Here is a 72,089-nt window from a genome sequence, read left to right on the forward strand (position 1 = left end):
ACATTAACAGCTATAGAGAAGTTTAAATTAGATGAGCGATATTTGCATGATTATACTAACGCAAAGAGGGAATTATCTTCTAACGTCTTCTATCGTCTATTAAGTGAGTATGTGGGAACAATGGATGCAAAGGTTTGTCTTTTGTGTACGCAAATACCTTACTCCGTGGAACAGGGAGTTACTTATCATAGTCTACCTCTGACTTAAGGTATAACTTGTAGTCTGTTACTAACACGCTTCTATATCCAGGAATACATTCAGTATTTTTACTCAAATTATGACTTAGTATTTTCTTTCATCCCGATAATTAGATATTTAAGTAAGATAGCTAAAGATCATGATATAGTATTAGTTAGAGGATTCTTTGAGCCTACACTAACATTTGGCACGGTTTATGTGCATCTTAACAATTTGACTTGCTTATTAACTCCCATGGAAAAGTGCTTTATAGGGCATACTGACGATAGGAGAAAAACATTGATAGAAAAGCTAGAAAAAGGATTAGAGAAAAGGACTTACAAAAATGATTATGCTTACATTATGTTTTACTGCTATTAAAACACAAGGAAAGTTAGCTTTAGACACATTACATGTTGGGAAACTTTGTATATACAGGCCAAAATCATGCACTGACACGTTATTTGTAGGAACGAGTGAATGTAGGCATGTGTTTTTGTTTCAGAGTAAATGGACGTTCATGTTGAATGGTGCCGACCCTCTGATTCCTGGAATCTATTATATTTGTGGACTTAATGCTTATTACCGTCTCCCTAAGGGATGATATGGGACATGTTACTTGGGAATAGTATTCCCTAAGATTTATCAAATAGATGATTTGAAGAAGATAACAAAAATGACTGAGTTGCACCGAATGAGCCAAAGAAGAGAAACAGCCTCTTCAATAGTAGGGGATATTTTTGGTGCAGTAATTCCTTCAGTAGGAGTTATGTTAAATGCAAATAAAATTCGAAAGTTGTCAACTATAGTAGATAATATGCTAACTAACTTTACAGGAGCCATATTATTACTAAACACTGGGTTAGCTGCGGATAGAGCTAGGACGCTTCAAAACAGGCTTGCTTTAGACATAATATTGGCGAAAGACGGAGGAGTCTACAAAATGATTAATGAAAGGCACTACTGCTCGAATATTCCTGCAAATGAGAAAGAGGTAAAATAATTGCTTACTAATTTGACTAATGCAAGTAAGGATTTGAAGGAGTTGAAAGAACCAGGAATTTGGGAAAAAGTAGTGAATGGATTTGGAACACTAGGTCATTGGTTTAGTCAAATTTGGGGTGGGATATTGTGGAAAATTATTTAAGGAATATTAATTGCAATCACTATTATATTAGGATTATGGGGGCATGCAAATTATGGCACAAAATTCAATTAAAAAGAGCTAAGAATAATCAGAGGAGGGAAGAAGCACCCAGAAGAAGAATTTATAGGGAGAATAAAAACAGAAGAGATCAAAATGTAACTGAAAGTAACTTATGTTTGACAAAGAAAGGTGTGATGAAATATTTAGTCATCAGAGGAGGGACTGTTGCAGATGATATGCTAATATGAGAATATGCTAATGAGTCACTTATATTGACTAATGAGAAAATTTGACATTTGATTAACAGTAATCGAAAATAACGTGTAATGTGCAAAATGTGCCCACGGGGAGTGGTCACCATCTGTGTTAACAGTACTAAATAATGTGAAAGTATAGTATTTTGTATTAATATGCTATAATGAAGGATATAAATATATGTTATGGTGTTTCATATTCTTGGCCTGGTCAGCGCTGGGCCTTGCCTGCTTAGATATGAAGACGCGATGAACTGCTGCAGACTGGAACGGGAGAGAAGGACTTTGAAATGTACAGAGTTCACCATTGAGCACTGTTAGAAAAATCTGCAAACTCACCAACGGACAGGAGACAATCAGAACAAATTGATACAATTATGTGTAGAGCAGGCTAAATGTACTTTCCCAGGACTTGAACAATGGAGCTACAGACGAAGAGCTGGGGGCAACAATTTCGTTACCTGAAGAGCCGGATGATGTCCTCATCGACAAAAGGGCCAATCATGTTAATGGAACTTGATACTCACAAAAACATAGACAAGTGGTAAACAAAAACTATAGGTTAGTGTCATAACCCCTGATGAGGTTGACCAATGGGCAAATTGTGGGACGGACTGAGAGACCCTAATAAAAAGCCATCACATGAGAGGAAAAATCAGAACGGAGAGGCGAAAGTTGATGACGTCAGGAGACGCTGTCCGAAGTGCTGAAATTTGGTCCTGCTCCTTGTGAGCCTGAGCCTAACTGATGACTGATGACCTGGAGATGAAGACTGACTTGCTGCTGATCTATCTTGGATAGGTAGCTATAACTCAACTGACTAATGTGTGCATTTTCTTCTAGGTACTAACTGTGCTGTTTTAAAAATGTTTTTCTCTTTTAGTTAGAGTTTTCCAAATTATTGGTTTTGACTAAATTGTTTTCGCATGAAGACCCACATGCTGATGTATTTGAGATAGGTAGGCTGACAAGGGTGACTAATGGTGACTTGGACTAAGACTGACTGACTCATATTGCTGAATCGCTATGCTTGATTAATGTGGGTTGCGTTTTAATAAAAATCCTGATAATTCATTGTTCATGTTACTAATAAAGTTTGGTAATCATAGTTTAGCTGAATAAAGGTTTTTTGATTAGAGTCGTAACTAATAGGGAATAAAACAAACTAACTTCCTGTTTTTTCTTTTAGATTGGTCTTCGGTATTATTGTGTTGATTTATAAATTAATTAGTGTGGATGTTTTCTTACTCACAATACTTGACTAGGATACCCTATGCGATCCAAAAGTTTCATCAACCTATACGCGTCCCCTTGTAAGTTTACTTACTAAGGACAAGGCGCACTAGCACCTTTGTTAGAGTTGCATCCTTTATCACAGGATCCTTCTATTTTGCACTGAACGAGAAACCTGTGGTGTTTGAAGTGCAGTTCAGTAGTTCTGTCCCACACTGTCCACCGTCCTATATTACCATTCTGCTAGATTTAGTACAAAATATCCTCCTTGGTCCTTACAGTTTAAGGAAGAGAAAGTTGCTTCAACAGGAACACAGGGGCTTTTTTCAAAGCAACCAAAAATTGGTGATGCTGAGTTAATGCACTTGATTCCTACCACCTTCACATATCTAAAAACAAGAGAGTCAAATTCTGGACTGTACATGTCTATTGCGTCAATAGAAGTGTTTCTATGCTTTTAATGTTGCAACATACAGGTTACACTAATCAGGACTGCTTTTTTTCTTGGTCATAAGGATGATGCGGAACTGCAAAATCCTTTTGTACGACCATCATAAGTACTCAGGCAATGGTTTAGCAGTTACTTCTGAGCTTGGTCTGCATCACTTGTTCTCTAGAATGACCTGGTCTGCAGCTGTTCTAGTCTTCTGCTGTGATGGGTTTAGATCCAGCCGGTATCCACTTCCTAGAATGCTGTGCCTGGTCATGGGCAGGCCAGCAGATCAGACCAATTTGTGGCCCGCGAATGATGACCCCCAAGGGTGGGACCAGCAAGCCATGGGAGGCCACACGCCCACAAAAATGAAACACGGGGATTGGTTGGAGGTATTTGAAGCCACCAATAAGGTAGCAATACAGTGGAAGCCTGCGAGGTCAAAAGTGGAATGCAGGACGGCACCCCCAACAAGAGTGACCTTGCAACATCAACCCACCCACCAAACCAATATAGCGGGTGTTGCAGCTGCAGGTCTGGGCTAGGCCTCGGGTGGAAGAAAAAAACAGTCAGCCATAAGCATGATAGCCTAAAAGAAGACCTGCTCAAAAAATGACTTTGGGATGCCTTACAGCAGGGACGTATAGCCAAAAAGAAGACCTGCTCAAACAATGTCCTTGGGATGCCTTATGGCATGGGTATGGGGAAGCAGGCGGGGCCAGCAAGGGTCAGCAGCAGGCGGGCACAGCATTTGCAGCCTAGGAAAGGCCGGGGGGCCGCCCACACAAATTGGTAGCAAGGTGAAAGCCTAGCTGCCAAACGCTGGGTACCAGACCAACGGGCTGTTGTCGAGGAGGCTGTGCATAAACACTGGCTTCAAGGAATATTGACAAACAAGCCCAAGGGTCAACCAGAAAGGCAGGGAAACAAATAGTTCAGAGATGCAACATACCACTAGTTGTGATGTTTTGTTAAGTACTATGTACTGTTTAATATAATAACATTGCGGCTGTTAATACTCCAGCAACATCTACCCTCTTTTTTGTTGAGGAAGAGAGAAAGGGAAGGACTGGAAAAAGACAGTGGAGTAAATAGGCTAAAGAACGGCCGGAAGGGGTTGGTGGCCTCCTGTATGTCTGGGAGGGATTTGTCCTCTACTCAGTTTAAATTATGTGCCGCCAAACTTCTCAGAAAATATGGACGGGTTCATGCATCGTTGTTGAGAGACTTAGTGCACAGATGATGGAGGAGTCAGTGGGTGAGGCTGTTGTATCCATTCACTCATTTGATCAATCCTAAGAGCACACACGCAAAAACACCAATTAATGGAGACGCACTTGGTTATAAGCCAGACCTGCTGTCCTCGTCGATACGTGTGTTTGTTAATGTGAGAAATAAACACATTAGTCCCTAGCGCTGGTCAGCTCTGACATATCTTGAGGTGTCTTCTGCTTGGTGATCAGACAATCTCCTCAAGGAAAACTTGTGAAAAGTTCTGGGAGCAAGTGCACTTTAACATAGAGTGGGACAGGAATCATTAACAATTTGATGTAAACCTAGGGCCATATTGATACTTTTTGACGCAAAACTGCGCTAGTTTTGCGGCAAAAAAATTAGCGCCGGCTAACGCCATTCTGAAGCGCCATGCGGGCGCCGTATTTATTGAATGGCGTTAGCCGGCGTTAGCCGACCGGCGCTGCCAGGTGTGCGTGAAATAAAACGACGTACACCAGGCAGCGCCGGCGTAGGGAAAAATGGCGTTTGGGCGTCCCAAAATGGGGCAAGTCAGGCTGAGGCAAAAAAATCGTCTTAACCCGATTTGCGCCATTTTTTTTGGGCGCCCAGACGCCATTAACATGACTCCTGTCTTAGCAAAGACAGGAGTCATGCCCCCTTGCCCAATGGCCATGCCCAGGTGACTTATGTCCCCTGGGCATGGTCATTGGGCATAGTGGTATGTAGGGGGGCACAAATCAGGCCCCCCTATGCCACAAAAAAAATGTACAAAAAAAACTTACCACAACTTACCTTTTCTTCCCTGGGATGGGTCCCTCCATCCTTGGGTGTCCTCCTGGGGTGGGCAAGGGTGGCAGGGGGTGTTCCTGGGGGCAGGGGAGGGCACCTCTGGGCTCATTCTGAGCCCACAGGTCCCTTAACGCCTGCCCTGACCCAGGCGTTAAAAAGAGGCGCAAATGCGGGGTTTTTTGCCCCGCCCACTCCCGGGCGTCATTTTTGCCCGGGAGTATAAATACCACGCACATGCCTGGGAGTCATTTTTTAAGACGGGAACGCCTACCTTGCATCTCATTAACGCAAGGAAGGTGTTCACGCCAAAAAATGACGCTAACTCCATGAACTTTGGCGCTAGACGCGTCTAACGCCAAAGTACAAATATGGAGTTAGTTTTGCGTCGAATTTGCATCGAAAAAAACGACGCAAATTAGGTGCAAACGGAGTATAAATATGCCCCCTAATGTCTCTGGAAATTACTCTTGTCACTTCAAAAGCTCTAAAATCAATCAATACAGTTCAACCTCTTAAGTAGATAAAAATCACCTCTAATCTTTCCTAGAAAAATAAATCAGCAGAGTTACTTCTTAGACGAATACAGCTGGTCCTAGGTCTCCTCATACGGTCAATAGGTAAAGCTTAGGTGAAATTTCTTCACTTGTGCTAGACAAAGTGTCGAGATAGCATTATCGCCAGACAGTCTACAAGATTACGGTATAATAACTATAGCACTTTCGACATCAATGTTGTTGTTTTTCATAGGGATGTGAATTACCAGTGCTACCCAATCGAAACCCGTGACTCAACCAATGTGTGTTTCTTTTACTAAGCTTAGAAGGATGAAACACTTGTTAATCGGAGTGACACCCATGTATTTCAGGCTTGCATGCAGATCGATGCAGCTAGTGCACTGGCCAACTAAGCTATAAATACTGCAAGCTCATTACCTGAATGTGGAAAGAAAATTAAGCAGCTCCTTACATTTATTTTTAAAAACGACATTGTGCCTTCAGTCAGCATCACTCGTCATGGTTTGCCTGCTTGGGAACACTGCATGTCTCGTCAGAAAAATGCAACGTTACTATATGACACTATTATGGGCTACATGAATCAACCTTTGGTTATGCGAATCGCAATTTGCGAGTCGCAAAACCGAATGTTGTATAGTGTCAGTGACACTATTTGCGACTCACAAGGGGGTCCCAAATGCCTACCTCTTGACTATTCATGAGGTAGGTCGCAATTTGCGACCCCCTTCAGAATGGCCACCCTCACAGGGATGGTGGCCTGCTGGAGACCGCAGACCATTATGTCTGTGACTGCTTTTAAATAAAGCAGTTTTTTTTTAAATGAAGCCCATTTTCCTTAAAGGAAAACGAAATGCATTTCAAAAACAAAAAATGAAAGTTTTTGTTTAATTTTTTCAGGGCAGGCACCACTACCTGCTCTGAAAAATTGATTTTACTGACATTCCCTTCGGGCCCCGTTCCCATTTGCAAATGGGTTAGCACCAGTGTGACACTGGTGCTAACTGCGATTGGTTTGCGACCACATTCACGGTCACAAAACAATCATACATGGGACTGCGAGATGCAAATAGGAAGGGGACACCCCTTCCTAATTGCGAGTTGCAATCCCTTTTTGCGATTTGGTAAATAGTTTACCGAATCTCAAAATTGGTTTGGTACATGGCAAAGTGCATTTTGCACGTCGCAAACGGCCCTATTCGCCGTTTGCGACGTTCAAAAGGCTACGTACATATTGCCCTATGTAACAGACAGGACAGTACTGCACCCAAACAATCCAGTGTGTCCTCGTTGCTGGTACTCACATTTGTTCGCTCTTCTGTAGGAGTATAAGCTGTAGCAGGACCTATTTCAAAGTCATGTTTAAACGCAGACGTTTTCGCATGTTCACACTTGAAGAGATATGCATGTGGTCATGTTCACACATGCAAAGGCGCATTCATTCATGTTCACTCATGCACACAGTTGTTCACTCATGCAGAGACACAAACAAGAAGACACACGAGCAGGCATGTTCTTGTGCTCACCCACACAAGCTGACACGCACACGTACACCAAAGATACGCCCACTCATGGACCCACACGGACGCGTCCATTGATGTTCACACGTATAAACACAGTAGCTAAGCGCAGTTGCTTAATCCATCGTAGAAGTTTGAAAGCCCGTGTCTGCTCTACTGAGCTACTTTCAGAACAACCCCCGTCTATGCTTCGCCTGGATTGCATGTTTCCTTGCTGGCCCATGTGCATTACCTGTTAAGAATCCAATACTCCAACAGCCTAGAGTCTGCCTAGAGTCTGCCTTTTAAAATGCCTTGATGTTTGCCCGATGCTCAATCACCCACTTATCTCTAGCATCAATTGACTCTGGTGCCCTTTGTTTCAGCAGGCCTGATCTGAGAAGGGAGGGACCCATCTTGTCCACCCTTCTTAAGAACCCAAAAGCTATCCTCCCTCGTGAGATCAGCAGCACTCATTGCTGTGCCCAAACCAGTCTGTCTGCTGTAATTCACGTCCCAGGCATTGCTCCACCCACCAGACCACTTCCTAACCAATATGCAGCTCTACCCGGCAGTGATTTTGCCAAAGGGTTATGTAACATTCAGAGTAAAGATTAAGGCCCTCATTCCGACTCTGGCGGTTTCAAACCGCCAGGGTGGAGGGCAGAGGAAGCACCGCCAACAGGCTGGCGGTGCTTCCCGGGCCATTCTGACCGTGGCGGTAAAGCCGCGGTCAGAAAAGGGGAACCGGCGTTTTCCCGCCGGTTTTCCCCTGGCCCAGGGAATCCTCCATGGCGGCGCTGCTTGCAGCGCTGCCATGGGGATTCCGACCCCCTTCCCGCCAGCCTGTTCCTGGTGGGTTACACCACCAGGAAGAGGCTGGCGGGAACGGGTGTCGTGGGGCCCCTGGGGGCCCCTGCACTGCCCATGCCACTGGCATGGGCAGTGCAGGGGCCCCCTAACAGGGCCCCATGAAGATTTTCAGTGTCTGCTTTGCAGACACTGAAAATCGTGACGGTGCCACTGCACCCGTCGCACCCCTGCAAATCCGCCGGCTCCATTCGGAGCCGGCTTCCTCTTTGCAGGGGCTTTCCCGCTGGGCAGGCGGGCGATCTTTTGGAGATCGCCCGCCGGCCCAGCGGGAAAGTTGTAATGACCCCCGCGGTCATTTGACCGCGGTGCGGTCTTTTGGCAGTTTCCGCCCTGCGGGCGGCGCCCGCCACCCACCAGGGTCGGAATGACCCCCTAAGTCTTTCATGGAGGAGGTGCTGACTGAACAGCCATGGAAGAGGTAGGAGTATGCAGGCTCAGAGGGCTGCACAGGGCACTACTGAAAGCAGGGCCAGCTTTAGCTCTGGTGGTGCCGGGTGCAACAATCTTTTTTGGCGAACAAGTCCCTCACTATCACGTAGCAAAAGTGTCCTTCTTCTCTCCATAGCCCATCTCTCACACATTTAATCTTTGTAGAGGTCTGGTAGAGGCTGGCTTTACTAATCTACTCAGCTATCCACATAAAATGCAGATCTGTTCTTTGCAGCAGGCATATTAACCCTCTGTGTTACCTTATGGCGAGTCAAAACTGCCACTAGACAAGGAAAATTTATCACAAGAGGCAGATTGATATTTTTACTGCTGCCTGAAAGCTGGATGCACAAGGTACTCTGCAGCAGATGTGTTTAAATAGTAAGTTATTGATAAACTCAGCACCATCCTCTGAGCTCAATGCCTCCCTCCAGATCAGCACCCATTGTGGCCTTGCCAGTCGCACTGCCCTGAAGCCGGCCCTGACCAAAAGTGATGGGGTATAGGTGTGTTCAGCGGAGAAACCATGCGCGTCCAAAGGTACTGGGTAAGAGGGTGAAGTGAGGAAAATGGTAGCTGATGCCAGAAATGTGGCATTGTATTCTGTCTGCACAACTGCTGCTCAGAGAGGCACTCCCACTGCAGTGAATGCTGCTGCCAATGGTAGTCCCTGTATTGGTCTACTTTATGCTGGAAGCAACAAGAAAGCCACTGCATTTAAGAGGAATAGAGAGGGTGTTGGACGGTGTTGGATGAACCTAACAAGACATTAGTGCAGGAGACTGGAAAATGCCTTTATGCTTCTGAAGGACATTGACTCAGTAAGTGGTACAGCAACAAATTCACTGGTGGCACTAATAAAACCGGAATGTTTGGACATGTTAAGGATTCATGACCAGCTCTCCACAATGAGACACAATGCTTGTCTAAACACTGCAGAAAGGAGAAACACCACCATCTCTTGGAAAACTACTGAGTTATACACTCAGTATTAACAACCTTCATGACAGCAGCCTGAAGTGCCACCCTGCCTTATTACTAGGACCAGGCAGAGCTCACAGAGTTGGAATTCTGCGGAGTTCTGTGTGCTGCGGAGTGCCACCTGCCCTACTGTTACCCTGGCCCGAATACACCCGATCTCGGAAGCGCTAAGCAGGGTCAGACCAGGTTAGACAGGCCTGAACCTCCTTAGCGTTTCCAAGATCAGGCGCATTCAGGATAGGGCCCTAGGCTGCGAAAACTGCAGTTTCAGGCCTCTTGTGCTGACACAGCCTACTGGTCTGGAGACTCCTGCTATCCACAACTGCACACTTTCCTTCACCAAACTGCTCTCCTTCACAAACTTGCTACGGAGGACCAAGCACATCACCTGTCTTGCACTATCCTTGCAATCTCATCCTGTACACTTACACACAGACTCAGACCACCCTTTCTTTAGGGCCCAGCACTATCAGCTGCAAACCAGCTCATCACTAGTATCCTGATAACAATTTTCACAAAGTGCCTAGCCTTGCTTACCACTGGGCTCTAAGGCACTCTGTCGGGCCACACACAGCTCTATCTGGTGGGGGCTGCCAGACTACCACTCACCTGGTCTCCAGCTCTACCTGCTGGCTTCAGCACCGTAGCCCATAACACCACTTCCCTTCCTATGGACTCTGGGGAGACAGGTTCTTTTCAAGTGGAGCTCTGATGGCAAGTTTCCTTTTTTCCAAGCCGTTATTTTGCACATCATGACACAGCAGTTTGGGCTGATCTGTTCCCCTTGGAGCAGGGTCAAGACTGATATGCATATAGCTAGATCCAAGCTGTGGGAGCATGGTGGGCAAAATAACAGAGGACTGGGACGTGGCCCCAATGAATTACCAGTGACTGAGGAAAAGCATTTCATCCATCATTTTTTGTATACCTTGGTGTGACACCCTGAGTGGGATGCGCATTCCCAATGTGGGTTTGGTGCACAGTGTGGCACTAGAACCAAGATATACCCGACTGATGAGTCCTAATAAGGGTGAAACCAGTCTTGTATTGCTTGTCTTCTGGTTCAGGAAGGACCTGGCATGGCAGCTCAGGCTGGAATGCTCCCACCAGAGAACAGGGTCAAGACTAATTTGCTCATTGCAGGGTCCAAACTGATGCAGCTTGTTGTGCAAAATAAGAATGGATTGGTTAGCATCCCCAAGTAATTACCAGTGCTTGAGTCTTATTAACCCCTTGGTTGCCGCGGATGAGCTGTTTACGTCCTCGGCCACGGCTCTTGTGTGCCGAGGACGTAACCAGCTTGTGCCCATTTTGGAAATACAAAGGTTTCCTTGAGACCTATTTTTCACTCTTTATATTTCACCAAATGAATTGCTGTATACCCGGTATACAATGAAAACCTATTGCAAGGTGCAGCTCATTTATTGGCTCTGGGTACCTAGGGTTCTTTATGAACCTACATGCCCTATATATCTCCGCAACCAGAAGAGTCCAGCAGATGTAACGGTATATTTTTAAAAAAACTATGCCAGAGCTGGAAAAAGTTATAGAAGAAAACGTGGACAGAAATGGCCCTTTTTTCACCTCAATTTCTATACATTTTTATAGAACTGTTACTTTCTGTAGACAAATCTTGAAGGATCTACACAAATAACCCCTTGCTGAATTCAGAATCATGTCTACGTTTCAGAAATGTTTAACTGTCTGGGATCCAGCATTGGTTCGACACCCATTTATGTCACTAACTGGAAGGAGGCTGAATGCACAAAAAATAGTAAAAATGGGGTATGTTCCAGTAAAATGCCAAAATTGTTTTGAAAAATGTACTTTTCTGATTAAAGTTTCCTGAAAGATGATGATTTTAGCACCACAAACCCTTTTTTATGCCATTTTCAGGAGAAATAAAAAACACATGCTTTCTTCTGCAGCCCTTTTTCCCATTTTGTTTTAGAAAAACAAAATTTTAGCTGTATTTTGGCTAATTTCTTGGTCTCCTCCAGGGGAATCCACAAACTCTGGGTACCTTTAGAATCCCTAAGATGTTGGAAAAAAAAGACACAAATTTGGTGTGGATAGCTCATTTGGGCAAAAAGTAATGAGGGCCTAAGCACAAACTGCCCCAAACAACCAAAAAAAGACTCACCACATGAGGGTAAAAGGCCTGGCAGCGAATGGGTTAAAGCATTCCATCCATCACTTTTTTGTGCACTGCAGTGGTATGCCCTAAATTTGATGGGTATGCCCAGACATGGGTCCTGTGCACACTGTGCCATTGGAACCAAGCTATAACCAACCTAAGAAGGGCAAAACTGGTCTTGGTTTTCTTGTGTTCCTTTTAGGGAGGACCTGGCCTTGCAGTACAGACTGGACTGATTCTATTGGAGCAGGGTCCAGACTGATTTACATATGGCTGGATCCAAACTGAGGTGGCATGGTTTGCAAAATAACAACAGACTGGAATGGGCTAGGCCTCCAAAGAATTACCATTGGATGAGATTAATTCAAGCATTTCATCCATCACTTTTTGTACATTTCAGTGTAGCACCCTAAATGGGATGTGTGCCGCTGTAACCAAGTTTACGCGACTGATGAGCCATAATAATGTAGAAACTGGTCTTGAGTTGCTTGTTGTTACTGTTAAGGTTGGATCTGGCCTGGCAATTCGGACTGTACTGTTCCCAATGGTGCAAGCTCAAGGCTGGTTTGCCTACAGATCTTTCCAAAATGTGACAGCATGGTGTGCAAACTAAAGATGGACTGGGATGCAGCCCCAAGTAATTACCCATGCCTGAAATTAATTCAAGCACTCCATTTATCACTTTTTTTGCTTACTTCAGTATAATTTCAAATGATAGATAGTTATAGATAGTAGTAGGGGAGCTGACCGATACTCCGATTTTTAAAAGAGTGCCCAGCAGATAAAGCAAGGAAAGGATTAATTTGGTGTCTAATCAATAAGTCATAATATAATAACTTAAAATGTAAACATTCATGAAATACATTGGGTGGATACTAAAACATGACACTCAGCCACAACCTGAAGAAGGCTCCATTAAACAATCCAGTGGTTGAAGATTAGTGACCCAAAGCTTATTTCTGCATGTTTTATGTCACGTTGATATGGCCTCCATCAAATAGCTGTAGCCACACCAAAAAAAGTACAGTGTTAGATAACACCATGCCATAATACAAACTACCACACATGAACACACACAAAATAAACTGCAACACACCAACATAAGGCAACATAACTTTCCAACACAACAGTACAAAACCTCAACTTAGCTCATGAACTAGACTAAACAACAACACAACCTAATACAACAGATTCACCAGCTACACCAACAAATGAAATTAACACAAAACACATCACATCTATATAGTACACAATCTAAACACAACAAATAAATCAACATAACAATACAATTGTATTGTGTTGGTGATGTTATGTGTTGGTTTGTTGGTTTATATTTTGTCATGTTGATGCAATACTTTTTGTTCACTGAGTGCTGTTGTATTGTGTGTCATTGTGGTGCTTTATTGTGAAGTGTTGTTTTTAGATTGTGCTGTTTATTATTTCTTTTGTTTTGTGGTTGTGTTTTTATTATTTTATATTGCCTCGTGAATGTCATGTAGATTTTGCACATGGACAAATAATGTTACTTTGTCCAACATGTTGACTGCTGCTTCTGGCCACAGGATAGCTGTGGCTAGGCAGAGGGAGAGATTGCATGGTAATTGAGTCATTTCTAGTGATGAGGCAGTATTTCGTAAAACACATGGCAATACCACTGGTGTTAGTTTCTTAGCGAACCTTGGAATGTGGACGTGTGCCCATGTTTAATAGGATGTGATCTGGCATAAACATGCACGTCGTAGATGCAGCTAGAGGTTGAAACAAAGAGACACTGCTCATTACATGGTACATAATATGAGGGGACATGGACTTGTAACATAGACTTGTGAGAAAAACAACATTGGGCAAAGTATTGCACTCCAGAGGGGTTATGGTTACTATTCACACTTTAAATGAATCAACAATAAAGAAAAAAGGGAAAACAGGAACATTTACATTAATACATGAAAATAAAATAAGAAATATCGGAATTTTACTACCCACTAAAGTTTAAAAAAAAATAAAAAACATATTGTCAGAAACCTTCAAAAGTGATATGAATATAAAAATAAATGCATGTAATAATGTATGACATATACATTAACAGAATTCTTTAATTCACAAAATCCATTTTTTTATTTGAAACAATTCCTTTTTTCTTTAAATAAAAAATTGAAAAAATTTAAACAGAAATGTGACTGACTCCATGTAGCAGTATCCCCCCAACACACTTTTTGGCTGGTTTCTGAATGCAACTTGGACTGGAGTGCACTGTCGTTCCCTAAAACATTGTAAAAAGTAATTGGACATACCTTTATCTACCACTGTAAGTCCCTAGTTAAAGGTACTTAGGTACTCAGGGCATTGGGTACTATGGGTAAGGGCAGCAGCACTGATTGTGCCACCCTCTAGAGCCATGCATCCAGAACACTCCAGAGCCATAGCAGGCTGAGTGTTCTAGTGCAAACGTAACACACAAACTCGACTTGGCACACTACCTGTGTGCCCTGTCCACCATACACTGAATTAACTGTGGCTAAGGCACCCCTCTAGCATGCCTTGCAGCCCTAAAGGCAGGATGCTCCATATTATAAGGGAGGGCATAGCTGCATGAGTAATATGCCCCCACTGTGTCCCTGCCAAACCTGAGACATAGTGAGTGAACAGAGCAGCCATTTTATGTATGTGCTGGACACTGGTCACCACGGTCAACATGGTTTCCCAGCTACATAATGGCTACTCTGAACCTTGGGATTTTTGGTATCAAACAACTCAGAATGATACATTTAACTGGTACTAGTAGTGGATTTATTATAAAATGTACCCAGGGGTAAACTTTGAGGTACCCCCAGCAAAAGCTTACTATCCTGGCATGGTTACTGACTGGTTCCAACCAGCCTGCCACATCCAGACAGCCAATACACAAACCTTGGGGGAGAGCCCTGTCTCTCTGGGTTGTAAAACAATGCACTTCCTGGGTGGAGGAGCTAACACCCCCTCCCTCAGGAATGTGCACTGCCCGAGCAGTGAGCTTCAAAGGGCTACCACCCTTGAAGCTCGATCCCCAGGCCTGCTGCTAGTAGCAGATGGCCTCCCCCTTTGAAACCCCCACTCTTAGAGGAAGCAAAGGCGGAAAACCACACGAAGGGTAGGGGGAGTGGTCTCACTGAGCATGCACCACCCCTAGGGGCTTGCAGGCGAAGTGGACCCTCCATTTCATTTTCCTCCATGTTGGATGGCAGGAAAATAGCCAATAAGGTTTACGTTAGTAACCATTTCCACTGGAAGTGGTCACTGTAGTGGGTGTAGCCACCCAAGGGTAATTGTTCTACTCAACACTAACATGGTCCCCTTAAAATGCCCACTAAATTCAGTACCTAGTGGGCTCCCCTAGACCAAGAATCAGATTTGAAAGGACAAAGAAGATCAGTACCAAAGAAGATCCATAGCAAGAGAACTGTGGACCTGCTGCTCAAGATAAGGTGCCAAACCCTGCCTGCTGCACCCAGGACCCGAAAATCGCTGCTGCAGAAAAGCTGGACACTGGACTGACTCCAAGAAGCCCAGGGGATCTCCAGGCTTCAAGAATCACCTAAGATCTCCTTTCTGATTGGAGGCACCACTCAACAACCAAGCAAGAACCAATAAGCCAGTGAGGGTCACATCACTGACTAGCCAATATCTCCACAACCAGAAGTTGCCGCCAAACTCAATGATACACTAACAACAGCCTGGACACAACCTATAAGTGTCCCATGTTTGTTGGCACTGCGCCCTCCAGTGGTTGAGTTATGCTAATACCCTAGGTACTAGTCAGCTGACATCAGACAGCCAGAAAATCAGCTCCATCAGAGCTGAAAAAGGATCAGGAGGAAGCCCCAATTGAGGGACTTTAGGATCACCCTGGACCTCCCACCAGAGTGCCCCTGTTCTCCTGTAAGCATCCCTCAAAGAGACTCACCTCCAGCTCCAAAGGACGCTGTTGTGCACAGCTCCTGGATCTGCAAAATGCCCTGCATCCGCCCGCCGTGCACCAGGCAACGAAGAGCCAGCTGTGCTTCATGGGTCCCCAACCCCTTGCAACCTCGACAGCCCAAAGGGACCCTAAGGCACCACCTTTAAGTTTGCAAACCATCTATTTTTCCAGGTGGTCCCTCCATGTGGCCCTGTGTCTATGCCAAGAGGCTTTCAGCTCTGCTCCCACTGGAACCGAGAGCCGCCTGAGGCTCTCCAGCTGTCACAAGGTGCCCACTGACTGCATTGACCATCCTGCAAAAGAAGAGAATGGTAACTCAACTGTACGATTTTTTATGTATTTTTAAACGTGACTGCCTATTGATTCCTCTGGTACGTAATTACTCACAGAAAGACAAACTTTATGAAAACTTTGAAAAATCATAACTCGAAAAGTAATGTATCTTAAAGATGTTGGTCTTTAAGGTTGCCTGGATTCCCTGCAGAATGTGCCTAGTTTTGCACACTACATAGAGGGCCAGCCTCCTACAAGAAACACGCTACTTAAAACAAATTAAAGTAACAGAAATTGAATACTTCAATATTATTGTTAAAAAATAATATACTTTTCATCCATAATCTAAACTCTGATTTTATAGAACCCGGTATATTGTGACTTTGATGCCTGGGGCCAGATTTACCTACATTTTATGTTGTGGTTAAGCCACTTTTTTCTGCAGCCAAAACACAAAATGCTGGTTGAAATATTGTAGGAGGCTGGCCTGGCTTATAGTGGGTACCTGATGGTACTTACACCTTGTGCCAGGTCCAGTTATCCCTTATTAGTCGATTAGTAGTGTTCTAGCAGCTTAGGCTGATAGAGGTAGCTATAGCAGAGCAGCTTAGACTGAACTAGGAGACATTCAAAGCTCCTACTATACCACTTCTATCTTGTAGCACTATATCATGAGGATCACAATACTAAAAATAAAGGTACTTTATTTTAGTGACAATGTGTCAGAAATATCTCAGAGGACATACTCCCTTAGGAGGTAAGTAAAATACAAAAAATATACACACAAACCAAAATCAGGTAAGTAAACAGTTAGAAAAGTAGTGCAAACTATGTAGAATACAATAGGATGCGATAGGCCTAGGGGCAATACAAACCATATACTAAGAAAGTGGAATGCGAACCACTTAGGGACCCCAGGCCTAGTGTAGTGTGTAGAGGGTCGCTGGGAGTGTTAGAAAACACAAAGGGTGTCCAAGATACCCCACCCCAAGACCCTGAAAAGTAGGAGTAAAGTTACCCTACTTCCCCAGAAACACACTAAAGTCGTGATAGGAGATTCTGCAAAGACAACAACTGACTGCAAAGCACTGAAGATGGATTCCTGGACGTGAGGACCTGTAAAAGAAGGGGACCAAGTCCATGAGTCACAAAAGTGTCCGGGGGGCAGGAGCCCACTAAACCCCAGATGAAGGTGCAAAATGGCTGTGCTGTATCCCATGGAAAAGGCGATAACAGTAGAAGCCTTTATCTCAATTTATTCGCAGTAAGTAGTAAGAATACAAACATGCTGCGAGGATTTACACCAGCATCTCTGTCCGTCTCTGTCCTCAGCCGTCTCTCCCAAACGTCTCCTTTCGAATCCCCCTCGCCTGTCAGAATGGAATTCTGCAACAATGGAAGATGCCAGGAACTTCTCCTTTGCGTAGAAGATGTCCCACAGCGTGCTGGAGGATGCAGAGTTGTTTCCACACAGAAAGACCACAAACAAGCCTTGCTACCTGCAAAAGTCATGGTTGAAGATAATGGGTGCTGCCCAGGCCCAGGAAGGACCAGGAAGTCGCCCCTTGGAGGAGAAGGCAGAAGGGGCGCTCATCAGTACAGAGAGCCCATGCAGAAGCAGGCAGCGCCCGCAGAAGCACTTGAACAGGCATGCAAGAAATCTGAGCATGGCGGTCATCTCAAAACTACAAAGGAGGGTCCCACGAAGCTGGTGGTCAATTTAGCGAGTGGAGCAATGCAGGACGGAGTGATGGGGTCCTGGGCAATGCTGTGCATGAAGGATTCCTTGCAAAAGTGCCCAGAAGCCCTAACAGCTGCAGATCACGCAGTACACAGGATTACTGTCTGGCGTGGGGAGGCAATGACTTACTTCCACCAAATTTGGACAGAAGGACCACTGGACTGTCAGGGTCGCTTGGATCCAGCTCCTGTGTTCCAGGAACCGGACCGGTGATGCAGAAGTTTGGTGCCTGCGTTAGCAGGGGAAAGATTCTGTTGACCCCCGTTAGATTTCTTCTTGGCTTCCAGTGCAGGGTGAAGGCAGACAGCCCTCAGAGCATGCACCACCAGGAAACAGTTGAGAAAGCTGGCTGGATTAGGCGCTACAATGTTGCTGGTAGTCGTCTTGCTACTTTGTTGCAGTTTTGCAGGCATCCTGGAGCAGTCAGCGGTCGATCCTTTGCAGAAGTCGATGAAGGAGATGCAGAGGAACTCTGGTGAGCTCTTGCATTTGTTATCTGAAGAGAAACCCACAGGAGAGACCCTAAATAGCCCTCAGAGGAGGATTGGCCACCTAACCAGGTAAGCACCTATCAGGAGGGGTCTCTGATGTCAGCTGCTGGCACTGGCCACTCAGAGGCCTCCATTGTGCCCTCACACCTCTGCATTCAAGATGCCAGAGGTCTGGGACACACTGGAGGAGCTCTGGGCACCACCCCTGGGGTGGTGATGGACAGGGGAGTGGTCACTCCCCTTTCCTTTGTCCAGTTTCGCACCAGAGCAGGGACTGGGGGATCCCTGAACCGGTGTAGACTGGTTTATGCAAGGAGGGCACCATCTGAGCCCTTCAAAACATTCCTAGAGGCCAGGAGAGGCTACTCCTCTCAGACCTTTAACACCTATTTCCAAAGGGAGAGGGTATAACACCCTCTCTCAGAGGAAATCCTTTGTTCTTCCTTTCTGGGACTGGGCTGGCCAGACTCCAGGAGGGCAGAAGCCTGTCTGTGGGTTGGCAGCAGCGAGAGCTGCAGTGAAAACCCTGGAGTGCTAGTTTGGCAGTACCCAGGGTCCATGCTGGAGCACCGGGGATACCTGGGATTGGCACCCCAACACCAGATTTGGCATGGGGGGACAATTCCATGATCTTAGACATGTTACATGGCCATATTCGGAGTTACCATTGTGATGCTATATATAGGTATTGACCTATATGTAGTGCACAGGTGTAATGGTGTCCCCACACTCACAAAGTCTGGGGAAATTGCCCTGAACTATGTTTGGGCACCTTGGCTAGTGCCAGGGTGCCCTCACACTTAGTAACTTTGCACCTAACCTTCACCAAGTGAGGGTTAGACATATAGGTGACTTATAAGTTACTTAAGTGCAGTGTAAAATGGCTGTGAAATAATATGGACGGTATTTCACTCAGGCTGCAGTGGCAGTCCTGTGTAAGAATGGTCTGAGCCCCCTATGGGTGTCAAAATAAATGCTGCAGCCCATAGGGATCTCCTGGAGCCCCAATACCCTGGGTCCCTAGGTACCGTATACTATAGAATTATACAGGTGCTCCAGTGTGCCAATTAGAATTGGTAAAAATGGTCACTTGCCTGCAGTGGCAATTTTAAAAGCAGAGAGAGCATAAGCACTGAGGTGAGCCCCAGTGACACAGTTAGGCACCACACAGGGAACACATTCAGGCCACAACCTATGAGCACTGCTCCCTGGCTAGCAGGGTCCCAGTGAGACATATAAAACACACTGACAAATAGGGTTTCCACTATGAGCACTGGGGTCCTGGCTAGCAGGATCCCAGTCAGACAGTAAAAACACCCTGACATATACTCACAAACAGGCCAAAAGTGAGGGTAACAAGGCTAGAAAGAGGCTACCTTCCTACAAATATTCATAGCGACACAAGACAAATTTGTGTTACCTTGCATAGCTTTTTAAGAAAAAAGTAATTCAGCACGACGAAAAGTGCAGTGATGCGTTGCACTACGTTGCGTTGGAATTACAAGGGTGAAGCATGCATGTTCTCATGCACCCACCCATGCATTTTGGGGCAAACCCAGATTACCTAAAGGGAATAAATTTTGGTTTGCATCAAAATGGTGTGCTACTTGAGAGAGTCATAGCAAGGAGATATATTTTTATTTCTCCTCATTACTTCCTCTTTCCATGTGTGTTGCAATCTGAAGCACACATAGAAAGAGAAGCCTGTAAGATTTATTTTTGTGTAGGAAGTTATTCCTTCCTGCACAAAAACAATTCTGCCCACAGCACAGGCACACTTGCTCCAAGACGCGACAGACCTGCGTTGGTGATGGGCTGCCTGAAGTGCTCCATGGCTATGAGAGAGCAGGAGTGCACCATTTCGTACCAGAAATAATGATAGTGCATTTCTGCTCTCTCTCTCTTTCACACAATGCAGTACAGCAAGTTGCCTCACTGCATTGCATTGTATGATAGGTTAATAAGTCCGGGTCTAAGTTTTATCGATATTCTGCCATTGATAGTAAGACACCATTAGTAATGTGGCAGTGATTCTGGACCTGAAATTACAGAGTCTGAAAAAAACAGATTCGATGTTACCAGGTGTAGATCTGAAGCTGGTAAAGTATGCATGGAGAGGCATAGGGCTGGAGACAGAGGCACAGGCCAATACCCTCCCAGCCCTCCAGCACTAAGGGGGGAGCAGACAACATTTCCCCTAACCAGGCTACAGTTTCCCATTACCCAGGTCGCCCTTCCTGCACTATTTCTACCCTCCCCACCCTCACCGGCACACTACATCTGCTCAGAGCCAAAGGTCAGTAACACACAGCAGAACAGGATACAGTAATTACAGTTTCAGGGAGAAAATCATGTAATGGCTTTATTTAGATGCTGGGATTCTAGATGGGCTGTTGGTTCCATGCCCCAGGCATTCCACAATGTAATCCGTCCAAGTCATAATGAAGACTCGTGTGGTGTTTTGATCTATGATTTTCTGTTTTTCATGGTTAGTAACATTTACTATGTCTTGAATCTTGTCCTCCCTTTCCTTGCAATAGGTTTACCGCTCCTTAATTTTACATAGGTGTGACATGCTATTACTATGGTCCTCAGTAAGAGTGGTGTGGTGCATTCCAATATGTTGGATGGCTTCTATCACCACTCACATAGAAATTGCAAAAAAGGCAAGGAAAACTGAGTGGGGTAATCATCTTCACAATTTTCCTCAGGTATAAATTTGGTGGGGAAAATAGCAAAATCGCGTTTAATTCTATTACAATGGGGATACTTATAGGTGGAGATGTGACGTGTACCTGGTAAATAGCTATCCCCATGGTCTCCATAGTTATCTGGTGTGTTAATATTCCTTCAAACAACTGGCCACTCATAAAAAAGCATTATTAGTAAAATAATTTACGTCTGACACATTTGAAGAGAGGGCCACGGTGGTTGGATTACCATTCAACCGCTCCCTGTCTCAAGTTTGTTAATTGTTAGTTATATTAAGTATGAAGGGAGCTGACCCACAAACTCCTTCATCAACCAGGAAGTTATGTGCTCCTAAATTGTTTGGAACCGTGCAGATATTTCCTATCCCCATGAAAACAGAATGTAAGATTTGTGTGGAATCACTCCTAAATGTCAAAGCAATAATATGATTCCCTTCGCTCATGACGGATGGTCAGTTAACGACATCTGTTACTTAAATTAACTGGGTTTTACCTAGCTGCTTTGAGGTCAAAATTATTTTAAGGCGTATATATATTTTCCACTAGTTGCGATTACCCTCTATCCTACCCGTAGAATTTTACATGACACTTTAAATCATTTACGTCACCCATATCTAAAAATTCAAATGTATTGAAAACGTTCTTGAGGGAACGAAACACGTTGGCTTTCATTCTAGCTTCTTTATACATTTGAGCCAATAAAAAAATTGAACTCATTACAACGGACAAGGCATCCTTGGTGATGTACGAAGTGGCCTTTGGCAGGGCTTACAGCGGGCTCTCAGCAAAAACTATGGCCACCTGCACTTATTTCTTTGCAAATTAAGCACTGTAGTTAAAATTCCACTACGGAATTCTTTCCCTAGCAGCATTCTCAAGCACTTGCTTAGCCAACGCCGGGAGTTCCGTGGCATGCAGCATGCTCTTATAATGACCAGACTGAGGAACATTTCTTCTTTTGTTGCACAGCATATTCAGCGAGTCTGTCCAAGAGGATAATCCAGGAATGTCACAAATTGGGTCTATTAGATCATCTGCGTTGCTGGCTTTTAAGAAAGGACAAGACCCGTTTGCAGCATATGCTGTGGTGAAGTATGTGCAAGGTGCATGTTATAAACAGACAGGTCTTTTAATGTAATTTTTTAATTTCATCAAGGTTGCATTTTCATTCATTTTCGCACTGGTACTTGCACTTTAGTTTCTAAGCATTGTTGTTTAGTTACCTGTTCTATGTGAGAACGGAGTATTTTGCTCGTCCTTATGTTTTGTTTTATGAGGTTTCGACTTTGCTCTGTATTTTATCGTGTTTTATAATCGGAGGGCTTCTTCCATGGTGGACCCCATCTTGGCACATATGAAAAGGAGTTTTGCAGATTTCCGAGCGTGATTGGACTATACTATAGTGTGCCTTTCCCTCCTCGATGAGCCCCCCTTTTATGATGTATTGTTTTCTTTTTGATGAATTGTATTTGTTTTATTATTTTCTTTTATTATGTTTTGTGCAATTTAAAGGCTGGTAATAACTGAATAAAGTTACGATGATGATGATGGTTATGATGAAACATTGTAGACATTTAAATAATGCAGGAGGGCATTTAAATCATTTATAAACATACAGAAACACATGACAGTGATGATACATCCCTTCCTGTACACACTCATAAGTAAGTGAGCATTACATTTCAACTCTGGTGGCAGAAAAAAGTGAATGTTGTTGATGGGCACTACTCGATCTTCAATCTAATGAGCTTTCTCCATGACCAACCTAACGAGTCAAAAGCAGTTGATAGGGCTTTTAATAATTGCCTATTCTTATATAAGAGGTAGATCTCCATCACCATTTGCAGAAGACACGCCCCTTTTCAAAAGTCATCCTAGATCCTTGTGTAAACAACACTCTTTTGACCTAATCCTGCAGTAAGGGAAGATGGATTTTACTGATTAGGCAACAGCATTATGGATCAAACCTTTCACCTGTCTTATAAATCAGTGCAAGAGTTACCTGAGTGTAAGTCACAGGCATTTTCACAGCTGTAAAGGCTACGTTAAATCATACAGAGAGGGGCCCCTACAGACCTAACTGATGCTTAAAATGGACTATGGGCCCCCGTTCAGGACCCGGATTTTAATGGTACTACATTATTTGTTGCCACTTTAAAAGAAAAAAAAGGAAATACTACACACGTGTATTTTTTTATTTTTGAAAAAACGTATCTAACATATTTTGGACTTTTCTGCTAACTGGCTATCAAAAGACAAAGCCAGAGAACTGGCACAAGCAATATTTAATGGTGGGGAAAGTATGATATGTATCTGACGCTAGCTTAAAAAAAATAATCAGGAGAAAATTCACACAAATGAAAATACCAAAACATTGTCTAGATTTTGGGAACGGATACCCCGACAACTGTATTAATCATAAATAGGGGGCAAGATTCACATGGATGATTGCTGTACATACAATTTGCATATATTTCCAGCTTTCAGGACACTCACAAACATCCCTGCGATGTACTCGTGGGTTTACAATTCATTGCAAAAACGTTTTGGGTAACAAAATGTCCACCTTTTATAGACTCTCAGTGTGAAGGATGATACTAGGTTGAGGATGCCAAAACAAACAATGGCAACAGATAGATCAAATGCAAGTGCACTCGAAATATGTTCACTGATTCTTTTTCTGTACAGGAAACATATAAAAGTCACTTTTATATCAGGGGAGATGCTGCTTATTTAATATCTTGTTAAGCTACTGTGGCTCGGCTAGCTTGCATCTACGTTCTGGAATGGTTTATGGGTGGTAAAGCGGACGTTTATTTTGAAGGCTGTTCTTAATTTCTACTTTTTTTATCTTTGCATAACCTATAGCAACCACTGGGAGCTGTAACTTGCAAATAGGAATAAAGAAGTGTAGGAGTCTGGCATGATTTATAGTGGGTACCTATGTAACTTACATCTTATACTAGGTCCAGTTATCCCTTATTAGTGAAATGTAGGCAGTGTCCAGAAGCCAGGCTCTCTAGAGGTAGCTGTTGATGAACAGCCAAGGTTTATCTAGGAGACATGCAAAACTCATGCAATTCCAGTGTAGTCACACAGTACTCACACACATGAAAGAAAATACTCAGTGTTACAAAAATAAAGGTACTTTATTTTGGTGCCACAAATACCATAGAGACTGTACTCCCTTAGGAGGTAAGTAATACACAAATTATATACACTATTTTGCAGAAATAGGCATAAAAACCGCTAGAAAACAGTGCAATTAGTCAAAATCACAATAGTTAGGAATGGGCCTAGGGGTAGCACAAACCATATTCTAAGAAAGTGGAATGAGAGAGTTTGTTTCCCCACCTAGGCAAGTGTAGGGTGTTTAGGGGAGCTGGGAGTACTAGAAAACCCCAAAGGTAAGTACTAGAACCCACCCCAGTGACCAGGAAAGCATGAGTAAATCACAGTAACTTTCCCAGAACACACACAGAAACGAGAAGACAAATTATGCAAGAACCAGAAGAGACTACAAGACACCAACAGTTGATTCCTGGACAAGAAGACCTGTGGAAGAAGGGGACCAAGTCCACGAAGCACAGAAGAGTCCAGGAAGAGAAGGAGCCCCTGCTAACCCAGATGAAGATGCAAAAGGAGAACCACCGGTGAAGAAGAAAGGTCAGCACTGCATCCAAGAAGACAAAGTAGGGTTACTGGAGGGTGCAAGTGATGTCCCATGCCAGATGGAGGATTGCAGTCTGGTTTGCATCGCTGGAGTCCACCAACAAGCCTTGGCACATGCAAAAGCTTGCTGTTCGTGGACAATTGCGCTACCTCGGACCAGGAAAGGCCAGGTGGACTCTACCCAGAATGGGGATTAAGAGGGGACCCTCACTAACCCATAGAGCCCACAGAAGACCAGACAGCACACACAGGAGTCCCACAGCATGGGGACAAGGAAGTTCCGGAAGAGGCCCATGCAGCACTACGACAAAGGCTCCCACACCCCCAGAGAACCACTCAGGAAGCTGTGCATTGCAGGATAGAGAGCTGGGGCTGGATCTTCAAGATGCATGAAAGACTTGGAGGAAGGATGCCAACAAGCCTTGGCAGTTGCAAAAGAAGCAGTGCATGGGGGTACTATCTTGCCCGGGAGGCAAGCTCTTACCACCACCGAAGTTGGACAGTTTGGAAGAGAGGACCTTCGGGACCACTTCAGTCTACCAACTGTGATGCAGGATCTATGCAGCTCAGCAGGAGAGGCGATCCACCCAGCGGGTTGACGTTGCAGTTGGTGCCTGCAGAACCAGGGGAGTGACTCCTTCACCCCAAGGGAGACTCCTTGGCTCTTCTGATACAGCCTGAAGACAAGCTGTCTTCAGTGGATGCACAACTGGGAAACAGTTGCAGTTGCTGGCAGGAGCCGGAGATACAATGTTGCAGAAGGTGTCTTGCTTCTTTGTTGCCGCTTGTAGAGTTCCTGGAGGGTCCTGATGCAGTTTATTCAGTGAGAAGTAGAAGTGGAGGATGCACAGGATTCCTGCTGGAGTACTGCAATCCGAATCTGAGGAACCACCCACAGGAGAGACCCTAAATAGCCCTGAAAGGGGGATTGGTCACCTAACCAGGTAAGCACCTATCAGGGGAGGGCTGTGATGTCACCTGCTGGCACTGGCCACTCAGATGCTCCCCCCTGCCATCCTTGAATCCAAGATGGCAAAGCCCAGGGACCCACTGGAGGAGCTCTGAGCACCATCCCTGGGGTGGTGATGGAGAGGGGAGTGGTCACTCCCCTTTCCTTTTTACAGTTTTGCACCAGAGCAGGGACTGGGGGTCCCTGGACTGGTGTAGACTGGTTCATGCAAGGAGGGCACCAAATGTGCCCTTCAAAGTATTTCCAGTGGCTTGGGGAGGCTACACCTCCCCAGCCTGTGACACCCATTTCCAAAGGGAGATGGAACACCCCTCTCCCAAATTCAATCCTTTGTTCTGCCTTCTTGGGCTCGAGCTTCTCAAGCAACAGGAGGGCAGAAACCTGTCTGTGAGGTGGCATCAGCTGGGGCTGCCTGGAAAACCTCAGAAGGCTGAAATGGTAATACTGGGGTTCCTCTAAGGAGCCCCCAAAGTGCATGGAATCATCCAACCAATGCTTGCAAAAGCCTTGGGGTATGATTCCAACATGTTTGATACCAAACATGCCTATGTTCGGAGTTACCATTATGTAGCTGGACATAGGTAGTGACCCATTTCTAGTACACACATACAATGGCGTCCCTGCTCTCACAAAGTCTGGGAAAATGGGCCTGGAGTTCTTGGGGGTACCTCTGCTAGTGCAGGGGTGCCCTCACGTACAGGTAATTTTGCACCCTGCCCTCAGGGCTGGAAGGCCTGCTATAGGGGTGACTTATAAGTGCCCTGGTGTAGTGTAAATGGCAGTGAAAGGGTTCTTGCAATGGCAGTCCTACAGAAGCCTTTGCATGGGCTTCCTGTGGGTGGCAAAATATATGTTGCAGCCCATAGGGATCCCCTGGAACACCAGTGCCCTGGATAACTAGATACCATATACTAGGGACTTATAAAGGGGCACCAGTATGCCAATTGTGGGTGAAATACTGTGTTAACAGTATCAAACAACCCCATTTAAGGACAAAAAGCATAACTACTGGGGTCCCGGTTAGCAGGATTCCAGTAGACACAGTCAAACACACTGACAAACAATTGGGGGTAATCAAGCTAGAAAGAGGCTACTTTCCTACAAGAAGTCTGTCGTCTACGAGCGTCTTCATACAGGAGATCATGATGTTCACAGCAAACTATATTTGCAGTGGGTAGCAACAACAAGTACGTGTACTAAAGAATTAGCAAGATCTTTCTGACCAGTCACTGGCCCTCAACACGGCAACCACCTATTATGGCTCATTAATAGTGCATAACTGTTTCACGTTTAACCTCATTATTGATGAGGTAGATTGAAGTTATAATAGATAGATAGGAGGTGTTTCAGCATCAACAGCACCAGTAAAAAAATGTGAGGAGCTTTGAATGTAATAAAAAATGGCTATCAGTAAATACCATGAGGAGCAAATGATGAAACTAGGATTGTGATGATATTGAAAAAGGATCAGTAAGCTTAGCTAATTGGACATGAAGATCGGCTTTAATGAACTAATTTCAAGTCATGTATTTTGTGATAACTGTAGGAAACACATCTTTCTGCTGTATTTCTGTCAGGTTGCATCGCTCAGTGGCAGTCCTGAGGAAGGTGCGGCGCTGTGATGCAGAGTCCTGCACCATCATCAAGGATGCCATCAGCTAGGGGCTTGTGATGCAAAGTGCTGCGTCAAAGATGCATTGCGCACCAGTGATTCTGAAGAAGCTGCAGGGCTGCTGTGCGGAGCCCGTCATCATTGCTGCAAATGCAGTCGACAAAGGGCTTTTAATGCAAAGGCCTGCATTGAATATGCATCGCACAGCAGCATTTGGAAGATAATGAGATCTCTGATGCGAGGTCCTGCATCAAAGATATGTTGCGCAGAGGCGGTTCCAAAGCAGAACTGTGAGGATTTCATTACACTGTCAGTTCTGCCCACAGAGCCACAACTGGGCTGGCAGAGCATGTTCAGACCCACTTCCAAGAGTCCAGGACTGGGGTGGCATTACCTGGGGGTCAGGGGTGCTGGGTTCAAGGTGGTTGGCACCTTTTATGTACATGAGATTCTGATCAAGATGCCAAACAACTAACCCTTGGAGTCACTCTTGTGGTTCTGGGTTCAAGATGCAAGCCCAATCCTTTCACTGAGGTAGCAGAGCAGCAGGTCAGAAGAGTAGCAGTCCTTCTTACATAGCAGCTTGCATTCCTTCTGAGTCTTCCACAGGTCGAGAGGTGTACTGAACAGCTGGGTCTAAGGTTCCAATATTTATACCTGGTGGCCACTTTGCAGCAAGAGATGGTTCTGGAGGCTTCATCCTAAGGGTTTTTTGGAATTTCCTGCCTCCCTCTGCTGGCCCCAGCTTTTCTAGAGTCAGAATAGACTAGTGGAAAAGCCTTTCTGAGTGTGCCCAGGCAGAGCCTTTGTGATGTGCAAGTGTGTTAGGTGACAACTTGTCCACCTCATCAAATCAGAGTTGGCCCATCCTGCCAAAATCTATGCTCCTTTGCCTCACTGTCTGGGAGCAACATACAAAGCCCTGCTGCCAGCTGCACCTAGTTATGTGATGAAAAAAATAGGCTGCAGGCACCAAATGGTCAGGACAAGAAAATGGCAATTTTCTAAAAGTGGCATTTTCACAATTGTAACTTATAATCCAACTTTATAATTAAAGAGCATTTTAATTACAATTTTTAGACACCAAACTTGACATTACTACTTGCTCTGAATGGAAAGTTTTCACTTATTAAATGTAATAAGCTAAACCAATGTTATTCTGTGATAGAGGCAGGCCTTGCAGTACTGAAAAATTAATATAAGAGCTTTCTACTCCACTGCAGCTTGTCCCATGGGCTATTTAGGGCCTACCGTAAGAGTTACATATGTATTAAAAAGAAAGGTTTAGGCCTGGCAAAAGGTTTATTTTGCCAGGTCGAAATGGCAGTGGAAAACTGCTCACACTGGCTGCAATGGCATGCCTGAGACATGTTTAAAGGGCTACTGAAGTGGGGATCACAATAAGTGCTGCAGGCCAACCAGTGGTATTTAAATTACAGGCCCTGGATATATATATATATATATATAGTACCACTTTACTAGGGACTTACACGTCACTGAAATGCACCATTTGGGTGTAAGCTAATTTCACCATATTTAAACAAGAGAGCACATGCATTTTAGCACTGGTTAGCAGTGGTTAAGTACACAGAGTCCTAAGATCAACAAAAGCGAGGTCATCGAAAATGGACGAGTAAGGTAAAAAAAGTTTGGGGTAGACCACCCTCAGGCTGACCGGTCTAAGTATACACAATCACTGTTGAACTGTTGAACTCTTGAGCGAGAGAGCTGCCTGGACCAGAACAAAATATAAGAAGACTTCATGCTGGAAAAGACCCTTCTTGGTGGTATAGGCCTGAGGAGTAAAGACTCCTGCTTTTCCTTGAACATGTGAACCTGAAAACTTTTTGAAGGATAGGTGAGCTAGCTTATTGGTGACTCACAAAGAGAAGAGGTTCTAAATCAGAGAAACCTACCTGCTCAGTAACTACTTTCCTAACACTGAAAAAGTGTGGATGATTCTAAGAACGGGAACGGTGGCATCTGGGAAGAAAACCAGCAAACAAAGAGCAAAATCTATTATGTTTTGGCTTTTAGCCCTGAATTTGAATGCCTTTTATCCAGATACATTGGCATGAACGTTTGATAACGTTTGGAAAACTAGGGATTACTTTGTGAGAGTACGTGCAACCCAGAGTATAGGCTGGTGCCTGAAGAACCAGTCTTGAGTACTTTTATTCCTACACGACATTTAACCAAGAATATTTCTAAAGGTGAGTGAAACTTGTACCCGGGAATTGCTTTGTTTCGGTTTCAAAAACAAATGCAGTGTTGCCGATTTTTAGAAACACGGCCAGCTAATTGACGTGCTTACATTTTACTTCCAATAACTAGTTTTGATTTGAAAAGCATGCTATTTCTTTTTTTTCAACCCTCGACTCCACAGTGTTTACATAATTTTGATCTTTAAAATGTGTTGTGTTTAACTATTTTGGATTTGATATATTAAAAAGTATATCAATGCATCCCTACTAAGTGCAGCCGAATCTGGTGTTTCAGAGGTGATGCTAAATTTGCTTAATTATCATACCCAGTCAGGACATGTTTTACTTTTCTTTGCTGACCCTTCATGATGCGATGAAGAACGAGTATGGATTGGGAAAGTTTTTAGGCTTTCTGCAAATGCTTAATTTACCCAATGCCAAATATTATTTTTAATGGCCCCTTTAGGCACCTCAGTCCTCAAAAGCTCTCAAACTCTTCTGCAAAGTGTCGCAAAGTGCATTGGTCAGCAAGGGAGAAGGCAGGAAAAAGAAGTAACCCCAATTTTGAACCATCCCCAAAGTGAACAATGCAAGCAAGCAAAGCTCGCCATGGAAGGGGCGACAGGTACCAGGGCAGGAGTTTCTCCCTCAATGAATTATTTACGAAATTGAATTGACCTCATGCCTACATTCCACAGAACAAAATCCAAAGAATTTGGACAACAAGCAACATATTTTCCAGGGGTTTCTTGAAGGGCTCTCAGGAAATAATCTAAACACAGGATCTGCTAACTGAGATTGACATTTCCCAGAGGATGTTGGTGATTTCCACCCAGGGGAAAATTGTGTCAAACAATGCTCTTACAGCATAATTTCTCTGAGAAAACGTCTAAAAGTGAAGTATTTGTTTGTAAATTGATGAAGGCATCTGTCATTTTCTCAATGTTACCTTTAATACCTTTATTCACTTGTACCATGAACTTTCTTTTGCCACTCACAAAGGTCCAGCTGGTCTGTACTGAAGTGAAATAAAGATGCAGGCGCACTTCTAGCAAAGTTTGGGATTAAGAATTTCATGTTTTAGCAGTTTGTTGAATTTTCAGATGTGTAAAATATTTTTTAGACCAATTTTGGCGAAGTACTGAAATGTATTGGAGTAAGGAAAACATAATATTTAGTGTGGGTACTTTGGATAAAGGTGATATTGATTTTTGGATGAAAATTCACTTAAAATTAATGTCAACATGTAATGTATAAAGTATTCAGATCATTTAAATATATGTTGGTGCTCCATATTGAGTTTAACAAATGAACTACTGAAAAATACTCTCCATGTTCTTTATGACCTTAGACGTATAACATACATTTAAACAGCAAAAGTACAGTTGCTGTCAACGTTTTGGTCTTTGTGAAGATGCATGAGTGCCAGTCCACAAAGTTGGTTTTCCTTCATACTGTTTCGGAGCCATGTTTTAATCACCTCACACATGAAAAATATATTTTTGCTGTAGCAGCTCTTAATGAGAGAACAAGAAGAATCCGAAAAACAATATTTAAGTTTGAATAGCAGTCCGGGGGAGCTAGCTCTAGTGCATCAAATAATCACATTGGAAGGCGGATGGTATCACCCAGCCTTTTCCATCTTTTAATTTCAGCAGTCAAGGCATCTGTATCGGGTAGGTCGTCTTTGAAACAACGAAGTACAACATTCTCTTAAGATTCATCAAATTTTGTGTACTCCTCAGTGATAAGTGAGAAAGCACAAAATAAGTCCTCGTGCTGAACTGACATTATGTGGTACTCCATTTCTTGTAAAATATCGTCAATAAAAGGGAAATACAGGTTACGTTGGAAGTAGTCAACTGCATTTGTTGCCTCAGTATTTGATCTATAAAGAGCTCTCAAATATTTGATTGTTTCTTTTATTTTTTATGTAATTCATTACAAGCTTGCTTTCAGAAATGACTTTTCTGAGATCACAGTGTTGAGATTGCAGAACTTTTGAGAGACGGGAATGTGAAATGTAAAATAGGCACACATACCACCAGAGAAATGACAAACTTTGAAGACATGACAATTAAAAGAGGAAATGCTTTACTGATTCCCTCTTCACTCACAAGTGTTAATGCTTCCTGGGTGACATTATATTTTTTCAAGACGGTTGTCACAGCCCCATATCTAGCTTTCCAGTGAGTTTAACTTGGCTGAACTAATCAAGTTTTTCTTCTCAGTGATGCTTCCTAAATTTCCTTTTACTTTTTGACATGCTGTTCTTTAATTTTTTTGAAAATGTACATTCTTTTGGGAGAGAGGAAAAAAGGTGCAATTCTCAGAAATTCTTTTCATCATGTTTCTATCAAGGGAAGTGTGAAGGTCTTTACAATTGTGTTACTTAGCGCATGCGCCTGACACAGCGTTTAATGAGCAAAAGGCTGTTTTCCCTTAATTCTACTGCTGACTCTTTTTATTTTGCCACTCATGTTGGCTACCCCATCATAACCTTTGCCTCTTAGGTGCTGAATCCCACGATTAATGTCTCCTAGAAAAGATAGGAAATATACTCCAGTTGTTGACTCTGCATGAATAAAACCTACAAAATTCTCACATATCTCAGCGAATTGATTCCTTATATTGAATGAAACATGCCAAATGGACACCTGTTCAACTGTGGGTCAGCCAGTCATTTCATCCATTAAAACTGAATAAATGGGAGAGTTTTTCACTCTTTCTAATATATTTGTTCATATAAAAGTTCTACAAGCACTTTATAGTTAATTTTGGGTTTCTGGGGAGGTGTTTTTGGCATTGCCAGGTCCATATTTTAAATGCCTTGCCAGATTTTCATCCTTCTCAGCTTGCAAAGACAGAAGGGCATACCATGCGCCACCAAAGAAATGATGCCCTCGGAGAGGGAGATGTTCTTTCCTATGGAGTACAATGATACAGAGTACAGATAATAAGACTTTTGTTTTGCTTGGGCTTTATAAGTATTGAACAGTTGCTGACTAACAGAAGGTTGTAAGGTCCTACATGATCTATTGAAGTTCTCTGCAAATATAACAGCAAAGTCATGTTTTTTGCCACAGTGATCAGCAATACATTTTCCACTATCACACCAATTATGATATACCTTGCTGATCAGATTTCCAGTGTCACCAGTACAGAACTGCGCACAATGTACAAATTGGACACCATCCTCTGCTTTGCTGTATCTTAAGAATGGCCATTGCATAAAACTTCACGTTTTCGAGTCTGATCTCCTATTTTTCTGAGTGAAAATTGGATGAAAAATCCTGTTTTTGCTGTCGTAGTAATAGCTTTTCAGTTTCAAGCCAATGTGTCCACTTTTCCAAAATGCAGCAGAGATCAATATCCCCATTCAGTCTGGAAAGGTAAAATGTATTATTATCACTGTCTTCCTTGTTTTCCTGTTGAAAACTCACCAGTACTTCAGGTTCTGTTTCAGATGATGTTGTTGTGAACATAATTGAATTATGTGATACAGAGCTGCTTTCACCCTTTCTTTTGAAACCTTTGTAAAAGTATGTTAAAAAAATATTTTTTGCTCCTTCTTGTATGTAACCATGAGGTTTGCTCCTCCTTGTATGTAACCATGAGGTTTAGAAATAGCTACCTCAATGTTTTAGTTGTAATTTTACCAGCTATTACAGATCCATAAACTAAGAAAAAAATAACACAAATTACTGTTTCACTCTTACTACAAAGACACAGTGAGGCAGTTAAGCTCATATTTGTTACATTTTTACAATGAGGCAGTGGATGCACACAAATGGCGAGTTCCAGTTTTCATAGAGCAGCAAGGCAGCAATGCCTAAGGATATTTGCTATGATTCAATATTGAGTTGATGGCTGAGGTCCAGTGACTCTATGTCATGGGTGCCTCAGGCTAGATGGATGGACCTGGTTTGTATAAAAAATGGTAATGGTGGAGTAAAGGGAAAGTCCTGTATACTTGTGATAGACTGCCCGGGTGACTAGGTCCTGTGACCATACTCCACAGAGGCAGCTGGAGCATTTCTAGAGTAGCCTTTTTTCAATAATTAGTAGTGCCAGAAAGACTTCAGAGCCCCAGACGTGGAGGAAGATTGGGGAGTCATCTGACCACATGCTGGGTGTGTTGTTTGGGTACGCCTGTCACTGGATGCAACTTAACTTTGAAATAATTGGTATAATTGGGAATGCTGTGGATGGCTGTGATTGATAGGCCTGCAGATGGATGGAAGGTTCATGTAGTCACATGCCAATTCTGCTGCTTGGTGGTATTGCTTCCTTTCACTATGTCCCCATTGTACCACTTTAGGGTTGTTTACTGACCACAACTACCAGAAAGCCTGAATAAAACAACTTTCTTTCTTGTTGCTGGCTCTCTCTTCATGCTAGAAGTCATTGCTTGCCGCATCTACGTTTCCTTAAGACACAACCTTTTACTTATTCACTGTTTTACAGTTGGCCCAGCTATATGCTACTGTTGCATGGCCTCCTAGTTTGATTAAATTAATCAAGGCTGTAGCTTATTCAGTGAGTTTCAGGGGATCTGAATCTCAATTTTCCCAACTAATTAGCTGTGGTCTGCCGGATGGAGGGGGCGGGGGTGACCATGGTTCGGAATGGACTGTTTCAATGAGGAAGAAGATAAGTACTGCATTGCATTTGATTTGCATTAGGTGGACCCCTGTCTAGAGTGGCACAGCGGGTAACAATCAATGAGTTGGAATGCTACCCCAATGACTGCCAGTGGTTAGACTATTTGAAAGCATTCACCCTATTAACCTTTGGATATTTGATTGCCGGTAATATGCCTGGAAACTTGAGACTGGCGTAGTTTCCAAAGCCTATTACTGACAGTGTTTGTGAATTTCAAAAAGTAGCAAATTGGCACCCATTCAAAGAGTATTTCTATTGGTGCAGGTTTACAACTTTTTTGGAAAACCGGTCACTGTATATACTTTAGATCTGAATTAAAAAATGAACATTAAGAATGACAAAAAAATCTAACACAAGCACTGGAGACCCGACTTAGGGCTCCCAGATCCAACTGCCAAACCAAGAATGCATTTGCAGGATGTCACATCTTAAAGAACCCCGCGGAAGCTATGCCCCTGCCCATCCAACCTGGGCATGTAGTTCTCCCTGTCAACTCATGACTACATTCAGTTAAACATAATGATCTGTAGTCCCTGCCTTGGAATCATTTATTTTAAATGCATTTTTACTGCACACACCCTTCTTTATCTCTGCTACAAGAAGTCTTGATGGTAGTTTTCAAAGCATGTGGTCAGGGCTCCATATTTCTAGCCCACAAATTTCACAATTCATTTTATCAAGCAATTGATGAACCCAATGTAATAAGCCTGAGTCCCAAATAGAGGAGGGCGCTCAAGCAAGTTAATAAGGTGAACCGAGCCAGAGCCAAGCCTTGGGGCTGGCTTGGGTCTAAGAGTCTGTGCACAAGCTGAGATAGGCAATGTTTGGCAAATGTATTGTGCAACAAAGATAATGCAAAAATATGATAGAATCTCTTCAAAATTTCAAAAAGTCTATTTTTTCAAGATGTGGAAGCGTTTCACCTTAGTACATCAGATTATATCACTGCACAGACAGACATTTATTAAGAGTGATAATTATTAGAAACATTAATGACTCACTGTTAGAAATGGGGTCTCTAGTTGGCAGTCGGTTTGAACCCTCACTCTAGTCAGGATTAGGGAGATAACTGCTCAGATAACCCCTGCTCACCCCTTTGTTAGCTTGGCAAGAGCAGCCAGGCTTATCTCAGAAGCAATGTGTAAAGCATTTGCACATAAAACACAGTAAAACAGTGAAAACACTACAAAAGGACACCACACAAGTTTTAGAAAAATAGCCAATATTAATCTATATTAAACAAAACCAAACACACAAAAAATCCACCATACGGTAATCAATATATGAATTCAGCAATATTTACTAAAAATACAAGTCGGTAGCTCCACCTGGGGCTATCATGGCATTGTGCTGAACAAAACCAACAGTTCAGGCCAGCCGCAGCATCGCAGGCCAGCTACGGTGTGGGGAACCCGCAAACAGTACCTTTGGAATTGCAGGGCATCGTGATCCTCATAGGGAGCTCCGGAGAGCGGCGTCACTGGTGTCGTGGTGTCGGTTGCGGAGTCGGTGCAGGGGTCATAGAGCCCTTGAAGTCACGCGCCCTGTGGGTCGAACTCCGGGCTGATGAAGTCAGGATCACCGGCAGGGATGGCGTCGGGTCTGTGGTACGAAGTGAGATGATGCGACGTGCAGGGCCTACAGGTCACGATGCAGGCAGCGGCTCAGTGACAGCATCCAACGAAGTCGGTGAGATCAGGGCTACAGTGTGAAGCAGGACGGTGTGATGTGCTGTGTCACTAGGTCATGATGCAGGCAGTGGTCGTTGCCGATACTAAAGCACTGTCATCGGTAGGCCCAAGCCAGCAGTGTGACGGGATGGTGCTTCGTGACTCTCGTGAGCGGTGTCCACAGACACGGTGCAGGCAGTAATGCCTGGTGACGACACTGGAGTCGATGGTGCTGGCGTTGGTGGACCAGGGCTGTGGTGGGGGACAGGACGGTGCTTCGTGTACCTCATGAGCAGTGTCCACAGGCCACAGTTCAGGCAGCGGCGCCGGTGTCAGCAGTAGCATCATCGTCAGGGATGCCCAGGCTGTGCTGTGAGAAGGCAATGCCAGAGTTCGGGGCCCACAGGTTGCAGTGCGAGTAGCGGTTCAGTGACGTCATCCGATGACGGCAACGGTGAGACCAGGTCACGGTGCAGGCAAGCAGCGTCATTGGCAGCGGTGCAGTGGTTCCTTCTCTTGAACAGCACAAAATGCACAGTTCCCAGTGCTGCGTGTCAAGGAAACTGAGGTCCTTGGTGTCCCTGAAAACTTTCAACAGAATGCAAGCTCTACTCCAAGCCCTTGGCGAACTTTCTCAAGCAGGACACAGCAGGACACACAGCAAAGTTCACCCTTTGCACTCTTGTCAGGCAGAAGCAGCAACTGCAGGCCAGTCCAGCAAAGCAACACAGCAAAGGGACAGTGCTCCTCCTCCAGCTCTTCAGTTCTGCTCTGGGGCAGAGGTTTCTCTTGATTCCAGAAAGATTCTAAAAGTATGGGGTTTTGAGTCTTCTTCTTACACCCCTTTCTGCCTTTAAAGTTGGCAAACTTCAAAGCAAAGTCTCAAGTGTTTGCAAGATCCTTCCTTGTCCAGACCAGGCCCCAGATGCACACCAGGGAGTTGGAGACTGCATTGTGTGAGGGCAGGCACAGTCCTTTCCGGTGTAAGTGACCACTCTTCTCTTCACTCTAGCTCAGATGACCCATCAGGATATGCAGGCTACACCCCAATCCCTTTGTGTCACTGTCACTGTCTAGAGGGAATTCACAACAGCCCAAATGTCAAACTAACCCAGATGGGGTTTAAGCAAGAAAATGCCTACTTTCTAAAAGTGGCATTTTCAAACTGACAATCTAAAAAGCAACTTCTCTAAAAGATGTATTTTTCAATTGTGAGTTCAGAGACACTAAACTCCATATTTCTATCGGCCCTCAAAGGGAATCTGCACTTTAAAGTTATTTAAAGGCAGCCCCCATGTTAACCTATAAGGGAGCTAGGCCTTGAAACCCAAATTTGGCAGTATTTCACAGTTAGGACATGTAAAACGCACCAGTACATGTCCTACCTCTCAAATACACTGCGCCCTGCCCATGGGGCTACATAGGGCCTAACCTAGGGGTGCCTTACATGTATAAAAAGGAAAGGTTGAGGCCTGGCAAGTGGGTACACTTACCAAGTCGAATTGGCAGGATAAAACTGCACACCCAGACACTGCACTGGCACGTCTGAGACAAGTTTACAGGGCTACTAATGTGGGTGGCACAACCAGTGCTGCAGGCCCACTAGTAGCATTTGATTTACAGGCCCTGGGCACCTCTAGTGCACTTTTCCAGAGACTTACCAGTAAGTCAAATATGCCAATCAACAGTACAATTTACACAGGGAGCACTTGACTTTAGCACTGGTCAACAGTGGTAAAGTGCACAGAGACAATAAATCAGCAAAAACAGAGTCCAGTAAACCATAAAAACAGGAGGTCAGAAGGCAAAAAGACAGAGGAGACATGCCAAAAAGCTGTCAAGTCTATCTCTCGCCCACCCTCTTCCCTCTAGTGACAATGCATTAATGAAGTATGACGGAAGTCACTAGTCGTAAACCCTAAATGTGATCCAGATTCTTATTATAGATGGAGCAACATTGTAGTTTAATAAATCAAATATAAGAGCTGCTTGTGCAGCACACGTTCTGTATTTTAATCCGTGCTCCTATGTGACAACAAAGAAAAAGGCGGCTCTGTAAAATAAAATATGTTCCTTAGGATCACACAATTTAGACAATGGGGGGAGCCTGTATTTATTCTAGGTTATCTGATTTCATAATTTGATATTCAGCCATCATGTGGGTATCACTGTCTCCCTATCTCTGTCCTATTTATATCAAAAGTCATGTTTTTATTTTTCATTCTTGGCTCATGACAAGAAAAACTGACACAGAATTTGCAGGCCTGGCTCAGGGCCTCCAAACCCAACTACCAAGCCAAAAATGCATTTATTTGGGAAGGGTCTTGCCTCAAGCACCCCCCCCCCTCCCGAAGCTGAAGATGAATTTAGCTACTAGTAATTACTCTGGGTAGCATTCCAATCAACAGTTTTTTAGCTCATCTTTGCCATTACAGGTCAGTAACAGGTCATCAGATTTGTCTTGCAATAAAGCAAGATGTGGCCTATTGGCAAGAGCTGCCAACTTTGGAACTGGTGAACCAGATGACTTTGAAGCTGGGGAGTTAGGCTTTGGGTTTGAATCCCAACCTCTATGCAACATCCTGTGATTCTGAGCAAATCACTTGCCTGAATATATCTAACTAATCTGGCTCTTTTGTAAAGCACTCTAATGTCCCCTGCATATAACTGCAAAGAAATCTGGTATTAGCCAATACTTCATAGTGTACAGCACATTGCGATCAAACACTTAAATTCCAACTGGTCAAGCCCCAAGAGAAGCAAAATACTGACCTTCTACTATAGAAAGAAAAAAAGTGTTTCCCTCAGGAGCTGGAACATGCACAAAGTTGAGCAGGCTTTTGGGCAATGCACACGCATTTACCTTACAAATCCTGACTTAATGTGTAGTACACATCTTTCAACACTATAGCAGCAACAACCTATTGGCGGTTCTCACCACAAAGAACATGCTGTAAGTAATTTAAAAGTGAACATGAATATGAAAACTTGCTGTAGGCAGGCTTACAACAAATGCTCATAAAAGGCAAAGCCAGGGTAATACTACTTAGCCCAAACAGAGGAACTTAATTGCACATTTTCAGATTACCTATATTACCTACACAACTCTAAACAAGAACCTTGGAGCAAAAACATAGTTAGCACTAATATGAAAAATTAAGAACAGCTATTTACCCTGCTTTCCTCCTTGTGTAAAAAAATACCCGCAAACCTGTGGCAAAAGTGAAACAAATGCAAGGTTCTCCATTATTGCAGATACAATTATGCTTAAAGCAAAATCAATTTGCCACATTTCTTATTTTAAATGCAGCATGAATGTGACTAAATCATTTGTGTCATTCTTTAAAAAAAAAGGACCATCATGAAGTAAGGTTTATGTAAATTAAAAATGTATTGCATGTGTATAGTTATTGATAGGCCAACAATGTGATACATTGAGTAAGTTGTTGCTCAATCTGTTTTTCTCACTTTTGCATCTGCTGCAAAATACTTTGTAACAGGGACTGATGCAAAACTGTCAGGACTACTCACAGGTAAGAAAGCATTAAGAACGGTTTGAAGTGAGATTTTCTTCACTCTAGCACCAAGGCAAAGCTACTAGAATCCATCCAATGAATTGAGATCCCTGGAGAACATGAAACAGAGAAAGGAAGGGTTAGGAAAGTAAAGTGAGCTAATGTGAGAGAAATATGTAGTAAAAAAATATGTTGCGAACAACCTATTAAAGGAAGCAACCGCATGCTCTTTTGGGTGTACCAAAAAGTGTTTCATGGGTAGTCGTATTGTACTGCATTTTAGTTTTTACAGCAGGCTAAATAATGCTTGCACAGGCTAACTAAAATACTGCAAGGCAACTCTGTGATAATATTCATCTGCCACTCGAGACGGAAGACAATAAATATTAAATCATCTTTCACGCAGGTGCCAATTGCGAACAATAGTAAATTACTTGTCTGGTTTCCTGAAAAGTCATCGAGCAGCTTACCTCGAAGCTTTCACCGCTCTCCTGCAGTCATTAGGGGCCATATGTACGAACACATTTTCCCATAGACACAGAATGGGTAAAACCCTTTGCTACATCTGGCCCTAGGAATCTGCAACATGTGCGCTGCATCCCGTGTCACGTGCTTAGGAAAGAAGGCCTGGGAGTTGCAATCCTAAACAGTCCTCTGACAATAAGATACAATAAGCTTGCAAGGAGCAACTGTGCATCATGCAAACAGTTATGAGACAACACAGCAGGTCCTGTGAGTCAGACTCATCTATGAAAAGAACTGGTGAGTTTAATGCCCTGTGTATGAACTAATCTCTTTTGCCTAATAAGACCTCCACTAACAACATCCCTGCTCCAGCTGACAAAGCAGTGGGTTCACAACTCTGCTGTTGTTCAGTCCCATCCTTTTCAGTGCGTAAATGATCCCTCTGGCCTGTGTCATCTGTGCACACAATACCAACATCCTCTCCTATTCCAATGGCATGCAACTCATACTCTCCCCAGACATGACCCCCAACACAGAAAACTACTTCCCTGCCTGCATGACCAAAGTCACTAACTGGATAAAAAACAACAGTCTTAAGCTCAACAGGGACAAAACAGAATTAATGATCTTTGGCAATAACACCTCACCATAGAACTGTAATAGGTGTCTTGCTAAATTCGGACCCATGGGGAAGTGCAATTTTTTACATTTGCAATGCAAATAATGTGCAAATTAATCACATACTCGGTAGTAGGTGACTGCATTTAGCCATTATGAGAGCACTCAAGTCAACGTGATCTGTAACTTAAGTTAGGTTTAGTTCTATTGCTTCTTGAATGTCAACTTTTACACAGAGGCCTGCATATTTAATTCTCATTAGGTTTGCACATTATGTGCTTTTCCTTTGCAGATGCTGTGATTTCCCAGATGATTGTTGCTAACTAGTGGATAGTTTATTGTTATGTATTAGATAACTGATAGTGAGGTTCTCCTCCTCAGAAGAAGAACATACCAGGATGGGAGAGCGACTCATGGGAAGAGCTGACTGTATCCCGAAATCGGTCTGGCGTAACAATTCAAGGACGTAGCCATCAATGGACCACTGTGTTCTCCTGAGAAAGAAGGGAGTTTACCTGCTCTCAGAGGCTACAGTAATATGGTTGGCTCCTGAGAGTGAGGTTGCAAATCAGTGCCTTGTTGAATAATAATAGTGTGTGTTCCTTAGTCTAGAGGGAAATTCTTGCTGACTTCAGACTGGGAAGATCCTTCTCACTTTTCCACAGACTGACTGCAAAAACTTTAAACCTAAACATTCTCATTCTCTCATCAGGGACCTATATTTGGTTTGCTGAAGATGACATCTTTCCTTATAGACTTTACTAAATGCACCTTCCCGACCTATATCTGCTTAGTTTGAACTAGGAGTTTCCTTTATGGGACACACTTGTACAATTTGCAATCTTTGCCTAATCTTTAATAATATTCTAGTTTTCTTCATTTCAAAACATCAGCACTTAGAATAGTTCAACTTGTAATAATGATGCTTAAAGATAGATGCTTTAAAAAATAACTCCTTTTAAAATTCCTTCAAATCTCCTTGTCGCTTTCTGTCGAGACCCATTAGTCTCCATTGGTTATTGAAATGTATGTAAATGATTGCTCCTAACACTCTCTTCACATCAATGAGAAAAGGTTGATACGACCAGTGGCGGGTTTTGCATAATTACTATACTTAATGTTTGAGATTTAAGAACATCTGCTTCATCAATTGGTAGCAGAGTGACAGTTTTGCCACAGGAGAGAAGGAGCTAGAAAGGTCCAGAATATTTAGACTTGACTGGACCTAGCCACAGGCCACATTGCCAATGCCCATAAAGTTCAAGGCCCAACTTTGAAGATCAGCAGTTTTGGTGCTTCCGAAGGTAGTTGCAATGGAGGAGGAGTGAGCATTAATAGGGTTGTGCATCACAGTTGTTTATGTCATCCTTATGGTTCTGTTTCAAAATTGTTTTTTGTGTTACAATGATGTGTATGACTTAGTTGTGTAAACATACACATTGCTCAAAGCTGAGCAGTTGAAGTTATTGGACTCATCACAGTCCAAGATCCCCGGATAAGTGAGACTATGTTGTGGTTTAACTTGTCTGCTAGGGTTTTGTGGTGTTGGTTCATGAGGTCCCATCAACTGCACAATTGGAACAGGGACCTGTAACTGATTCTTTTGAGAATATTAAGAGTGCTTAGTGCTGCTTGATCCTATTGTGCAGAGGAAAAGTGGATTAGTCAGGGTGATTTTCCGCTGATCGAGATTTCATCTGTGTGTGCAGAAGTTGGAAGGTACTATTTCCAGCTGATTCTTGTATGACTGATTGCCTTGAATTCCTTAGCAGAGCAGACAAGAGTTTTTTTTTAATTGTGCATGCTTTAGTGTTTGTGGAAGTTCACATACAGAAACATTGTAAAGGAGGGTGAATTGCTACAAGGAGTGAGAATTGCTTCTTTCAGAGTCACCACTCGGGGTCTGCGCACGTTCCCAACATGTCCACCACAAGACAGCTCCAATACTCTGATTAGAATGTCACAGAGTCTAAGAGAGTCCAAGTGGGGAGAATGGGTTAGGTAGGGAACAGCTGGGAAGGAGACCTGTAGGAAACAAAAGGTTAAACAACACAACATCAGAATAAAATCACTTTTAGATTTAGAAAAACTCTCTGTTGAATCTAGGGTTCCATGATACTTGGAACATGAAATAACACTCTATTGCGTCTAGAGTTCAGTGATACTCAGAACATGAAATAACACTCTGTTGAGTCTAGAGTCCAGTGATACTCGGAACATGAAATAACACTCTGTTGAATCTAGAGTTCAGTAATACTCGGAACATGAAATAACACTCTGTTGAGTCTAGAGTTCAGTGATACTCGGAACATGAAATAACACTCTGTTGAGTCTATAATTCTGTGATACTAGGAACGTGGAATAACACTCTATTGAGTCTAGAGTTCTGTGATACTCGGAACATGGAATAACACTGTGTTGAGTCTAGAGTTCAATGATACTCGGAACATGAAATAACACTCTGTTGAGTCTAGAGTTCTGTGATACTCAGAACATGGCATAACACTCTGTTGAGTCTAGAGTTTAATGATACTCGGAACATGAAATAACACTTAGACTGAGGAAACATGAATGGCCTAGAACTAGACTCTAATTAGGCCTCAAGAAATCTAGGTATCTGGAAAAGAATCAAGAATGGTTAGTACAATGTTTCATATGGACTTTTCATGAGCCGTAACATACTGTCTAGGAATACAAGAACCTTCTAGAACAATGTCCCGGAACAAACACTGCCTCATTACATGAGGACAAAAAGCCATCCAAAACATTCCCTGGAAAACAATAGGAATTGTACTAAAGACTTAACATGCACATAGAATGCAACATCTTGAATTTAACACCTCTGCAGGAAATTCTAAGGCCCTGGATAATTGTGTGTATTTCAGGAAACACTACACATCAAAGTTTTGCCATAAAATGATCGCGCACATTGTAAGCGATCTAAACATCAAGTTTTAAATGCGGGAAAAGAATCGCACACACTGCAGATACTCAAAAGTACATGCTAATGCCATGAAATGATCGCGTACACTGTAAGCGATCTGTACATCAAGGTTTAAATGCGGGAAATGAATCGCGCGTCTTGCCGATTCGAATGTCACCATGCAAATGCCAAGAAATGGTTGCACACAATGAATATCAAGAGTTAAATACGAGGAATGAATTGCGCGTCTTGCCGATTCGAATACCACCATGTAACTGCCAAGAAATGGTAGCGCACAATGAATATCAAGAGTTAAACACAAGGAATGAATCGCGCATCTTGCCGATTCGAATGTCAACATGTAAATGCACAAGGAATTAATTGCATGTCTTGCCGATTCGAATGCCACCATATAACTGCCAAGAAATGCTTGTGCACAATGAATATCAAGAGTTAAATGCACGGAATGAATTGCGCGTCTTGCCAATTCGAATGTCACCATGCAAATGCCAAAAAATGCTTGCGCACAATGAATATCAAGAGTTAAATGCATGGGATGAATCGCACGTCTTGCTGATTCGAATGTCACCATGCAAATGCCAAGAAATGCTTGCACACAATGAATATCAAGAGTTAAATGCACAGAATGAATCGTGTGTCTTGCCGATTCGAATATAAACATGTAAATGCACAAGGAATGAATTGCGCGTCTTGCCGATTCGAATGCCACCATGTAGCTGCCAAGAAATGGTAGCCCACATTCACACGCACAAGGTAAATTCTCTCAACAATGAAAATTAGTCCCAAGAACTCGAATACCTCTGAAAACGGGTTCGGGGGCCCAGCCCGACCTCCGTCTTACCGCCCTGATCAAGGATCACCAATACCAGGAATGGCAAGGCCTGGAATATCAAAGTAGGCCTCCGGAACAGGAGCTCAGGAAGTTGCTGCTGCTCTGCACCAGGACCTCTGAATAGTGAGCACGTGGGGCTGGGCTGGCTCCCTTATATAGAGTCTGGCCCAGCCCACAAACCACACCCAGTCATGCTGCAGCGAAAGCTTCTAGAAAGCCCTGGAAAGGGACCACACCCTGATACACTCTGAAAGCCTGCAGCAATACATTGCAAATGAACAGTATTTACCAGCACCTTGAATATAAATCTTCATGATTAAACTCTGCAATGCAAAAGGTTAAACAACAGTATATCAACATAATGCATGACTTACGTTATCTCATAAGTAATGGGTTTTTGCATTCCAGTCGCCCGTAGAGCACGCAAAGCCCTGATGTTGACAGCACTCCCCTCTCCCAAGCGCGCTCTACGGCCTGGTTTGCCTGGTTTTAGGTGACGAAAGCGCCTCACTAATCGTAGAGCATGAATGTCAAAAGCAGAGTCCCATGAGCTACTCTCAGGACCGTAATTTTTCAGAGAGAGCTGCAGTTCATAGGTTAATGGGTTGGCTTGTTGAAAGATGGTGTAAGGACCTCTGAACTTGGGACTAAACACGTGTCTTTTCTTGAAGTCAATATGTCGTGTAGAAAGCCTCATTCTATCGCTTTTTTTATATTGAGGTCCTTCACAGTTTTTCTTGTTGTGATGCTCTGCATGCTTTTGTCTGTCTTTATTGCAGTGCGATAACACGCCACCACTTGTTCCATCTGAAGCACCTGTTTCTACTGTGACTGGACGGTCAAGATCAGGATGAGTTAAGACTGGGACGGTGGAGAAGTCTTCTTTTTCAGCATCCTTTGTTGTGTGGGCTTGTTGAGGACCTATACCACAGGATGTCTGGAGACAGCTTTCTGTGACAATGAGACTTTCAGCCTCTGAACGAGTCAGGATAGGAGTACTAGAAAAGACTTCCTTTGAAACCGAAAAGGCCTTATCGGCTTCTGGAGACCTCAAGAAGGGCTCTCCGTTCTTCCTTGCCCCCTCCACACCAGTACATGATACGTTTTGTGAAGGCAATGTCATTTCCTTTATAGCGACTATAGCTAATGGAGATTCACTCAGATTTAGAACATTCAAAGTTTTAAGACATCTTGTCTTACAAAGGGATGACTGGAATATTATCTTTCTCTCCTCCCAGTCTATCTGAGGATTATGGAAACTCAACCAGGGAATTCCGAGGATGATTCCATACTGAGGAGCGTGAATAACATCAAAGGTTACCGACTCGACGTGTTTAGTGTCATAAGTTTGTCCATCACAAGTTATTGACAAGGGCAGGGTATGTAGAGTTACTGGACCTCCAGTCAGGAGTTTGCCATCTGCAGTCTCCACTAACCCCGGTGTTTTCTTTTTCTCACACGGGATCCCCCATGCTTCCACCAATTGAGTGTCTATGAAATTCTCAGTAGCACCTGAGTCCACTAACGCTTCTCTTAGGTAGGTGTGTCTTTTTACTTGAATTTCTAGATCCAATTTCAAATACTGTGATTTTCTTAACGGTGGTGTCTCTTCCTGAGAAGGGTCTGAGGTAACTCCCAAGACTAAACTTTCCTGGCACTCTGAGGATTTTAGTTTTGTCACAATCTTTTTGGCAACAGCCAATTTGCTCTTTGGTTTTACTGGACACTCTTTAACAAAATGCTCTTCCTGGCCACAATACAAGCATTGTCTCTTTTTCCAGCGTAGGTCTTTCTCTGCAGTCGTTAAGGACCGTCTGATAGTTCCAATTTCCATTAGTTCCTCATTGTTCTCTTTTGAACTTGTGATTCTCTGTTATCATGAACACGGCAGGAATTTTTCTCCGTTTTTTAGCGTGTTCCCCTTTGTTCTGCCAGGCGATGATCCACTCTCAAAACAAGGTTCATTAGATCTTGACAATCACTAGGCTGCGGGTCTATCTGAGCAAGAATGTCTTTTAACTCGTCCTTGAGTCCTTGGTAGAACAAGGCTGCTTGCTTTTCTTCAGGCCAGGATGTTTCGGCTACCAGCCGATTAAAATGAGCTAAGTAAGAAACTAGATCTTGGTTACCTTGTCGCAAGTCTAATAGTTCACGATCTTCTGATAATGTCACAGTTCTACGATCAAACACTCGTTCAAAATCACGAACAAAATTTCTCCAATTGTAAAGCAGGGGACTATCTTTTCGCACAAGAGGAATTGCCCAAGTGGCTGCGTCCCCAGTCAGGTATGATAACAAGAAGGCCACCCTGGATTGGGCATCAGGGAAAACACTTGGTCGAAAGGTAAAGTGAAATTCTACTTGAATCAAAAAGGATTGCGCTTTCAAAGGATCACCTGAGAACCGTTCTGGAGGAGCCAGAGGAATTGCTGAGGGAACGTTGAGAGAAATGTTAGTTGGAGGGTTACCTCTTGTACCTTGAGGAGGAGGACCAAGCCAACCCGCACCCAAAGGACCTTGCTCCATCTTTCCCACCCTTTCCTGCAACTGACTCACTCGCTCAGCTAAACTGGCTGCTATATCTTTTGATGACACTACCTCTGCTTGGAGCTGCGTGATAACCTTGACTAGCTCGTCCAGTGTAGCCAGGCTGAGAACACACGCAAACCAGGAGGATAATACATTCGTGGGCTCACTATTCTGTCAGAGTCACCAGATCCTCGGGGTCTGCGCACGTTCCCAACATGTCCACCACAAGACAGCTCCAATACTCTGATTAAAATGTCACAGAGTCTAAGAATGTCCAAGTGGGAAAAGGGGATTAGGTAGGTAACAGCTGGGAAGGAGACCTGTAGGTAACAAAAGGTTAAACAATACAACATCAGAATAAAATCGCATTTAGATTCATAAAAACACTCTGTTGAATCTAGGGTTCAATGATTCTTGGAACATGAAATAACTCTCCATTGCGTCTAGAGGTCAGTGATACTCGGAACATGAAATAACACTCTGTTGAGTCTAGGGTTCAGTGATACTCGGAACATGAAATAACACTCTGTTGAGTCTAGAGTTTAGTGATACTCGGAACATGAAATAATACTCTGTTGAGTCTAGAGTTCTGTGATACTCGGAACATGGAATAACACTCTGTTGAATCTAGAATTCTGTGATACTCGGAACATGGAATAACACTCTGTTGAGTCTAGAGTTCAATGATACTCGGAACATGAAATAACACTTAGACTGAGGAAACATGAATGGCCTAGAACTAGACTCTAATTAGGCCTCAAGAAATCTAGGTACCTGGAAAAGAATCAAGAATGGTTAGTACAATGTTTCATATGGACTTTTCATGAGCTGTAACACACTGTCTAGGAATACAAGAACCTTCTAGAACAATGTCCCAGAACAAACACTGCCTCATTACATGAGGACAAAAAGCCCTCCAAAACAGTCCCTGGAAAACAATAGGAATTGTACTAAAGACTTAACATGCACATAGAATGTAACATCTTGAATTTAACACCTCTGCAGAAAATTCAAGGGCCCTGGATAATTGTGTCTACTTCAGGAAACACTACGCATCAAAGTTTTGATTGCCATAAAATGATTGCGCACATTGTAAGTGATCTGAACATCAAGTTTTAAATGTGGGAAAAGAATCGTGCACACTGCCGATTCTCACAAGTACATGCTAATGCCATGAAATGATCGCACACACTGTAAGCGATCTGTACATCAAGGTTTAAATGCGGGAAATGAATCGCGCATCTTGCTGATTCGAATGTCACCATGCAAATGCCAAGAAATGGTTACGCACAATGAATATCAAGAGTAAAATGCACGGAATGAATCACGCGTCTTGCCGATTTGTATGTCACCATGCAAATGCCAAGAAATGCTTGCGCACAATGAATATCAAGAGTTAAATGCACGGAATGAATCGCACATCTTGCCGATTCGAAAATCAACATGTAAATGCACAAGGAATGAATTGCGCGTCTTGCCGATTCGAATGCCACCATGTAACTGCCAAGAAATGGTAGGGCACATTCACACGCACAAAGTAAATTCTCTCAACAATGAAAATTAGGCCCAGGAACTCGAATGCCTCTGAAAACGGGATCGGGGGCCCAGCTCGACCTCCGTCTTACCACCCTGATTAAGGATCACCAATACAAGGAAGGGCAAGGCCTGGAAGATCAAAGTAGGCCTCCAGAACAGGAGCTCAGGAAGTTGTTGTTGCTCTGCACCGGGACCTCTGAATAGTGAGCACGTGGGGCTGGGCTTGCTCCCTTATATAGAGTCTGGCCCAGCCCACAAACCACACCCAGTCATGCTGCATCGAAAGCTTCTAGAAGGCCCTGGAAAGGGACCACACCCTGATACACTCTGAAAGCCTACAGCAATAAATTGCAAATGAACAGTATTTACAAGCACCTTGAATATAAATCTTCAGGATTAAACTCTGCAATGCAAAAGGTTAAACAACAGTATATCAACATAATGCATGAATTACGTTACCTCATAAGTGCTGGGTTTCTGCATTCCAATCGCCCGTAGAGCGCGCACTGCCCTGATGTTGACGGCTTCAGAGTGCCACACTGGTATAGGTGAGTTGGTGGGAAGTGTCACATTGGAATTTGGCTGTTGTATCATCAAGTGTTGTGCTGCAATAGGTCAATGAAGGAAATAACTAAGCTGAGATTGGATGCAAGTGATGATCTATATTCAATTGTTATTATAACGCTTCTTATTTGTTCATTTTCATTGTTAAACCCTTGTAATCATGAAACGTTTCAGAGCCTTTCTGGATTTAATGAGGTGTGATGTGCAGGTTTCCATCCGTGGGGATGAAGAGGCTCCACCAGAAGGTACGGCAGGTCATTACATGGCAACAAATGCTAGACCTCAGGTATGTTTTTGCTTTATCAATGGCATATGGTCACTGAAAAAGAAGGACCTGTAAGATTTGCACAATATTGCACATTTAATTTGAGAATTATTGAAAACTTGAGGGGAATATTGTAAGACATTAATTCTCCCACTAGACCAACACAGCATGAGGCTTTGAATGCTTGGAAGAGTGTTGCACATGCAAAGGAGAAAGATAAATACCAGACTAGAGCTAAGAGAGTGCTGCATAATTACGCAGACTTAGAACAGCATGGGTAGAGGAGGTACACAGTTAAGGGAACTAGGATGTATCCTGCAACAAAGAATGAAACGTCTAAAAACAAAAGAACACACAGAGACAAAGATGCTGATGCTGCAAAGAAGTTTAGCACTGATAGTGACTTTAGTGATGATTTCCTAGCTCCTGCTTTGTTGCCCTCACATCCACTGTCTTATGCTGCCCAGTCCACAGATTAAGGTGTGCTTCAACTAGGAGATTGGTTGCCACCTCCCCTGTTGACCCATGCGTGATTCAGATAGGATGACTTCCTCCAACTCGTTTAGTTGCACGTGCACCTACTGAGGCAGCTCCTACTCTATTTGCCCCAAGCCATTCCAGCTCAGACTTTAGCTGTTCTCGTTGTATCTACCTCAATACCTCTTGCACCAATTTTTGCAGTTCCAGGAGCAGTTGGCAGAGTCGCCATGACAGGGTTTTCCCTGACATAGCAGAATTCACACATTATTTCTTGGAGCCCACAACAAAACATATGAACTCTGAGAGAAGGAGGGAGACTTGTCTTCCTGACACCAATTGTTCAAAGTAGAATGGTACCTATTGATCATGGACTTTTACCTTCACACTTTGAGGAGTCCCACAAGAGTAGAGGTAAACATGAGATCAAGTTGCCATCAGATGTACCACAACTGATGGTAGAACTGGAAATATCAGAGGATGCTTAGATCTTTCACATTTGAATTAGTATCAAGAATACACGTTGATATATTTGAGTAAAGGGATCACTAGTCTTGGAGCCATGACATATGAAAGGTTATCAGACTTGGCAGGAAAATCTGACATAAGTAGGAAAATATGACTTCATTCTTTTTAGAAGTCTTCTTTTGCAGAAGAGTTTTAGAGCTCAACTATATGATGCATTTGGAAATGGAGTCATTTTGACAGATTGGAGAGCAAGTGTACATAGAAACAAGTAAAGAAAAAGGAGCAAACAGACAGTGCCGGGGTGGGTAGGACCCACAATCAAAACTCCAAGACAGAAGCAAAGCTCAGACATTCTGGATGAGATGGGTGTCAGGTGGAGAGTATGTTCACGTGCCATGGTGGTCTTGCATCATTCACAAACATCTTTGCCAAATTGAGAGAGAATACTTCCCAATAGTATGCCCAGGTTGGCAGGTTCAAGATTTTTATTGTTTTGTGGTCAGATTTGAATACCCTTTTCAACATTGTGGTACCAAGTGATTTATGGGCGGATTGTAATATAGCTATACAGTGACCTTGAATGGAATCCCCAAGGGATCCAGTGATGACAAAGTATGATGAGATGTTACATTTCTGAAAGGAAAAGTCCTGACAAGGGATATTGATTGGCTTAAGATCAAAACTATGATAGAGGAAGCTAAAGAATCAGTGTGTTTTCATTATGAATGTTTTTTACAGGTATTTAAATAACAGCAGTCAGGGGAACCTGAATGGGGAGGTATGGAGAGTTTTGTGTCACAAAGTGTTCTTGGATTGTACCCAGAAATTTGCATGCATATCCAGCAGAATGTGATTTGCTGACAGTCTAAACTGCTCGATGATATTTTGAAATATGCCAGGTACTGTACATGATGAGCAGGAAATGAAATAGAGGAAACTTAAAAGAAAAAATCATGTTTGCCCAGATGAAGTTGGCAGAGAAGGGGTTTCAAATTCAGCTGCATGTGGGAAGTGTTGGTGTTGGTTATCAGAGTGGAGGTCGAATCGTGCAAAGTGGGAATGGTTCCACGAGGTAGAAGTTATGGTCTTTCTGTTGACCTGAATTCTGGTGTAAATGTATTGATGTTGAAGAGAACAGCTCCTTGTCATTACTGTAACAAGCTTGCACATTAGAGGAAGAAATGAGGCCATAACCCAAATAGAGAAGTCAGTGATGGTCAAACGAAAAATGTCAATCCTGCTCAAATGCAGAATGGAAAATCTTAATCAGTCACAAGTCCCAGGAGCGCAAGTCCCACAAGCTCTGATACCCTCGCAGAACATGGGTAACCTCAGGTTCAATGCTTCAAGCGTCAAAAGCAAACCTAAATCCTTTCCAGAATGAGAACCCATTTAAAAAATACTCATGTTTGAGAATGTGAATTTGGACTGTGATCAATCACAATGACAGTGCCTGATGGGGGAGGAAGACTGCATGCCTGGTTTAGTCTTGGAGGTAGACTAGAGTTGTCTATTCATAGACAATAGTGAATGGCCTCCAAGTGTAATTTGTGATTGATATTGTTGCTACTCGCTCCGCTGCTAGAACTGTGGAGATCCCAGACCTACTCCTGTGGGAAAGAAAATCCAAGAACTAGGTGTTGCAAATAAACAAATAACTAACCATGTGTCAAATAAAGCCCCATTTAAAATAGGCCCATTTGAAGAAGATCACCAATTTGTAAAATGTGATACAAGTCCTGTAAGTCTGTTATGGAGGGGTGTTTTGTGGAAGTTAATTTGCACTATTTACTGAACCACAGATGGTGTAGCGTTCCAAACACAGGTTGAAGATGTTGAATTTAAAATGTCCAGGCACGGGACAGTGATAGGGCTGTTTCCTGTAAGGTCAGTAGAGGACTTAATTCTCAATTTAAGAGTTTCTGTGAAATCTGAAGTGTGGGATTCTTCAGGGAAATATGTCAGACTTATGAAAAGTGTGAAACCTGTCCAAATAACTATCAAACCTAATGCTGAGTGTCAGACCTGCCGGTTTTATGGTGGTATTCCCCTCAAACGTTTTACCTACCTATCTACCTCTATATTTTTGGTGCTGAAATTTGTTCTTATTGGCCCTAGGACTCTGTGCACTTTACCACTGCCAACCAGTGTTAAAGTGCATGTGCTCACTCTCCTAAACATGATTTGATTGGTTTACACCTGATTGCCATATTTAATTTACTTGTAAGTCCCTTGTAGACTTACACAAGGCCTGTAAATTAAATGCTACCAATAGGCCTGCAGCACCTATTGTGCCACCCACTTAGGAAGCACTTTAAAACACGTCCCAGGCCTGCCATTGCAACCTTGAATGCAGTTTTAGACTGCCAATTTGACTTTACAATATGAACCCTTGCCAAACCTTAAACTCATCTTGTATTGTATATATGTCACCCCTATGGGAGGCCCTAGGTAGCCCATAGGGCAGGGTGCATTATAATTAAAAGGTTAAACAAGTATTTTAAATTTTTACATATCCTGGTAATGGAAAACTCCTAAATAAATTTTTCAAAACTGTGAAGCCGAACTGTCCCTTAGGATAACATTGGACTGCCTTTCTACTTTTTGATTAGGACCAGGAATCTGGTTCCTGTTTGGTATCTAAGAAATTATAAAGACAAATCCCCTCTGATAGTAAAGTCGGATTTTTAATTACAATTTTGAAAAGGCTACTTTTAGAAAGCTGACACTTTCCTTCCCTTAGCCCTTTGTGCCTGCAGCCTGTCTTAGTACACATGACTGGGTGTAACTGACAGTTAGAGTTTGTGAATTCCTCCCAGACAGCCACACAATAGATGGAATAGGTGTGCTTGAATGGGCCATCTGTTGGCATGATGGGGGGGCTGAAGCTGAACACAGCTTCACTTATGACCTAGTAGGGCATGCTCTGCATTCACACAAGGGACCTAACACCTCTACCTTGTTACTGCAGCTAGTTTGGAGCCAGGGCAAGTGAGGCAGGAAATTCCAGGCTCTTCAAAGAACCTTTCTAGACGTTTGGCCCACGTTTCAGAGAAAGGAAACCAGGGTATAAAATTAGGACTTTCAGACCCAGTCTTGAATTCACTCCTGGAACTGTGGAAAGACTCTTTGAGAACTGCCTGCTGTTGTGACCAGCTGTTTACTCTGCAAGACTGTTTTGCTGTACTTGGAAGGACTGCTTTGCTGCCCGGAGATGTCTTTAAGCCTCAGAGACCAGTCCTGCTGTGGAGTCCAACATCTTCACCAGAACCTAGGATTACCAGAGTGGCTGCAATTTTTGCTGGCCTCCTGTTCAGAGCCCAAGTGGTGTCCCGCCAGTCTTGGACTCTTGGGTTTGGTGCTAAAGGTGTCCAGATGTACTGATATCAAAACTGATAACTTTTGTGGCCAAAATCTGCTCTGAGAACCAGTACAGGGACTAACCTGCTTGCCTATCCACAGCACAAGTGGTGCATTGCTGGTCCGAATGACTTCACCACTTTTCCCAATACATTCTTCTCCACAGCAGCAAATCCTGTTCAGCTGTCGTTTACCAAAGGGGTATCAAGTTGCATGGAGTTTTCTCCAGCAGCAGCACTCTACCTTGTCCCTCTAGAGATTTTTGAATTTCAAAAAAGAGGCTAAGTCTGACCATAGAACTCTTCAATGCATATTCAACCCAAGACTTGCTCATGATGAAACTCCTTCCTCGGGCACCTCGTGCACCTTTGCCCCACTGAACTTTACCTTCCCAGAATACTTTTTTCTCAAATTTCTTCAAAGTCTGAAGGTAGGTACCCAATCCACAACTTGCATCCAAAATGAGCTCCATTGCTGTCAGATATATATTTTTTTACTTTGATCCAGTTTTGGATGACTTGAGGTCCGCAGTTGGCACTTTGTTAGATCAGGGCTAGTTTTCACTAAAAAGTTTAAAACTTTATAACTGTTTCTACTGATTGGATTTTTGTCATTTTGGTGTCAAATAATTTATTCAATTTTACTCTATTTTTTTATTTTGTGTGGGATTTTTCTTGTTTTCTGTTTTCACTTTATTACTCTTTGTGTGCTGCATAAATAGTTTTCACAATGCTCCAAGTTAAGACTGACTGCTTTTTGTGCCAAGCTACTCAAGGTTAAGCACAGGTCAATTTAGTGACTTTTTGTGGTTCACCATGAAAGAGATTGTGGCTGTTTCTTGACCAGTTCTCACACCCCAGTCAATCACACTGAGTACCCGAGAAGCCACCATACAATCTCATACCTGAGACAATGGCCTTAATTACCCTACTGATTGAGTCAATAAAATAACAAGGGGTTTTGATAGAGATAATGGGAAGTGTGTGCAATTCCCCCATTAAGGGTTTGCAAAAGCCGAATGACAAGTACAGATGTGTACATAATCCAAGAAACATTAATAGAATTGTAGTTCCGTTTTGTCCTATTGCACTGAATCCAGCTGTAATAATATTTCAGAAACCCTGTGATGTCCAATGGTGCACAGTGGTAGATTTGTGTCAGGCCTTTTTCTCTATCACCTTGCATGAGGAAAGTCAATTCCTTTTCTCATTTTGATTCCAGAATAACGCTCTGGCATGTTGCCAAATTCCATAGAAATAAACCCACATGGAGGGGAGACACACAGCAGTCCAAAAGGTACTTGTTCATGTATCCATAGGTTATAATTATTTTGATGTTCCTTTCAAGATCCATTACAAGACAGAAGCCATAGTGTAATGTCCAAATTCCTTAATTTGAAATCATCATACAAAACAACTCAGCCCAGCCAATGTGTTTTGTCCTAGATGGAATTCATCAGAGTTTCTATTACTACACTGAAGTTCTCTATTCCGTTATACCCATTGGTAAGTGTCTCTCTCAATTGGGTCCTGTAGCTGTGACTCCATGCTACCACACCATACAGGAGATTTGCCTGTTCACAACCAAAGACTACTGTGTGGGTTCCTTCCATGTGGGTTTATTTATTTGGAAAGGGATTTTTCTGTGAGCAGTAAAACCGAGGGTGGTTGGGATTACTACATACCATTGTGACTTTCTAGGACCCAAGTTCCATAGGGTATATGGAGAGCCCTTTGATTTTCAATCAGATCTTGAAGAAAAATATTGAGTATTTACAATTGATTTGTCCTTGTACAGTATGCCTTGTTAGGAGCATCAAGTACATATGAAGCCTGTAAACAGGATATAATTTTTGTTATAAACATTTGTCTGAAAATGGACAAAGGAGTACCTAAGCAAATTACAATATTGTCAAAAAGAGGTCCTGTAGTAGGACATCACACTGAGAAGGGAGCAAGAAAGGTTTCACAAAAGAGAATTTCTACTGTTCTGAAAATGCATCCACCTAATATGCAGAAGGAATTCAGAATGTTTCTGGGAATGGTGGGTTACTGTAGACAGTGCATACCCCACTGTTCCTTTATTGAGGCTAATGCACAAAGCTGCGACTGATCCACTTCCATGAGACAATTGCATAAAAGCATTCCTAGAGTTGAGATTAAGTGTCTTTTGAACCCCACTCACTTTTGATTACTGGATATATCTAATTACCGTAAAATGCTCACTCTGTTTTGCAGTGAGAGGGATGGCTTCACTCACTCAGTGCTTGCTCAATTGCATGGAGGCTCTTGAAGCCCTCTGGCTTACTCTTTGCCCTTGATCCTGTAGCTGTAGGACTGTCTAGCTGCCTAAGTGTGGTTTCAGCAGCTGTTGTCAATATTGAGTGTAGGAGGCTTGCCTGGCTTATAGTGGGTACCTGATGGTACTTACACCTTGTGCCAGGTTCAGTTATCCCCTATTAGTAGATTAGTAGTTTTCTAGCAGCTTAGGCTGATAGAGGTAGCTATAGCAGAGCAGCTTAGACTGAACTAGGAGACACGCAAAGCTCCTACTATACCACTTATATCATATAGCACTATATCATAAGAATCACAATAATCAGTTACTAAAAATAAAGTGTTAGACTTTTCATCCTTGGCGTGGTCTCCCTTAACTTTTTGCCTCTGTTCCCCAGGTTGTTGATGTGTGCTGGACTCTGATTTTGCTGTTTTTGTTACTCTGGGCACTTTACCACTGCTAACCAGTGCTAAAGTGCAAATGCTCCTGTTTAAATTGTATGTAAGTGGTTCATCCATGATTGGCATATTTGAATTACTAGTAAGTCCCTAGTAATGTGCACTAGAGGTGCCAGGGCCTGTAAATCAAATGCTACTAGTGGGCCTGCAGCACTGGTTGTGCCACCCACATAAGTAGCTCTGTAATCATGTCTCAGACCTGCCACTGCAGTGTCTGTGTGTGTATTTTTACACTGTAAATTCGACTTGGCAAGTGTACCCACTTGCCAGGCCTAAACCTTCCCTTTCCTTACATGTAAGGCACCCCTAAGGTATGCCCTAGGTAGCCCCAAGGGCAGGGTGCAGTGTATGGATAAGGTAGGACATATAGTAATGTGGTTTATATGTCCTGACAGTGAAATACTGCCAATTTCGTTTTCACTGTTGCAAGGTCTGTCTCTCTCTCATAGGATAATATGGGGGCTACCTTTAAATATGATTAAAGTGTAGATTCCCCTAGAGAAGAGATGGACAGGTGGAGTTTGGGATCCCTGAACTCACAATTTAAAAATGCATCTTTTAGTAAAGTTGATTTTGAGATTGTGCGTTTGAAAATGCCACTTTTAGAAAGTGAGCATTTTCTTGCTTAAACCATTCTGTGACTCTGCCTTGTTTGTGGATTCCCTGTCTGGGTCAGTTGACAGTTGGGTTGTTTTTCACCTCACACCAGACAGTGACACAAAGGGAGCTGGGGTGTGATCTGCATTCCTGATTAGCCATCTCTGCTAGGAGGGAGGGGTGGAGTGGTCACTCTCATCTGAAAGGACTGTGCCTGCCTCTGACAATGCTGTCTCCAGCCCCCTGGTGTGTGTCTGAGGCCTTGCCTGGGCAAGGCAGGATTTCACAAGAAGGTGTGAGTCCCCTTTGAAGGAAGGTGACTTCAAAGACTAAAATGGGTATAAGAAGGGCACCCAAACTTACAAACTTTAGAAACACTTCTGGAATCAAGGGGAACCTCTGCCTGGAGAAGAGCTGATCGCTGAGGAACAAGTGCTGCCCTGCCTGTGACTGTGCTTTGTGGAGCTTTCCTGCAGTGCTGCTTCTGCCAGAGTAAGAGGGCAAAGACTGGACTTTGTGTGCCTTCCATCTTGAAGAAGAAATCTCCAAGGGCTTGATGTAGAGCTTGCCTCCTGTTGTTGAAGTCTCAGGGATAGCAAAGACTTCTTCCTGCCAGCACCTGGAGTCTCTGGAGAGACCCCTACTCTGCTCTGTGGTGCCCTTCCAGTTCCTGGGACCCTGAAAGGAGAGGCTGGCAGCCTAAGGACAAAAATACACGCACCGAGCACCGTGCGGAGAAAAGATCGACGCGAACCCGATCGCGGCTGAGAAAACGACGCGACGCCGGCTCCGCAGCTGAGAAACGACGCCGCTGGAAACGCGACCGGAGAATCGACGCCCGGAGCAGGAGAAACGACGCGCAGCATCGCTGACGAAGGCTGAGAGATCGCAACCAGCGCCGCAGGACTTCGGACCGTCGCGTGGCTGGCTTTTTCGACGCGCCTCGCCGAGCCGAGCTGTTTTCGACGCATATACCCGTGCCGGGTTATTTTCGACGCACACCGCCCGTGCGGGGTTATTTTTGCCGCAAACCAGGTACATTTACACGCTAGCAGCGCTAGTGTGTTGTTACAACTACCTAAAGACTCTTTTTATTTTAAACCTTTTAAAAATCATAACTTGACTTGTGTATGTTGGATTTTTGTCGTTTTGGTCTTGTTTTGTCTAGATAAATATTTCCTATTTTTCTAAACTGGTGTTGTGTCATTTTGTAGTGTTTTCATTAAGTTACTGTGTGTGTTGGTACAAATACTTTACGCCCAGCACTCTGAGGTTAAGCCTACTGCTCTGCCAAGCTACCAAGGGGGTAAGCAGGGGTTAGCTGAGGGTGATTCTCTTTTATCCTAACTAGAGTGAGGGTCCTTGCTTGAACAGGGGGTAACCTGACTGCCAACCAAAGACCCCATTTCTAACATTGGTGACCAGCGGTCGGGATTTGGACTTGTATTTGTACTTGACATACAGTAATTAAGTGTACACTACTGTTTTGATCTCAGACCACTACGTGACCACATACTACTAGTCTTGTGATTTTTGTTTTTTTACTTGGACTGTTTTTCTCTGCATTCAGTTTCTTTTTTTTCACTGATCCCGGGATTGACTTTGCTGAAACTTCATTTGAGAACTTGCTTTTCTGTTTTTGGAACTGTGCATATTTTTTTTAACCTCTCATCATGTCTCAGTCTGGAGATGCCCTAGCTGAAACTGCTTTTGATTTGGAGAAATTGGAGAGCTACAAGGTGGCTCAGTTGAAGCAGTTTTGTAGGAATGTTGGCTGTCCCATTGAGAGCTCAGCCAAGAAGGTTGAGCTGCAAAAGGCGCTGAGGGCCTGGGTGGCAGCCAAAGCAGCTGAGGGGCACACAGATGAGGAGCCAGAGGGGGAAGAGGAGTTGCAAGTCACTCACACTGATGTAGTGGGTGGGCCTGCTATGTCTCAGGGGAGAATCTCTAGGACAAGTAGCAGTGTATCCTCCAAGGGTCTGACACCTGAAGAGTTACAGGACAGACAGGCAGAAAGGGAGTACCAATTGGAGCAGAGAAGGCTAGCCCTTGAGGAGAAGAAGATAACAATGGCTCATGAGCTTAGCTTGAAAGAGATAGATCATAGAAACCAGTCCAGTAGGGATGGTGGCAGCAATTCTACAGTGCAGCCTGAGAGAAGGGTACACATCCCAAAAGACCTTGTGAGGGATTATAAGAGGGAGGATGATATCTACTTGTGGTTCAAGGGTTATGAGTCAGCTCTCCACATGAACCTGGTCCCTGAAGCTCATTGGGGGGCAGCCCTGTGGAAGCATTTTGAGGCAGAGGGGAGGGACACACTGACGGCCTTAGGGGATGCTCAGAGTCTCACCTACCCTGCCATGAAGGAGGCCTTACTTACCAGGTATGGTCTCACCCCTGAGCAGTACAAAGAGAAGTTTAGATCCTACAAGAGAAAGGAATCCCAAACATGGTTGGAATGTGTTGATTCTTGTTGCAGGTCACTGGATGGTTGGGTGAAGGGCAGTAAGGTAAACACGTATGAGGGGCTTTACAATTTAATTGCTTGGGAGCACTTGTACAGTTTATGTTTTCCAGAGCTGCGCCAGCACCTCATTGACAGCAAGCTGACTGACCCCAGGAAGCTTGCACAGGAAGCGGACCGCTGGGAGAGCACCAGGGTCCAAAAGAGGTATGGGGGAGACCACGCCAAGGGTGGGCAGGGTCCCTCTCAGACGAAAGGGGGGGGTAAGGGCAAACAGGATGAGTTCTCTAAAGGGCCCCAAACTGATTCCCAGGGTAAGAATTCCCAATCCCCCAGTGAAAACAAGCCATGGTTCTCCAGAGGGAAGCCAATGGCAGGTGGTCCCCTACGTAAGTGCTATTCATGTAACCAGGTGGGTCATGTGAGGGGGGACCCCAAATGCCCCAAAAGTACACCGGCACCCACTGGTGCACCGTCCCAGGGTTTGGCCAGTGTAGCGCTTGGGGAGGAGTTGGTTTCAGGTGGGTGGGAACCAGCAGAAATGACCCTTGTCTCACTAGGGGACAGTGAGATGGTCCAGAGAAACCTAGTGCCTGATAACACTAAGAAGTACAGGCAATGGGTGACCATCAATGGACAGAGGGTGGAGGCTCTGAGAGACACAGGAGCCAGTGTGACTACAGTGAGGAGTCACCTGGTGTCTGAAGAGCAGATTGATCCCCGGGTACTTCACCAAGTAGTTGCAGTAGACAACTCTGAGCGCCTCTGCAGAGTGGCGCAGGTTCCCTTTGAATGGGGGGGGGTCTCAGGTTCCTGGAAAGTAGCTGTGAGTCCAACCATGCCTGTTGATTGTTTGCTAGGCAACGACCTGGAGGATTCCCCTTGGAAGGAGGTGGAACACAGGTCTCACTTGGAGATGTTGGGTCTGCCTGGGTGGGTATGCGTATCCACCCGGTCTATGGCAGCCAATCAGGGTAGTCAAGAGCCCCTGGAGCCTGAAACAGTGGCCCAGGGGACCGCCAAGAAGAGGAAAGGCAGGAGGCGCGGGAAACCCGCCCCAGAAGTTCCTACGGTCCGGGAGGAGGCAGAGCCTGAGGGTGATGCCCCGGAACCTACAGGGGAACAGGTGGCTGAACTGGGGGAGGTCCCTGAGCTGTCGCAGTGGCAGCAGGAAGGGGGACCCACCAGGGAAGTATTCTGCACAGCGCAGAAGGAATGCCCTACTCTTGAGGGACTGCGGCAACAGGCTGCAGCCCAGGCGGCTGGCGGAGCGCCAGGTACTCACCTGATTTATTGGGAGGATGGCCTCCTGTATAGTGAGCCTAAGGTTCCTGAGCCGGGGTCAGCTCGTATGCTGGTGGTACCCCAGGGCTTCAGGACCTTCCTACTGGGTTTGGCTCATGATGTGCCTTTGGCAGGACATCTAGGGCAGGACAAGACCTATAAGAGGCTTGTCTCCCACTTTTACTGGCCCTTGATGAACAAGCAGTCAGCTGCTTATTGTAGATCTTGTCAGACTTGTCAGGCAAGTGGCAAGAGTGGGGGGAAATGCAAAGCTCCCCTCCAACCTTTACCGGTAGTCAGTACTCCCTTTGAAAGGGTAGGAATTGACATTGTGGGGCCTCTGGATCCCAAGACAGCCCTGGGCAACAGGTTCATCCTGGTCTTGGTGGACCATGCCACACGGTACCCAGAAGCTATTCCTCTAAGGACGGTCACCGCCCCCGTGGTGGGACGTGCCTTGATGGGGGTTTTTACCCGCATGGGGTTCCCCAAGGAGGTAGTATCTGATAGGGGTACAAACTTCATATCCACTTATATGAAGTCTCTGTGGAAGGTGTGTGGGGTAACCTACAAGTTCACCACCCCTTACCACCCCCAAAGTAATGGTCTGGTTGAGAGATTCAACCGCACCTTGAAAGGCATGATTCAGGGCCTGTCAGAGCCCTTGAGGCGTAAGTGGGACGTCCTCTTGCCATGCCTTCTGTTCGCTTACAGGGAGGTGCCTCAAAAGGGACTTGGCTTTAGCCCCTTTGAGCTCATCTATGGCCACCCTGTGAGGGGACCGCTCAGTCTGGTGAAGGAGGCTTTGGAGAAAGCTCCTAGTAAACCACCCCAGGATGTATTTAGCTACATGCTGGCACTAAGAAACCAGACTGCCCGCTTCAGGCGTCTCGCTCAGGAGAACCTGGAAGCAAGCCAGGAGGACATGAAACGGTGGTACGACCAGAATGCCACTCTGGTTGAGTTTCAGCCTGGACAAAAAGTGTGGGTCATGGCACCAGTAGAGCCTAGGGCTCTCCAAGATAAGTGGACTGGGCCTTTTGAGGTGGTGGAAAGAAAGAGCGAGGTCACCTATCTGGTAGACTTGCAATCCCCCAGGAACCCCTTGAGGGTCCTACATGTCAACCGCCTCAAACCCCACTTTGAGCGAACTGAGCTATCCATGCTCCTAGCGACAGATGACGGGGTGGAGGAAGAGAGTGAGCCTCTTCCTGACCTCCTGTCTGCAGGAGAGAAAGATGGGTCTGTGGAGGGAGTGATCCTCTCCCCCTCCCTGACTGAGGAACAGCAGAGGGACTGTCGCCACGTGCTGGGACAGTTCGCCTCACTGTTTTCCCTGATCCCAGGAGTCACACACCTGTGCACACATGATGTGGACACTGGGGACAGTACACCTGTTAAACATAAGGTTTACAGGGTGACTGACAGGGTGAGGGCTTGCATTAAGGAGGAAGTCTCCAAAATGTTAGCCCTCAGGGTTATTGAGCACTCCAGCAGTCCTTGGGCCAGCCCAGTGGTCTTGGTCCCAAAGGCTACTGCTCCTGGTGCCACTCCAGAACTTAGGTTCTGTGTGGACTACCGGGGTCTCAATGCGGTCAGCAAGACTGACGCACACCCCATCCCCCGAGCTGATGAGCTCATTGATCGGTTAGGAGCTGCCAAGTACCTCAGTACGTTTGATTTAACATCTGGGTACTGGCAGATTGCCTTAACTGAAGGGGCAAAGGAGAGGTCAGCATTCTCTACCCCCGATGGGCACTTCCACTTCAATGTGATGCCCTTTGGGATGAAGAATGCCCCTGCCACCTTTCAGAGGTTGGTCAACCAGGTGTTGGCAGGACTGGATGAGTTCAGTGCCGCCTACCTGGATGACATTGCTGTGTTTAGTTCCACATGGGAGGAACACCTGCAACACCTCTGGAGAGTGTTAGAGGCCCTGCAGAAGGCAGGCCTCACTATTAAGGCGAGCAAGTGCCAGATAGGGCAGGGTTCTGTTGTGTACTTAGGACACCAGGTGGGGAGTGGCCAGGTGGCACCCCTACAGCCTAAGATTGACACGATTCTGGCTTGGGAGCCTCCCAAGACCCAGACTGAAGTGAGAGCCTTTTTAGGTCTCACAGGATACTATAGGAGGTTCGTTAAGGGATATGGTACCATTGTTACCCCCTTAACTGAGTTGACTTCTAAGAAGCAACCCAAGAAAGTGATCTGGACAGAGGCTTGCCAGAACGCTTTTGATGCCCTGAAGGCTGCCATGTGCACAGCACCTGACTACTCCACGGAGTTTGTTGTACAGACAGACGCCTCAGAGCATGGTATTGGAGCAGTACTCTCACAGCTGAATGAAGAGGGCCTAGATCAACCCGTAGCCTTCATTAGCAGGAGGTTACTACCCAGGGAACGTAGGTGGAGTGCCATAGAACGTGAAGCGTTTGCTGTGGTCTGGGCACTGAAGAAGCTAAGACCCTACTTGTTTGGGACTCACTTCCGAGTTCAGACCGACCACAGACCCCTCAGATGGTTAATGCAGATGAGGGGTGAGAACCCGAAACTGTTGAGGTGGTCCATTTCCCTACAGGGGATGGACTTTACGGTGGAACATCGACCCGGTACAGAACACGCCAATGCTGATGGTCTGTCCAGGTTCTTCCGCCTTAGTGATGAGAACTCCCATGAGGTTGGGTAGTTGCTCCCCACTTTTAGCTGGGGGGGACACGTGTTAGACTTTTCATCCTTGGCGTGGTCTCCCTTAACTTTTTGCCTCTGTTCCCCAGGTTGTTGATGTGTGCTGGACTCTGATTTTGCTGTTTTTGTTACTCTGGGCACTTTACCACTGCTAACCAGTGCTAAAGTGCAAGTGCTCCTGTTTAAATTGTATGTAAGTGGTTCATCCATGATTGGCATATTTGAATTACTAGTAAGTCCCTAGTAATGTGCACTAGAGGTGCCAGGGCCTGTAAATCAAATGCTACTAGTGGGCCTGCAGCACTGGTTGTGCCACCCACATAAGTAGCTCTGTAATCATGTCTCAGACCTGCCACTGCAGTGTCTGTGTGTGTATTTTTACACTGTAAATTCGACTTGGCAAGTGTACCCACTTGCCAGGCCTAAACCTTCCCTTTCCTTACATGTAAGGCACCCCTAAGGTATGCCCTAGGTAGCCCCAAGGGCAGGGTGCAGTGTATGGATAAGGTAGGACATATAGTAATGTGGTTTATATGTCCTGACAGTGAAATACTGCCAATTTCGTTTTCACTGTTGCAAGGTCTGTCTCTCTCTCATAGGATAATATGGGGGCTACCTTTAAATATGATTAAAGTGTAGATTCCCCTAGAGAAGAGATGGACAGGTGGAGTTTGGGATCCCTGAACTCACAATTTAAAAATGCATCTTTTAGTAAAGTTGATTTTGAGATTGTGCGTTTGAAAATGCCACTTTTAGAAAGTGAGCATTTTCTTGCTTAAACCATTCTGTGACTCTGCCTTGTTTGTGGATTCCCTGTCTGGGTCAGTTGACAGTTGGGTTGTTTTTCACCTCACACCAGACAGTGACACAAAGGGAGCTGGGGTGTGATCTGCATTCCTGATTAGCCATCTCTGCTAGGAGGGAGGGGTGGAGTGGTCACTCTCATCTGAAAGGACTGTGCCTGCCTCTGACAATGCTGTCTCCAGCCCCCTGGTGTGTGTCTGAGGCCTTGCCTGGGCAAGGCAGGATTTCACAAGAAGGTGTGAGTCCCCTTTGAAGGAAGGTGACTTCAAAGACTAAAATGGGTATAAGAAGGGCACCCAAACTTACAAACTTTAGAAACACTTCTGGAATCAAGGGGAACCTCTGCCTGGAGAAGAGCTGATCGCTGAGGAACAAGTGCTGCCCTGCCTGTGACTGTGCTTTGTGGAGCTTTCCTGCAGTGCTGCTTCTGCCAGAGTAAGAGGGCAAAGACTGGACTTTGTGTGCCTTCCATCTTGAAGAAGAAATCTCCAAGGGCTTGATGTAGAGCTTGCCTCCTGTTGTTGAAGTCTCAGGGATAGCAAAGACTTCTTCCTGCCAGCACCTGGAGTCTCTGGAGAGACCCCTACTCTGCTCTGTGGTGCCCTTCCAGTTCCTGGGACCCTGAAAGGAGAGGCTGGCAGCCTAAGGACAAAAATACACGCACCGAGCACCGTGCGGAGAAAAGATCGACGCGAACCCGATCGCGGCTGAGAAAACGACGCGACGCCGGCTCCGCAGCTGAGAAACGACGCCGCTGGAAACGCGACCGGAGAATCGACGCCCGGAGCAGGAGAAACGACGCGCAGCATCGCTGACGAAGGCTGAGAGATCGCAACCAGCGCCGCGGGACTTCGGACCGTCGCGTGGCTGGCTTTTTCGACGCGCCTCGCCGAGCCGAGCTGTTTTCGACGCATATACCCGTGCCGGGTTATTTTCGACGCACACCGCCCGTGCGGGGTTATTTTTGCCGCAAACCAGGTACATTTACACGCTAGCAGCGCTAGTGTGTTGTTACAACTACCTAAAGACTCTTTTTATTTTAAACCTTTTAAAAATCATAACTTGACTTGTGTATGTTGGATTTTTGTCGTTTTGGTCTTGTTTTGTCTAGATAAATATTTCCTATTTTTCTAAACTGGTGTTGTGTCATTTTGTAGTGTTTTCATTAAGTTACTGTGTGTGTTGGTACAAATACTTTACGCCCAGCACTCTGAGGTTAAGCCTACTGCTCTGCCAAGCTACCAAGGGGGTAAGCAGGGGTTAGCTGAGGGTGATTCTCTTTTATCCTAACTAGAGTGAGGGTCCTTGCTTGAACAGGGGGTAACCTGACTGCCAACCAAAGACCCCATTTCTAACATAAAGGTACTTATTTTAGTGACAATGTGTCAGAAATATCTCAGAGGATATACTCCCTTAGGAGGCAAGTAAAATGCACAAAGTATACACACAAACCAAAATCAGGTAAGTAAACAGTTAGAAAAGTAAGAATACAATAGGATGCAAAAGGCCTAGGGGCAACACAAACCATATACTAAGAAAGTGGAATGCGAACCACTTAGGGACCCCAGGCCTAGTGTAGTGTGTAGAGGGTCGCTGGGAGAAAACACTAAGGGTGTCCAAGATACCCCACCCCAAGACTCTGAAAAGTAGGAGTAAAGTTACCCTACTTCCCCAGAAACACACTAAAGTTGTGTTAGGAGATTCTGCAAAGACCACAACTGACTGCAAAGCACTGAAGATGGATCCCCTGCAAAGGAAGGGGACCAAGTCCAAGACTCACGGAAGTGTCCGGGGGGCAGGAGCCCACTAAACCCTGGATGAAGGTGCAAAATGGCTGCCTCTGCGTGGAAGAAGCTGAAGATTCTGCAACAACAGAAGATGCCAGGAACTTCTCCTTTACACAGAAGATGTCCCACTGCGTTCTGGAGGATGCAGAGTTGTTTCCACGCAGAAAGACTGCAAACAAGCCTTGCTATCTGCAAAGGTCATGGTTGAAGAAAATGGGTGCTGCCCGGGCCCAGAAAGGACCAGGAGGTTGCCCCTTGGAGGAGGAGACAGAGGGGGGGCTCAGCAATACAGAGAGCCCACGCAAAAGCAGGCGGCACCCGCATAAGTACTCAAACATGGGTTTAAGAAAACTGAGCATGGCAGTCATCTCAACACTACAAAGCAGGGTCCCAGGAACCCGGTGGTCAACTCAGCGAGTTGAGCAATTCAGGACAGAGTGCTGGGGACCTGGGCTGTGATGTGCACGAAGGATTCCTTGCAAAAGTGCACAGAAGCCCTAGCAGCTGCAGTTCACGCAGTACACAGGATTACTCTCTGGCGTGGGGAGGCAAGGACTTATCTCCACCAAATTTGGACAGATGGACCACTGGACTGTCTGGGTCACTTGGATCCAGCTCCTGTGTTCTAGGGACCACGCACATCTTGATGAGAGGGGACCCAGAGGACCGGTGAAGCAGAAGTTTGGTGCCTCCGTTGGCAGGGGGAAGGTTCAGTCGACCCACAGGAGATTTGTTCTTGGCTTCCAGTGCAGGGTGAAGGCAGACAGCCCACAGAGCATGCACCACCAGGAAACAGTCAAGAAAGCCAGCAGGATTAGGCGCTACAATGTCGCTGGTAGTCTTCTTGCTACTTTGTTGCAGTTTTGCAGGCATCCTGGAGCAGTCAGTGGTCGATCCTTGGCAGAAGTCGAAGAGGGAGATGCAGAGGAACTTTGGTGAGCTCTTGCATTCGTTATCTGAAGAGAAGCCCACAGGAGAGACCCTAAATAGCCCTCAGAGGAGGATTGGCCACCTAGTCAGGTAAGCACCTATCAGGAGGGGTCTCTGACATCACCTGCTGGCACTGGCCACTCAGAGGCCTCCATTGTGCCCTCATACCTCTGCATTCAAGATGGCAGAGGTCTAGGACACCCTGGAGGAGCTCTGGGCACCACCCCTAGGCTGGTGATGGACAGGGGAGTGGTCACTCCCCTTTCCTTTGTCCAGTTTCACGCCAGAGCAGGGGCTGGGGGATCCCTGAACCGGTGTATACTGGCTTAGGCAAGGAGGGCACCATTTGTGCCCTTCAAAGTATTTCCAGAGGCTGGGGGAGGCTACTCCCAACCCTTAACACCTATTTCCAAAGGGAGAGGGTGTAAACCCCTCTCTCAGAGGAAATCCTTTGTTCTGCCTTCTTGGGACTGGGCTGCCCAGACCCCAGGAGGGCAGAAGCCTGTCTGTGGGTTGGCAGCAGCGGTAGCTGCAGTGAAAACCCCTGAGAGCAGGTTTGGCTGTACCCGGGGTCCATGCTGGAGCCGCAGGGATGCATGGGATTGGCACCCCAACGCCAGATTTGGCATGGGGGGACAATTCCATGATCTTAGACATGTTACATGACCATATTCAGAGTTACCATTGTGAAGCTACATATAGGTATTGACCTATATGTAGTGCACACGTGTAATGGTGTCCCCACACTCACAAAGTCTTGGGAAATTGCCTTGAACTAGGTGGGGGCACTTTGGCTAGTGCCAGGGTGCCCTCACACTTAGTAACTTTGCACCTAACCTTCACTAAGTGAGGGTTAGACATATAGGTGACTTATAAGTTACTTAAGTGCAATGTAAAATGGCTGTGAAATAACGTGGACGTTATTTCACACAGGCAGCAGTGGCAGTCCTGTGTAAGAATTGTCTGAGCTCCCTGTCGGTGGCAAAATAAATGCTGCAGCCCGTAGGGATCTCCTGGAACCCCAATACTCTGCGTACCTAGGTAACATATACTAGTGAATTATAAGGGTGTTCCAGTGTTCCAATCAGAATTGGTAAAAATTGTCCCTAGCCTGCAGTGACAATTTTAAAGACAGATGGAGCATAAGCACTGAGGTTCTGGTTAGCAGAGCCTCAGTGACACAGTTAGGCACCACACAGGGAGCACATTCAGGCCACAAGCTATGAGCTAGCAGGATCCCAGTGAGACATGCAAAAACAAACTGACACACAGGTAAAAATGGGGGTAACATGCCAGGCAAGATGGTACTTTCCTACATTAAGTGAAGCAAAAGTACAGTCATTAGACATCCTCTTTCAGTCATGGTCCTGCACTCTGTGGAGATTTTGCTTACATGCACCAAAATTCAATATCTGACAAATTGCAAGCTTATGAAGTATGCGTAATTGATCATGGCTACTGAGAATGTTACTTGTCAGACCCCTAATCTAGCTAAACATCATTGTGTAAAAATGAGGTAGATGAGAAAGAGGTTGAAGATGACTCACAGATTTACGCACCAAGCCAAGACCTGATTTTGAGGATGAACTTCTTGAAGAGTCCAATTATGTAATATTTGTTGATGGCTCATGCTTAAAAGACAATGCAAGTGATTTGAGAGCAGCTTATGCTGTCTGCACCATTCATGAAGTAGTGGAAATCCCATGGTATCATGCTGTTACCTATGTCCAAGTAGCAGAACTGGTTGCTCTTACCAGAGCTTGTAATCTTTTAGACCAATTGAGGGTGACCATATTTATTGTCACTCATTATGGCTTTGGTGTGGTGCATGATTTTGGACAGTTGTGGTCACTATGGGGATTCATGACCTCATCCAGGTCCCCCTTCCAGAATGGGGAATATGTGATCACGCTACTGGAAGCTTTGCATTTGCCATGGGAAGTTGTTGTAGTTAGATATGTGGCCCACGGGAGTGGAAACGATGATGTAACTTCTGGCAATGCTTATGAAGTTGCTCTATTTTGTGCCACAATGGCATGCACATTTAACTGGGGTTGCACAAATAATTGTGATGAGGATGCCAGTCTTTGCTATGCTGCTATCTGTAGCTGGTACTTGGGAGGAAATTAAGAGATTACAGGAGGAAGTGTCAGAAGTGTCAGAAGCTGAACATAAGGATGAGCAACAGCAGATTATTAAAAATGCAAATGAGATCTGGGTCTCAGTTGATGGAAGACCTGTATTGTCTGACAGTTTGCTGTTCCCAATGATTATATATTTTTATCTCCCCATACACATAGGAGGTGATGCTATGGTTAGATTGTCCAAACTGTATTTGTTTAATCCCCAATTAAGGACTATAGCTGAGTAATTGTGCCATAGGTGTGTAATCTGCCAACAAATGAATATAGGAAGAAGGACACCTGTAACCACGAGTCACATTGGCAGATCAGGAGGACCCTTTAACAGAATGCAGCTGTACTTCATTGTTTAAAATGGGGTTTCTAGTTTGCAGTGGTTTGCACCCTGTCCAAGTAGGGACCCTCACTCAAGTCAAGATAAGGGATTCACACAGCTAAGCTAACCCTGGCTTACCCTCTTGGTAGCTTGGCATGAGCAGTCAGGTTTATCTTAGAGGCAATGTGTAAAGTATTTGTACACACACACACACACACACTCACCGTAACACAGTGAAAACACCACAAATGTACTCCACACCAGTTTAGAAAACAGCTAATATTTATCTGAGTAAAACAAAACCAAAAAGGCCAACATACACAAGCAAAGATGCAAATGTGTAAACATTAAGGCGGTCATTATAAACACGGCAGTAATCTCTGCCGACTGCCGTGGCGGCGGTGAACAGAAGACCGCCATTGGCGGTGAATACAATCCCGCCATATAAGGAACTAAAACCCCTACGCCACCATATATCACCAGACCACCAGTCACCACCAGGACCTTGTCGGTGGAAACGCTGGACCTTCCACCCGCCACCGCAGAGCACACCCATATCCCGCCCTCCAAATAATGATGCACAAATCACCTTGGCGGTCAGTGGAAGCCGAACGACCATTGGCGGTACCGACCACCACAGGCGGCAAGTAGACTCAACAGCAAGAAGTGCAGACATTGGATAAGCTTGAAACCCACACACCTGACACACATCCATAACCCCATAAAACACTCACATACACCCCCCACAATCCTTTGCAACCAAACTAGGGCAAAGAAGACGGAAAGCACCAGAAGCAGACATCGAACACCACTATACATGAGACGCACACCGACCCACAGAAGAGCACCCTCACCGCGTTTCCAGCCCGACACCATTCACCCTCTCACCATGTCACCTCCCAAACATCCATTCTTCACAGAAAAGGAGCTAAGGACCATGGTGGACGAGATCCTGAAGGTCGAGCCACAAATATTTGGGGCTCAGGTGCAGCACACACCCCTGGCAAAGAAGATGGAGCTATGGCAGACCATTGTCAACAGAGTCAATGCAGTGGGACCCCGTCCACGCACCAGGGACGACATCCGCAAGAGATGGAACGACCTGCGGGGGAAGACCAGGGCAATGGCATTCAGGCACCACATTGCAGTCCAGAAGACTGGGGGAGGACCCCCGCCAACCCCACCTGAATACACCGACTGGGAGGAAAAGGTACTGGCCATCTTCCACTCTGAGGGACTCACTGGAATCACTGGAGGAATGGATTCGGGTAAGTCGTCTACATTTACCCCATATAAATCATACCTTGAATGCATGCACCACCGAACCCCACCCACATTCCACCAGGACCAATACCGTACGCAGGCCACAGACACTGAATCCACCCCCCCCTGCATGACCACAAGCCCACTAACAGGCCCACATCCCTCCCCCTGTGTACAGAACCTACTCCTGCAACGATTCACAATGTCACTACACCACCCACAATGCAACTCCACACCCTAACTAAAATGTACTGAAAACTTCACAAAGGCACCCTGGATGGTCCCAAAAAGTTACACCAGCACAAAACAGCCCAGCCCTGTCCCCCCCTCCATTCATGCATTTGTAACAGACCTGTCCATTTCCCCCAACAGGCACCACCACCCATGCCACCCTCACGGACGGGACAAGGAATGCCAGTGCCCCCTGTGGAGACAGAGGCACCTCACAGGACACTGGGGAAGGATCCCTGGACACTGATGAGCAGGCAGGCCCCAAACACAGTCCTGGACTGTCACCATCCAGCATCCCCCCCAGGAGACCACTGACAGCCCCACCACCCATGCAAGAACAGCAGCCGAGGGCAAGCGTCCCCACACCAGTGTATCCAGGCCACAGACTGATGGAACACAGGTACAGAGGCCACAGTCTCCCCCTACCAACAGGCAAGAAGATGAGGGCCCCAGTACAAGTGGTACTGCCAGACCTGTGCAGGGGACACAGGCACAGGGGGCTAGGGCAAGTGCTAGGGCCTCAGTGGGCCGGGGGGGCCACAGGATGGATATCACATGAATTGGGGGCCTACCAGCATACCTATGGCACACCACCACGAGGCCAAAGAGCAGTGGAAACAGCACAACGCCACAATGACCAGCATAGCAGTAGAACTGCTGCAGCTGGTACAAACCCAGTCTGAGACCCACACAGGACAGGAGGCCCCCACTACAGCACAGGACACAGACCGGACAATGACACCATCAGCAGTAACATCCCAGGAACTACCCTCAGAAGAAACACAAGGGCCAACCACATCCTCCCCTCAAGGTCAACAGCAGGTGCTCAAACGGACCCTCAGGCCAAGATATAGGACAGAAACCCCTGCCAAAAACAAGGCCCCCTTCAAGAAGTAACTCTGCAACAATCTGCACAGCAAGCATCCCACACAATCAACCATCACACAGTGCTAAGAAGCAATATGAACTAATGTAAGCATTGATGGACCCATCAATACTACCAACAAGGCTGCCACCATGTTGGCATTGAGGACAACCACCCATGACCAACTGTCATCACTGTAAATTGCACTATTAACTCCCTGCCACCAATAAAACACATATCACACCTGTAACACTATCCCCTGTCATAATATGTGAACAAACTGAAGTATGGATTCAACCGGCTGATAACCACTTTAATGGTAATGTGTTGCATGAAAGGACTCGTGTGTGCCGAAATGTGGCCCCCAGATAAATGCACTAGATTGTATTCACTACAATGCAGACCTGGACCCAGTTGCAAATAGAAGATTAAACCCCCCCCCCCAGATGACAAACCACACTGACAGTATGTGTCACAAACCCCAATGTCAGCCCTTAGTCCTACACAGTTACTGGAAGTAGAGTTGTGTAATTTGGGTCCTGGAATTGACATCTTCCCCTCCCCCATCATCACTATCACTCTCCTCCCCTCTCTAAGGAAGCTGGTCAGGACATACAGCACCCTCCACCTCCAAGAGGGGGATAGAATTTGTCACTGCCACGTTGTGCAGAATGCAGCAGGCCACCACTATTCTACACACCTTTTCAGGCCTTTGGCCAGGGAACCTCCAGAGATATGTAGACAATG

The sequence above is a fragment of the Pleurodeles waltl genome, chromosome 1_2, assembly GCF_031143425.1.
Source record: "Pleurodeles waltl isolate 20211129_DDA chromosome 1_2, aPleWal1.hap1.20221129, whole genome shotgun sequence".
Lineage (NCBI taxonomy): Eukaryota > Metazoa > Chordata > Amphibia > Caudata > Salamandridae > Pleurodeles > Pleurodeles waltl.